The following is a 60,948-nucleotide window of genomic DNA, read 5'->3' as shown; positions in this document are numbered from 1 at the left end:
GAAGCGCCTCGGGGGCTGTTGGGGGCGGGTGTCTGCAGCTAGTTGAGCTCAGAATACGAGACAGGAGAAACGAGAAAGGTGAGGGAGTAACGACGACCTTAAACTCGAAATGATTTTCAGGAACAAGGCGCCGTGGCTTTGCATGTTCAGTTGTTGGAGCACCAGCGTTTGCCCCAGAGGGCGCAGGGCTCCAGCTACACGGGCAGTGGCGTCTTCATTTTCTTCCACATAATTCCACCCTAAACCAGCCTGGGAAGACCTGTTTGTTCTCCCCAGAGGCTCACCTGCACTTTCACACAAGGCTCCCACATTGCTCACTCCAGCTCAGCCAGGAGCCAGGGTTCACATGGGGTCTAAGGCCCTTCCTCGGAGAAATCAAGCGCAAACAAAGCGGTGCTGCGAGGGCGAGCGGAAGGAGCAACGACGCAGAAGGGAGGTGACCAGGGATTTCCCGCGCGGAGGGACAGGACAGGTCTGCTCGCCCCCCCAGCAGTCTCCTCCAGGAGCACAAGCCGGCTTGAGACAGGGAAGCTTTTAACACATGGTTCCTTCTCCAGAGCATTGGATGGACTGGAGGCGGCTGAAGAGGGCTCGGTGGGGAAAAGGCCCCCGACTTTCCGTGAGGTGTAGAGGTGCAACTGGCAGACGTCCAGGCTTGGATTTCCAATTGAGAGTCGGTAAAGAAGCAAATAGCGTGACGGGGCGACAGGCACTGGGCTACAGAGCGTCTCCTGGCGTCCGCTGTGAGCTCGTCTACGGAAGAAACAAGGGCTCTTGGGGTGACCTCCACAGCCCCCTAAAATACTGGGGTCCGGAAGAGATGAGAACTCTCCCAGCCCCCGAGGAGGCAACCGCAGCCCTTGTTCCGCTTTCCTCGCGGGTTTGAGGCCCTGGTGAGAAGGGCAGGAGCCCTGGCGGCTCTCCCTCCCCAGTGCGCACCTGGCAGGAGCGTCTCCCCCTCACTTTTGGGCAGCGCTTCTCCAGCGTCAGCGTCTGACTCCGGGAGCGCAGGTGCAGCCCGGGTCACGGCCACCGCCGGATTTCCCATCCAGTCCATGGGGGACAGGGGACGGGGGGGTGGGGGGGGGGTCGGAACCTGCCCTGACCTGTAACCAGCGCTCCACCCCCACTCCCCACCCGACCGCCCCTCCTGTGCAGTGTCGGCTCTAGGGAACATGCCACTGTTTGCCTGCAGTGACTGGAGAGCACAAATAATAATAATAGGAAAAACAGTAAGTACCTGAATGATCGCACTGGCCAGTAGATAAAATGCTTCCTAAGGTACACAACTGGCCCAGGGCCCGCCGCCAGTCCTCAGCCAAGATTTCAAGGCCACAGTCTCTCCTGAGCGCCTGCTGTGGGCAAGTTCGCTGGACAAGGGCATCAAGAAGCAAGGACACCCCAGCCTGGTAAGGGGTGTCAGACAGGCCAACGGGGAGCAAACCCCATTCCCTTCCCTCTCAAAGAGGCGTTGATTCAACAGGAAGTAGGTGCACCGGTAGCTCCAGTGTAGAAATCACCAAGCCTTGGAAATCCTGAAAGGCGCACCAGAGGACGAGAAATTCCTGGGTGTCTTCTGGTCTTAGAAAGCGGGTGGGATCCGGCTGACCCTAGAGAACAGCGGAGCGGCTCTTCACCAGCGGAGGCCGCCGGCGCCTGCGGAATTCACAGGTGACCTGCGTCCGCTTTCCATCATGACGGAGAAGCCTTTCCCGCTCCTATGGGGCCTCTGTCGGATGGTAGCTGAGGTCCCCTGGCATTGCTTATTTAAAGTCTAAGCAACAAGGAACTCAAAGTTTAAACACCTGGGAAAATGGGAAGAGTGAGAAAACAGTGAAGCGGATATTGCGCCTATCAGTTGGGAATGTAGGAGTCACGTTTACTCCTCACTGTCGGGTGTGCAGGGCCTCCAATCCCGCCGGGCTTTATTTCATTTCCAGCTCCTGACACTCACTCGCCTAGAAAGACTCCGGATTCGCAGCCCCCAGTGTCTCCCCAGTGGACAGCACTGGCGGCGCTCTGAGACCCGTGGTGGGCCCTGTGGCTCCTCTGTCCGGAAAAAATAAGAAGGGAAATTCAAGGGGCGATACTCTTCCACCTCCTCTCTCTGCCTTGCTTCTTTTAAAGGAATGGAGGCCCCCGTGGAGGACACACTAATTTGCAGGTTGCTATTGGTTTGTGTTTGGGGATGTAATTAAGTTCCGAAGTCAGTTTCCAGGCAGGTTGTTTCAAAAGCTCACTGGACAGCTTTGGAGATGCCCGGGGCCGAACCCGGGGCCTGGTGCATGCAAAGCACATGCTCTACCGCTGAGCTACATCCCCTACTCGAGTTTTCTTGCCGGAGAAGGGAGGAATGGGTTCTTCTCTTAACCTTCTCCGTCACTAAAGAGCAAGACAGAAGAGGAAGGACCGGAAGAAGAGCGAGAGCAGCAGCTCGCCAGCTCATTTCGGTCTCCCTTCGTTTCTGAGCAACGTTGGGGTCGCGCAGCTCCGGGGCGAGCGCGCAGGGAGGCTCGCTCCCCCGGCCCGGCCCGCCCCTGCTCCTCCCTCTGCCTCTGTCAGCGCGTCCATCTAAAACTGGCCGCGTTTCCATACCTGGGCGGCCCCGGAGCCCAGGTGTTCCCAGGTGAGTGAGGAGGTGAAGTTCAAAAGATAAAAGAACACAGAAATAGCGCTAATGAAACTTCTATAATCTTTCCTTGGAAAGTAAGGAGAGGCGATGGTCTGCGTGGTCGAAATAGCTCAGTTGGGAGAGCGTTAGACTGAAGATCTAAAGGTCCCTGGTTCGATCCCGGGTTTCGGCAGCTTTGCTCTAAGTATTTATACTCATTTTCCCGCATTGAATAGTTGCATCCCAATCCTGAAAATTGTATGTATCTCTAGAATGTTTAATTGCTTTTTGATAATCCAATCAACGTGTATACATACGTGTTTTTTCCCTTTTTAAAAAAGAAATCAATTTTACTGATACATATTAATAAAGCACACAATTCATCCAACATGCACAATCAATGGTGTTTGGTATAATCACATAGTTGTTCATTTATCACCTCAACCATCATTAGAGCATTTTCATTATTTCAAAAATAATAAGCAAAAAAACAAACTAAGAAGAAAATTCTTCACTCCTCGATCTTTCTATGCTTCCTCTGCTGTACATAACTGCTATTTCTGGCTATTGTGCAATTAATATTTATTTATTAAGCAGTTTTATTGAAATATACTCAAATACCATATGATTTATTCAAAGTGTATAATCAATGGCTTTTAGTATAATCACAATGTTGTGTATTCATCACCACAAAATATTTTAGAACAATTTCACTACTCCAAAAAGAAAAACGCCACACCTCTTTTTTTCTTATCACTGTCTCCTTTGGTTGTTTATTCCATTCAGATCTTACATGAGACCATGAGGTGCAGCGGTCCTCTGAGATGTATTCACCAAATGCAATGAATGTCTTATGATGATGGAGGAGATTGTTGCTATGAGGCGAGTGGGGTGAAGGGGGTGGGGGTATATGGGGACCTAATATTTTTTGAATGTAATATTAAAAAAATAAATAAAGACAAAAAAAAGATCTTACATGAAGTGTACCTAACAGCATACATATCTTATTCAAAACTACAAAACCGAGGAAGTTATAGGGGTAAAAATTTCCAACACCCTAATGCAGCTGCACTTACTCATTTCTGCTTTGATAATATCTATGTGTGTAATGGGAAAGCGATGATTTTAACCACAAGAAATGTGAAGAAGACATGTAATAAAAGAACCACTTTATTGCGTGAGCATATTTCACATGGTATATGTGAGCATAATCAAATTTTGCAAGTCAGAATTCTGCATTTGAGCCCAATGTATTATTAAATTGCTGGAATAATGAAAATTGTTGAACCTTAATGAGCTTTCAAGCAATTACAAGAATGCTTCAAGTTTTCCTGTTCTCAAAATATCTCTTCAGCCTTGCACACCTCTCTGGAATATCCACATTTTAAGTTATTTGTTTTTAGATCCAGGAAAGGATTTAAAAAATAAGCATTTCTATATGAAAGATTTTCTAAAATATTCACAAGGGCCTAGAAAATGAAAAATGAAAACAGGTAGACAGTAAATTCATCAAGACTCAGGCACACATATGCCATTCTCCTCCTCTATCTTCAACATCTTATTTGAAATTCTTTGTCAGAGATAATACTCCATTTTTTGGTCTTTTTGAACTATTTTCACTTCTTTTCAAATAACTGCTTCAGTTTCAAAGTCTCTAGTTTTCATTGACAACGCCTGAACACTGTGCCAGGAGAAAATATTTTACAATATTTCCACATCAGAACTCATCAAGTGGCAAAAGGAAAACTGGTACAAAGCAAAAAGCAGCATCAGAGTAGGGACATGGACTGTACAGGAGCTGGGAATCACACTTCATTCTAAAGTTCACCTAGCCATTCTCAGCTCAGAAGATTTTGTTTTATTTGATTGGACAAACAATATCATTGAGTGTTTTATTGCCTAATTCAGCAATGATTCTCTCATACTCTATTGAGGTGGGAGGCCTTAATTTATTCCCATTGAGTAGGTTGACTTCTACCTTCTTAACAAAGTCGTTTGAAGCACAAAAGTGTTTAATTTTGTGGGAGTCTCATTTACTCATTTTTTCTTTCATTCCACATGGTTTGGGTATAAGGTTTAAGAAACTACCACCTATGACAGGATCTTGAAAATGTTTCCCTACGTTTTCTTTGGGGAGTTTTATGGTTCTAGCTGTTACATTTAGGTCTTTGATCCATTTTGAGTTAATTTTTGTATAAGGTATGAGATAGGTGTCCTCTTTCTTATTTTTAGATATGGATATTGAATTCTCCCAGCAGCATTTGTTGAATAGACTGTTCTGACCCAGCTGAGTGAGTTTAATGTAACGTTTTGTGTGATCTATGTATATTTTTAAAAAGATAATAAAAAATATATAGTTATCTTTAAAAGAAATCCTCCAATTCTGTCCTTTGCCATGCCTTTTATCTGTGAGTTCCCACTAAGGGGTGGGCACTCAACACCCTACTGACACCCTACCGACGTGGCCCAATCAAAGCCCTAATCATAATGTAACCATGCCCAGGTACAGATCAGTTTACAAACATAATTCAATATCTATTTTTGGAATTCATAACTATATCAAACTGCTACATCCCCTTCTCATTTCCGCTTTTATTTATTTGCATCTTCTTTTTTCTTTGTTAGTCTAACTAAGGGTCTGTGAATTTTTTTGATCTCAAAGAAACTACTTTTAGTTTTGTTGATTGTATGGTTTTTTCCGTCTCTATTTCATTTTATTTCTTCTCTACTCTTTGATATTCTTTCCTTCTTCTTACTTTGGTACTAGTTGGCTATTTTTTTCTAGTTCCTCCAAGTGTGCAGTTAGGACTTCTGATTTTAGCTGTTTTTTAATCTAAACATCGAAGGCTGTCAATTCTAAAGATGAAAATGGGGGGAGGCGTATGAAAGAGTTTGTGATTTTTCCTTTCGGTGTGATGAAAACATTCTAAAATTGAGGAATGACAGCACAACTCTGTGATGAAAATGAGAGCCATTGAGTGTACACTTTGGATGGATTGTGCAAATCATGAGACTGTAAAACACAGGGAATCCTGTGCTGGAAGATGGACTGTGGTTAACAGAACAAATATGAGCATATTCTCTCATGAACTATAACAAATATATAATATTAATACGAATACCAGGTTTTAGTAATTGGATGATAGGGAAACAAATACACCAAATGTAAGGTGGAAACAAATACACCAAATGTAAGGTATGGGCTCATTAGTAGTAAAATTTTTCAGTTTGTAAATCTTTCACAGTTTGTAACAAATGTTTCACAATAAGGCAAGGTATTGATGGTGGGGTGATGTATGGGACCCTGCATGGTGATGTTTTGTAAGTTCACAACTTTTACTATACATTTATTAGTTACGTATGTTCACGTATTGATAATATATTTTATTTTAGCTTGTCAAAGAGCTGCTTTTATAAAGGGGATTTATTTAGAGTCAAAGCTTATAGTTCCAAGGCCGTGAAAAGCCCAGATCAGGCACCGTAAGAGGTGCTTTCTCAACAAAGTCAGCTACTGTTGATTCTGTTGTCTGGGCACTTGGCAAAGCAAGATGGCCACCGTTCTCTGCTTCCCCTCCCAACTCTCCTCTTGTGCTGCTCCGTGGGCCCAGCCTCTTGGTGACTCTGTGCTTAATGGTTCCTCTAGTTTTCTCTCACAGGGCAGGATCAAATACGGCAGCTTCCTTTTCCTGTGTCTGTGTTGCCATTTACATCAAACCCAGCAAGGAGGTAGACTCTCAAACCGAGTCACCCCTCACTGGCATAGTGATCTTATCAAGTAATCTAATCAAAGGACCCTCAAACAACTTGTGTTTGGAGGAAAATTCTCTAGTTCATTCTATAGTTAAAGTAAAAATATAACCCATGTTATTTTTCTTGTATTTTGATTCCTCAAAGAACACTAGGCATTCTACAAATAATTACTAAAGTATTCAGATGACATTTACAATAAATATTTATAAATGCTCAGAAAGAAAGAAAGAGATCATTGCCATTATTTTAGAAGTTCCATTTCCCCTCCTCCATTTTGTACCTCTCCCTCCTTGAAAAATACTGCTATAATAATGCTAATGATAATCATCCTCTTGGTTTTATTTATTAGCTTTATCGGTGATGAATGCATCCATAACAATAGAGTATTTAGTTTGTTGAGTTTGCAGTTTCTGTATATTCAATCATGCCATATTTCTTTTGTGATATTTTCCTGTTATGGAAATAGTAGGTTAATATTTCATTTTCTGTGGTTTCTAGATTTTTCTTTATTGCACCTACTTTTATAGCTGCCAGAGAAATGTGTTAAATGTCTTTTACTAATTATACTAATTTAATCTTAGAATTGTTTGGTTGATCTTTGTATAATCTTACATTCTGTAAAAAAAAATTGACAATTCTGTTTCTTCCTTTCTAATTATCAAAACTTATTTACCAGGCAGCGGACTTGGCCCACTGGTTAGGCCATAGGCCTACCCCATGGGAGGTCTGCGGTTCAAGCCCCGGTCCTCCTTGACCTGTGTGGAGCTGGCCCATGCGCAGTGCTGAGGCGCACAGGGAGTGCCCTGCCACGCAGTGCTGCTTACAACAACAGAAGCAGACAAAGAAGAAGATCCAGCAAATGGACACAGAGAGCAGACAACCGGGGTGGGGTGGGGGGAGGGGAGAGAAATAAGTAAATAAAAATAAATCTTAAAAAATAAATAAATTATTTAAAAAAAAAACTTGTTTACCTTCCTTTTGTCTAGTTTTATTGCAAATGCTTAGGATCTCCAGTACATTAGTGAGTAGAAGTGATGATTTCTAATGTACTCCATGACTTCCCAATCTCAAACATAATATTTTAAAGTTTTTACATTTAAGTGTTATGTCTTCTGTAGATTATTTTTGAAATCAGGTTAAAGAAATTTCCTTCTATTTCTAGATTAAGGTTGTATCATGAATGAGCATTGGATTACATCAAATGATTTTTCTTTCTCTACTGAGGTGAACATATCTTTTTTTCTTTAATTTCTTAATGTGCTGAATCACAACTGTTAGTGTAAAGTCAAATCTACCACCAATTATTGATTTTGGATTCAGTTGGCTATTTGTGTTCACAAATAAGATTGGCCTATTATTTTCCTTTCTTACACTGTCTTTGTCTGGTTTTGGTACTAGGGTCAATTCAGGCTTATAGAATGAGATGGAAAGCCTTCCGTCTACTACTATATTTGGAAGTGGTTGTGTCATTGAAATTATTCTCCCTGGGGTGTTTTCTTGAACTTCCAAGTGAACATATTTGGTCTTAGAGAACTCTCCGTGGGATAAATTTTTTTTTTAATTCTGCTCTTTTTTATTTTTAAGATTTATGTATTTATTTCTTTTTCCCCCTTCCCCTCCTCCCACCCTGCTGTTTTTCCTGTCTGTGTTATCTTCTCTTCTCATTTTCTCTCCTCTATGATTCACCAGGATTTGATCCCTGTCAGTTGTGCCACCTGGGTTCCTGGTTTCTGTTGTGCTTCACCTTAACTCTCTCGCTTGTCTCTCTTTTGATGGGTAATCATCTTGCTGCATGACTCACTTGCCTTGCCTGGCCACTGGCTCACCAAGAGGTACTTGTGCAGGCACTGGCTCACCTATTCAATTTATTTGTCTGTTTTATTTTCTCCAATTCTCCTACCCTAAACTGAACCCCACATTTCCTGTTTGAACAACATTTTACACATGTGCTGAGGTGTGTCTCTAAGCTAGTAGAATCAGGCTGTAAAAGGATAGAAGGAAAGGATCGCACGTTCCTCTATAATCAGGGCTACAAACTCAGTTTGCCTTCGGAATGAAGACAAAATCAGAATTGCGACCCTCTTGGCGTAAAGGAAAAGAGTTTTGAGGTGAAGGGGGAGAGACCCTCTCTGTGTGGCGTCCACTCCTGCCCCAGGGCTTCACTTAAGTATCAATTGAGAGTGTCTCTTGGCCCCTCCTGGAGACCAAAAAGCATTCATATTTGCTATTTTTTCTCAAGTCAAATTTCAAGTATAGTATTTTTGAAGAATTTGCTACTTCATTTAAATTTTTCAATAATTTGGGCAAAATTCTTCACACCGTTGCATGTTCTGATGCCTCTTCTGGAAATACTCTTCTTTCTGTTCTTTTTCTGTCTAACGTTCACTCATCTTTCAGTCTCAGTTTAGCTTTGGTTCTTCAGATGTTTACGGAGAGCAGGATAATGTTGTCCGAGTAGGAAATGTGGAGTTCCGTTAAGGGTAGAATTGGAGAAAACCGAATTCGCAGTTCGGGTCAGCCTGTTACCTACCGTGTGTTACACTGAAGTGTCTTGACTCTTCTGAGCAGAATGACACCAGCTTTGCGATAAAGTTAATAGTAACGTCGTGTAATTTTTTAAATTAAATTGCGCAAAATAAATAATCCAGATCTTTAGCCCACTGTCTCTGCTATATGGAAAAATGAGTGACCCCCGGGTGACCACGTGGCCTAATGGATAAGGCGTCTGACTTCGGATCAGAAGATTGAGGGTTCGAATCCCTTCGTGGTTGAGCTGATATTTTACACTTACCCACTCCAGCCCCCTTCCCTTACCACATCCTACCCCCAAACTGCCAAACCGACGTTATAGCCTCCGGGGAAAGATGAGCAAACAGCCTCTCCAGCCAGTAGTCATAGGATGCTGGGTCACGGTGGATCTCCCCTGATGTGGCAGCTTGGAAAGGAGGCCTCTGGCCAGGCGAGCTCCCCACGGATCGCGCGGGGAGCAAACGGAAAAGTCAAGTTCTGGTCGGGGGGTCCCCGCAAATTAAATATGTGCCCCTCAAATACACGCACTTAAAAGGACTGTATGGGAGATACTGGCCTTTCAGAAGTCAGTTTAAATGTCGCCCCTTTCAAGCGGAAGAGTCCCCCCAGTTTAGAGGCGCTGGAGAGAGAGAACCCCACAAAACCCGCCCCAGCTTAGCGGAGGCCCGGGGCGCTGCGCGGTTTCTCTAGGTGGTTCGCGGACAGCGCCGCGGGGTTCTCCCGCACGTCGCGGTGACGCAGCGTCAGGAACTGACTTTGAGGAACGAGGTTAAACTGAGACCTGAGCCCCCGAAGGGCGAGCCCAGAAAGCCTGGACGACGGCGGGGCGGCTTCTGCAGAAGCGCAAGGGATCCGGACAAACGCGTGAGTAGGGGGACGGAATGGACGGACTGTTAGAGCACTGCCCCTTACCACGTCAGATTCAAGGAGGAAGAGCAAATGTGAGCATCTTCAACCGGAAATAGATGGAATTCGCTGTCAAGAACCTTCCTACCAGGAAATGCTGTGTCCCATCGCTTCCTGGATACCTCTCCAAAACGTTCAGAGAACAAGTAAAACAGACACAAGCTCTCCCACAGGACAGAAAACAGAGGCCAGGACTACCTTTTTAAACATCAGAATGCCGTGAGAATTTCTTTCAGGTAATGTACATTTCAACAGTTTTATTGAGCCACAGTTGACGCGCAGTAAGCTGCGCGTATGTAAGCGTATGCGTAAGTTGTACATATTTACGCTCGTGAAACGATGGCCACAGCAAAGGTAGTGAACAGAGGTATCACCCCCAGATTTCCTCCTGCCGTTTTTTCATTAGAGAAGTTGAGAGCTTACTGAACAATCATGCAGAAAAGACAGGACTCGCGTATTCCACCGTATTATTAACACCTTGCACTGGTGTGAAGATTTGTTACACTTAATGACACATTTTATAATTGCACTATTAATGGAATTTTAAAAATTTTTTAATCTGTTACCATATGTTCAACCTAACATTTCCTGTTATGACCACATTCAGATGTGTATCTCAGTGGTGTTAACTGCATTCTCAATGTTGAGCTAACATCACTACCATCCATTTCCAGAACATTTCCATCATTCAGTAGAACCCTGTGCATTTTACTTCCTAACTGCCCGTTTTCTAGCCTCGCCCTGTCCCCTGGTAACCTATATTTTAGATTCTTACTCTATGAGTTTTCTTATGCTAATTATTTCATATTAATGAGATCCTACATTAGTCATCCTTTCATGTCTGGCTTTCTTCACCCAGTATGACGTCTTCAAGGTTCATCTGTGTTGTTGCATGTATCAGGACTTCTTTCCTTTTTACCACTGAGTAATATTCCATTGTGTATATATTCCACATTTTGTTGATACATTTATTGGTTAGTGGGCACTTGGGTTGCTTCCATCTTTTGGCAATTGAGAATAAAGCCGCTATGAACATTGGTGTGCAAATATCTGTTCAAATCCCTCCATTCAATTCTTCTAGGTATATACCTAGCATTGGGATTTCTGGGCCATATGATAATTCTATACTTACCTTTCTGAGGAACTGCCAAACTATCTTCCACAGTGGCTGCCCCATTTTATATTGCCACCAGCAATGAATTAGTTTTCCGATTTCTCTGTGTCCTCTCCAACACTTGTAATTTTCCACTTTTTAAAAATAGCAGCCATTCTAATGGGTGCAAAATGGTATCTCCTGGGTTTTTTTTCCCCTTCTTTTTTATTTCTCCCCCTCCCCCACCCCTTCATTGTCTGCTCTCTGTGTCCATTCACTTTGTGTTCTTCTGTGTCTATTGTATTCTCATTATGGGGCTCCGGGAACCCATCCTGTGACCTTCTGGAGTGGGGAAGAGGTGCTCATTCTCTTGCTCCACCTCAGCTCCCTAGTTTGCTGCATCTCATATTGTCTCTTCTCTGTGTTTCTTTTTGTTGTGTCAACTTGCTCTATCAGCTCTCCATACAGGCGGCACTCCTGGGTGGTCTGCTTTCCTGTGCAGTCGCCAATCCTTGGACAGGAACGCCCCTGGGAGGGGTGACACTCCTTGCCCGCAGCAGCACTCCATGTGGGCCAGCTCACCACATGGGCCTGGAGGCCCTGCGTATGGAACCCTGGACCTCCTATGTGGCTCTATCCATTGAGCCATATCTGCTCCCCTCATTGTGGCTTTGATCTGCACTCCTCATGCTCTTTTGTAATCCTCTCATCCCCTCCCACAACCACTGATCTTCTTTCTGTCATATGTCTTAAGTTTTTTGAAATATTAGATGCTTATAATATTTAGAATTTTATAAAAATGGCATCACACATTATGGACTTCATTTTCTAGTATGTATGTTTTTGGTTGGGTAGAATTTTTTCACTCAGCATCATTATTTTGAGATTTGTCCATGTCCTTACTTGTATCAATACTTAATTAATTTTTATTACTGGATTATATTCTGTTGTGTGACTATAACACATTGTTTATCCATTCTCCTATTGGTGAATATTTGGACAGTTCCAGTTTGGGTCTATTACAAAAACTGCCGTTGTGAACATTTGTATATACGTCTTTGTACCGACATTTATTTCATTTCTATTAGATATATACCCGAGAGTGGAATGGTTGTCTATACATAATTGTGGGGTTTTTTGTTTTTGTTTTTAGGTGGTACCAGGGATCAAGCGTGGGACCTCATACATGGGACACAGGCACTGAACCACTTGAGCTACGTCCACTCCCCTGTAACTTGTTCTTAAAGAAACTGTCAAACTGGGGCTGGCATCACCTTCACACTTAATCTGAGAGGAACATCATGAGAAAGGAAAATCATAGGTTAACCTCACTCTTGAAATAGCTACAAATATCCCGAACATTAGGGAATCGAATGCATCCATGTTTAAAATAAATCATTTTGGTCTTGATCTTATACCAAGAATACAAGGTTAGTTTATCACTAATTGAATCTATAATCTAATTCAACACTTTAATGGGGTCACCTTAATAGAGACAGAGAAAGCAGTTTGGTAAAACTCAGCATTCAGTCAATGAAAACTCTAAGCCATCTAGAAAAAGAAGATAATTTCTTTAATCTGATAAATGACATTTTTAAAAATTAAGGTAAATGAAAAACTTAAATGGATTATTTAATATTTATATGTGAAATACTGGAAATACTGTTTGAGATTGGTAATAAATCAGAGATGCCAGTTCTGACCACCTCTAGTCAAAATTACAGACTCCTGCGTGTCTCATTCATTACCTTTTGCAGCTACACTAAAGAAGGAAGTAAAAGAGAAAGTGATTGGAAAGGAAGGCACAAAACTGTCATTATTCTCAGAAGACATGATTTTGTACAAATACATATTAGTAGATTAAATGGACTTATTGCAGTCTATAGATTTTATGTCTTAATACATTGAATATATTGGGCCTAAATGAATGAAGGGATACACCATACAGCGTATGTTACATATAATGAGGAAAAAAAGGAATTAGAGAGCAAATTCTCTACTATTTTTAAACATGCTGAATCTTTTTTTTTTCCTTTGCATAAACTCCAGAATTGGACAAATAAATTTCACCTAGTAAGCATATTTCATTTTCTTATTTTAATTTATCACTACAATATTCACTCAGAGGTTCTGACAAGCATGTAATGTAACCCAAAACCAAAGCAGAGAAAATTAATGTTTTGGACTTATGCACATACTTATGACAGCTCATGGAACTCAAGGGACCACTGAGTAAGGAAAAATGCTTGGGTTTGTTGGCTAGTTCTCAATATGGTAGAGAATTTTTTAAAAGTTGTGCACTTAAAAGAGACTTTGGAAGTCATTTAGTTCTAACTTCTACCAAGGGCAAGAAACTCTTTACAAATCACTGGAGTTGTTACTCAGCTCTTACTTCTATTGACTCATCCCAGAAACAGCCCAGGGTCTGTTTTTATAGAAGACAAAGAAGAAAAGTGCAAAAGAAAGGCTGCCATTTTGGGTCTTTAGGACAGTCACATGAGGACTTAATGGGACTAGAAAGGCATTGAAAAGGAATATAAAAACATTAACATTACAAAATGTCAAGTAACAGTAGGATCAGCATTTAAGGAGACATCTTTGGGGCTGGTGGTAAGTCAGAATGCCAGAGAATACATTGTATCTCAGGTCGAAATTCCATTGGAGGGCACATCTATCACACAGCAAACACTAGACTTAGGTTACAATTTATCCAGAAATCCTCTTAACCCCTGAGAAGACCCCAAGGCCCCAAGGAGGTCACAGAGAAAGATTATGGGACCTTCTATGAAGGAAAAGGAAAGGCAAAATTTTTCCCATTCAGGTCCATCCTAGAGCAAATGAGAATCTCCATTAACTAACTGGGAAACTCCAATCATAGTCTCAAAATGTTTGCCAATATTCTGCAAATATAAAGAGTGGGGGAACAAAGGCCTATGAACCTGAGAGTCTGTGACCCCGACAGAGTTGCAGATTCAGTACATGAAGGACAGAGCTAAAATTCTCTCCACTCTTCCCCACTCATCTAGCCTGAGAACAGGGAATCCACTCAATGAGAAGCAGTGCCAGGTATCAGAACCGGCCTTTGAACCCCAACACCACCACATGCTGCCCCTTACTGTGTGGCCTTGGAGAGATTACTTCCCCTCTCTTGGCCTCAGCGCTCACACCTACTAAAGAAGGGGTTTAACCCTCAATATCTCCCTGGCCCTTTCAATTCTAAAGGGTCTTCTTTCTAAGACAATGCTCAAGATATAAGAGAGGGTTGGAGGAGGTCCAAATGAGCTGCCAAATGTGGACTTGTTAGAGAATACAAGAGACTTTTCCCCCAGATGCAATCATGCAGGATGCAGAAAATTTGTATTTGAAAACTGTTCTGTAAATCTTTCTCATGTTGAGTTGGATTTAAAGTTGTTGAAACACCTTCAAATATACTTAGGAAGAGGCCAGATAAATTTTTGATCATTAGTTTGAGACATCAGCTTGTCACATTCTTCATTGAATTGATAAGGCTCAGAAGGTTGGTGTGAATTTTCCAATACTGAAAAAAGCTATTGTATGTATGATCCTCCCAGCCCAGATGGATGCTCCTCACAGCTTTTAGGCAAACATGGTCTTTGGTACTCAAAGCTTGCAACATTAATATGTCCCTCCAAGCTGCCTAAAACCTATCTCCTTGCCATTAATTCCTGTCCTAAACCTGGTATAGTTAGATCAGCCTATAATAAACTTCAACTCTTTGTAGATGACGCATGGGAAGGTATCAGAGAAAGGGTGTGAGTATTAGGAACTTGAAGAGAGATGGAGGATATTCCCAACAAGGTGACCACTATCTCTGCTCTCTTGGATCCAGTTCAGCTGAAGGCAATGAATTGAGGTAGGGTGGAGTTTGGAAAGAATAGTGAGGGAGGCAGATCTTGGGTCATCACTTAGGTTCAAAATTCCCCCATTAAGCCTGGTCAGCAGCCCTACTCTCACTTCCATCACTTTAGGATGAGGTGGGGCTAGGGACCTATCCTGGCAGATCTGACACCATATGTCTTTACAACTATCTAATAGATTAAATCCTGACTTTGATACCCCAGAGACCTCTAGTACTTCATTCTTCAGACAAAATTCTTAAGACTTATATTATGCATAACATCAAGAGCAAGAACCGGAAGTCAGGAGTCAAGATAACTGGGTTTAGTCTTGGTGAGAGTTTGGATTCGTAGCTCTGTTCTGGACACCAGTTTCCTTGTCTGGAAGAGGAAGATCAGGACAAGTCACTCAATAACCACCAGACTCCTTTCAGCTGTAATGGACTATGTATGTGTGATTCCCATGGACCCATGACGGGATGAGGTGAGGACGCATTCCAGAGAGTCTGCTCAATAGTTTCAAAGCATGTGTATTAGTCAGCCAAAGGGCTGCCAATGCAAAGTACAAGAAATCTGTTGGCTTTTATAAAGGGTCTTTATTGGGGGTAAAAGCTTACAGTCCCAAGGTCATGGAAAGTCCAACTCAAGGTACCATAAGAGGTACTTTCTCACCAACATCAGCTTCCATGTGTTAAAGCAAGATGGTGGTTTCAGCCTCCCCTCTGGGCTTCCTCTTTTTCTGAGCCTCCATGGGCCCAGCTTCTCCCCATCTCAGCTACAGGTTGGCACAGGGCTTGTCTCTCAGCTACCCATATCAGTCTCAGCTCTCTTTCCAAGGTCAGCTGTAAGCTATTAGGCAAATGGTCCACCTCTCCCTGGGACTAAAGTTGTTTGAGACCTCTCTTTTCTGTCACATGACAGGATCAAAATGACAAGGTTCTCCCCTCTGTGTGTCTTCCTGTGTCTGTCTGTGTGAGTGTCCATTTATATTAGACCCAGCAAGAGGGCGGGGATTCAACCTGAGTCATGCCTTACTGATGTGGTTGAATCAAAGAAAGTCCTCAGCAATCTTAACAGTTAATCTAATCAGGGGCCTCTCACTTGAATTTAATATAATCAAAGGGTATCACACCCAGATTTACAAACATAATCTTTTTCTTGTTGGGGTTCATAAAATAATCTCCAACTGCCACAGCTTGTGACCCAGCTGTGTGACCTGAGTACCAGATGGTGCAGCAGCCTGTCTTGTGTGTCAGGACTTGGGAGAGGGACAGCTATGGCAGAGAAAGTCCTCGGGCTGGAAGTCAGGAGACCACCTGGGCTTCAGCTTACCCTCTATAAATGGTGACACTAGTTTCTTCCTAGCCTTTTTCATAAAGCTGATGTGAGACTCTAATAAGGTAATACATAAAAAGATGCTGACAGTGTTTGGGTTCGTGAAGACTCAAGGGACTATTACCCTCCATTCCCTCCCCTGCCACTCCACTGCCTCTTTCCAAATGCCAAGCCTGGCCAGCTCCACTTTATTATGAAATTCTCCTGCTCTCCCCTCGGTGCCTTTCTGACCTAGCCCCTCCATCCAGCCTGACTGTGCCAGGTGCTTCCTGGCACTGAACTCCAGGTGGAGTTGACTCCTGGCCTGATTCAGGGCTGGTTGATTATGAGGCTCTGGGTGCTATTGTTGAGAACAGAAGACCTTTTGTTTCTCTAGGCTTCCGTGCTCTTCTCAGGGGTGTCTAATCTGAGTATAATAGTCCAGAACACGAACAATGAATCGTGCCTAAAGAGCTCAAATCTCCTTAGAGCAGTCATGCAAAAGGCTTCCTCTACTATGGCCATAGAGATTACTGAATTCAATCCCATATAACCTATGAGACCTTAATCAAGTTATTTAATTTCTCTTTGTCTCAGTTTCCTCATCTGAAAAGCTGTGGTAACACCTTTTAGGATTAAATGAGTTAGCATATATAAAGCACTTAGCATTAGGCATGACATTTTTTATGCACTCAGTAAATGGTAGATATTACTTACATTATAAACTTAGGGGTGAGGAAACTGTCGCTCAGAGGGAGTGACATGATACACTGAGGTCATGCAGTTAATAAAGGTGGAAGGAATCTGATTTCCATATTTCTACTTTAGGGTTCTATCTATGATACCACACTGCCCCTCACATGTTGCTGTTAATTCCTTACCATTCAAGATCATCTTTATTCACCTTACAATAACTGGCTCTTGAGCACTAAGGAATCCTTTTTCTATAGACCCTACCTTATGGTTCAGATCAAGTGGGCTGAAGACTCTACCTTCCCAGATCTCTCTGTTTCAACAATTCTGGTAAGCTTTTGAATAGCTTTGGGGCATGGCTTCCAGCCTGAAAAGGGAATTTAGCCCAAACTCAGAAGAAGGCAACATGGCAGGCACATCATGTTAAATTTCCCAAGTGAAAGCATCACATATCCATGTAGCAATCTGGTTAAAAGCAAAACATAGAAACTGAAAGAGCTCAGCCTACTCACTGGATCTCTATCATTGAAAGCCCTCCAGGATAGTGGTGAAAGACCAGGGCCAGTAGTTCTCAGCCACCGTGGCAGGATGAGATTCTTTTAAGAATCCAAAAAAAGAAAGATTGTTTGTAAACTAATCTATTCCTCTGGGCATCATCCCCTTTGATTGCATTAAATTCAGCTGATGGGCTTTGATCAGATTATTTGATAAGGTCACTTTTGGGTTGTTGTTGTTATTATTGTTGTTGTTGTTTCCAGGCTTTTGATTGGACTATGTGAGTGAGGTGTGACTCAGGTTGAGTCTCTGCCTCCTTGCTGGGTCTGATATAAATGGATTCACATGGAGAAACAGAAAAAGAAAAAGAACTGTCATATTTGATTCTGCAATGCTAGTGAGGAATAAGCACAATCCCTAAGGGACTGGGTGCATGGAGCAGCTCAAGAGGAGACCAGCCCTACTATATGCCTGATAGCTACAGCTGAACTTGAGAAGAAAACAGAACATCTGAGGCTGATATAGGAGGCCCAGAGAGACAGGCCCTATGCCAGCTTGCAGCTGAAATTGGGAAGAAAATGGAGCAGCTGAGCCTGAGAGAGGAAGCCCAGAGGGCAAGATTGCCCACCATCATGCTCTGACATGTGATAGCTGACTTTGGTGCCTTGAGTTGGACTTTTCATGACCTTGGAACTGTAAGCTTCCAAATAAATCCCCATTATAAAAGCCAACATATTTCCCAGAATTTTTATCAGCAACCCTTTAGCAAACTAAAATAGCCAAATAGAGCCAAAGTTTCTGTACTGGCCAATATCCTGGTCAAGACAGAGACAATTGGACAGAAATACTGTGGGAGTTTAGAGCGGAAAGATAGAAAGGGGAAAAAGCAGACGTGAAGAGATGAGAGAGAAAGAAGGAAATAAGAGTAGGAAAAAGCAGAGTGGATATAGCTCAAGTAAATAAGTGCCTGCTTCCTATGTAGAAAGTCCCAGGTTTAATCTCTGGCTCTGGTGCCTGAAAAAAGAAAGGCATAAAGGCAGAGAAGAAGAGTGAATACTAATACTCACAAGCTATCTACTATGTGCCAGGCATCTCCAGAAACATCTCATTTAATCCTCACCATTAACCAGCTGGTTATTATGGTCTCCATTAGATAAATAAGGAAATCAACACCTGGAGAAAATAAATAACATGCCTCAATTCCACATATGCCAGAACCCAAGTTCTTTTCATGGTACATTAATGAAAAATTATGTTATGGATGAAATGGAGAGAATAATGGGTGAAGGCAGAGAGTAAAGGTGATACATAGAGGTAAGACGGGATAAAGGAGGGACAGAGAATTTAGAAGCAGTTTGTAATCAGGTATTCAATATCTCTCACTGGAATGAAAAGTGAACTAGGGTTGGTCTTTTTAGACCCCAGACTCTTCTGGGAAGTGGTTATTAATTAATTAAGCAAATATTGACATCTTTTACATTCCAAGCATGACTCTTGTTACTTGGAATAAACATTAACAATTTCAGTAGCCTCTGCCTTCAGAAGTTTAATTCCAATAATGTCAACAATGAGGACACCTGACAGTAGCCTCCCCTGTGACTGTCCCATACACTAACTAATGGTGTTGATGTGTGCTGGAATGTGCTTTAATACAAGTTAAAAGAATAAAAGAATGAGGAAGAGAGAAACCCGCTGCAAAGGGAAAATGGTATTATATTACCCTTGACAAGAGTTAGCATTAACATCCATTTTTCTTCAGTCTTTTCACTAAGGAAAATAATATTTAAAGCGGAAAATGGAAAGGATTAAGGAGAAATATGAGACTATGTGAGAAGACAATAAGGAGAGCAGTTATCTATTTGTAGTATTTAAGGTTATATAAACACATAGAAATAGTATCTCAGGATATGAAAAATATCATTAAAAAGCTCTAATTCTGTGATTATATAGACAAAAACTCTGGACATATAAAAGTAACTGAATTTCTAACAAGACTGAATGAAATTTTAGAAGTCAAAAAGACAAGCTTAAATTTAGAGACATTGCTTATTTTTTTTCTTTTTTTTGTCTTTATTTATTTTTTTAATGTTACATGCAAATAATCTGAGGTCCCCATATACCCCCCACCCCCCTCACCCCACTCCTCCCCCCATAACAACAACCTCCTCCATCATCATGAGACATTCGTTGCACTTGGTGAACACATCTCTGAGCAATGCTGCACCTCATGGTCAATGGTTCACACGAAAGCCGCACTCTCCCACAGTCCACCCAGTGGGCCATGGGAGGACATACAATGTCCGAAAACTGTCCCTGCAGCACCACCCAGGACGACTCCAAGTCCCGAAAATGCCCCCACATCATATCTCTTCCTCCCACTCCCTACCCCCAGCAGCCAACATGGCCACTTTCTCCACACCAATGCCACAACCACTTATTTTTAGTAGAATTCACTGTGAGGGCCTGGAAGTAGAATGTCCACTAGGTGACAGCTTGGGTTTACTCAAGAACTTACAGGACAATAGCTATCAAGCTGAGGTAAAACTCAAGGTCTGGCATATCACAGGCTCTGTATTCCGACATGACTTGCTACATTTGAATAAATTTGATGGAAGAGTTAAATGCATGCTGATTACATTTGTATTTGGTACAGAGCTGATCATGATCAACGACAGACTTGAGAGTCTAAAATTGCTGTTGACCAGAAGGATGCATTAAACTGGGAAGCAATCAAATGCCCCAACACAACAGTGGGGATTGACAACAGTTTTTAAAAATAGGTGCGTGTGCTTTAGTTGAACATGAATTACACTAATTTAAAAACAATGTAAAAAATAAAAGAAGCTCTGACAAATGATTCATTTTCAGAATGTTTAAAGATTTCCTAATTTGTTTTCCTAAAGAATTACAAGTAAAATTTTTAAAAGCCAAACAAACCCAGAAAATATAGGGGGAAATTGTGATAGGCACTTCACAAAAAAGAATATCTTGAAGGCCACTAAATATATGAAAGTATGCTCAACTGCAAGAGTCATCAGAAGAATGCAATTAAAATGTTAATGAGATACCATTGGATACCCATGTGAATGACAAACATTTTTAAGGAATGAGAATATCAAGTGTTTGCAAGCATGTGGAACAATTGGAATTCTCCTACATTCGGATATGTTACTATACTTTTGCTAACAGAGGACTAGACACAGAGATAGTACTATAATTCTCGTAGTGTTCACCTGAAATTTTTAAAATTAAAAAGAAGTATCTTGGAAGTAAATATATGAAAACCCATTTTGTTCCTCAATAGAAGTAACAGGCAGTTATGAAAATAAAATAAGATAAGATAGATCAATTGTCACAGGATAAATTAAATAGAATATGCAATATTTAGGAATAAATCTAATAAAAGGTTCATAAGACCTCTAGGGACAAAGGTATAAAATTTTTGTGGAGAATTTAAGTGAGACCAACATAAATGAAGACACTTTCCACTATTCAACTATTGTAAATAATGCTGCTATAAACATTCATGTGCAAGGTTTTGTGTGGACATGTGTTCTCATTTCTCTTGAGTACATACATCAGGGTCGAACAGATGGGTCATGTAGCAATTCTATGTGTAATTATTTGAGAAACTGCCAGGCAGTTTTACAAAGTACCTGCACCATTGTACATTGCTACCATTGGTTCCCTGCCAATACTTGTTATTATCTGACTTTTTGATTATAAAAATTCTAGTGTGAGTGGAGTGGTATTTAATTGTGGTTTTAATTTACATTTCCATAATGACTAATGATACTGAGCATTTATTCATGTGTGTATTGGCCATTTATATATTGTCTTTGGAAACATGTCTATTCAAATCCTTTGCCCATTTTTAAATTGAGCTATTTGTTATTTTATTATTGAGTTATAAGACTAAGGGAGGTCAGTACAGGGAAACAAAGAGATGACAAGCCACAATATGGTTGACAGACAACATGGCCATGAGACCCCACCATGTCCTTGACCTTGACCTTGAGGTCCCCGTTGGGACTCTTTCTGGGGCCAATGGAAGACCCCAGATACTCCAACAGGACTCATTGTTGGTCCCCACCATTGGTGTGGTAACCAGTAACAGCTGGGGCCCTTCCCCCTAGCATTCATAAGGGAAGGAATAATAAGTAGCTGAAAAGGTGACCACACAAGCCAAAACCTGCTCTCTGCCCAGAAGAGGCTGCACAAATCTTGGTGCGTATTTCCGTCCTTCTCCCCCACTTCTCAGCAAACTCTGTTCTTTTCCCCCATTTCCCAATAAAGTATTTTTACTGGCCCAACTAAACTGGTGTGTTCTTAAATTCTTTTATGTAACATAGCCAAGAACCTAGAGGAATCCAACACTTCCCTGGCTTCAAGATTTCGTTACACATTCTTTAAACAGTCCCTTAGCAGACACATGATTGGCAAATACTTTCTTCCTTTCTGTGTGTTGCCATTTTCCTTTGTTGATGATGTCTTTTGATGCACAAAAGTTTTTATTTTTAATGAAACTCAATTTAACCAAAGAAAAATTTTTGTTGCTCATTCTTTTTGCGTCACATGTAAGAATCTAATGCTAAATCCAAGGTCATGAAGATGTACTACTTTGTTTTCTTCTAAGAATTTTATACTTTCACCTCTTACCTGTTGGAATTTAGCCCATTTTAAGTTTTGCATATGGCCTCAAGTAATGGTCCAATATCATTCTCTTGTATGTGGCTATCCAGTTGTCCCAGCATCATTTGTAAAGAATTCTTTTCTCATTGAATGGTCCTGGCACCATTGTTGAAAATCAGGTAAACCCAGACACTTGGGTTTATTTATGGCATCCTAATTCTATTACACTGATCTATATGTCTATCTTTATGGCACACACACTCATATATCTTTTTTTTTTTAAGATTTATTTATTTATTTCTCCTCACCTACCCACCCCCATTGCCTGCTCTTTGTATCCATTAGCTGTGTGTTCTTCTGTATCTGCTTTTATTCTCATTAGGCAGCTCCGGGAACAAATCCTGGGACCTTCGAGAGTGGGAGAGAGGTGATCATTCTCTTGTGCCACCTTGGCTCCCTGCTCTGCGATGTCTCTTATTATCTCTCCTCTGTGTCTCTTTCTGTTGCGTCATCTTGCTGCACCAGCTCTCTGCATTGGTACTCCTCTGTGGGGCGGCACTCTGAGTCTGCCACCTCGCCACGAGGCCCAGCTTGCCTTCATCAGGAGGTCCTGGGCATCAAACCTTGGACTTCCTATATGGTAGATGGGAGCCCAACTGCCTGAGCCACGTCCTTTTCCTGACACTCATATATCTTGATTACCTTGCTTTCTAAGCTTGAAATTGGAAAGTGTGAATTCTCCTACTTTGTTTTACAAGATTGTTTTGATTATTCTGGTTCCCTTGCAATGCCTCATGAATTTTGGAATTATCTATTCAATTTCCAAAAAGAAGTCATCTGGAGCTCTGATACTGATTGCATCTGTGTGTTCAATTGCTATCTTAATAACATTGTCTTCCAATCCATAAACATGGGGCATTTTTTTATTTCAACAAGAGTCCCTTCTGGAACTCCCATATGCATATATTGGTGTGTCTTTTGGTGTATATTGGTGTTCCTTAGCTGTTTTAGGTTATTTTTGCTTTTAGTATTTCTTTTTTCATTCTGTTCCTCAGCCTGACTCATTTCAAGTGTCTTGTCTTCAAGTTCACTAACTCTTCTGCAGCTCCAATTTGCTCTTGAAACCCTCCTGGGTTGTTTTGTTTTGTTTTGTTTTGTTTTTTTCAGTTATTGTGATCATCACCTTGAGTAGTTCTGTTCCTTTCCTTTTTAAAATTTCTATATCTTCACTTAGACTCCCATATTATTCATTCATTGTTTTCCTGATACCCTGTAGTTCTTTCTCTGTATTTTTCTTCATCTCCTTATGCATTTTTAAGATCAATTTTTAAAGGCTTTTTCTGATATGTCCACATTCTCATCTTCATTGGTGTTTTCTGGATTTTTATCCTCTTTCTTTGGATGGGCCATCATTTCCTGTTTCTTTGTTTGTCTTGTACTCTTTTATTGCACACTGTACATTTTAATATTCTAAAATGTTAACTCTGGGATTTATTCCCTGGGAGGTCTGTTTCTTGGCTTTGTAACCAGCTGGTGATAAGACAGATTTTCTTGAGCTTCAGGCCTCCTATTAGGAAGATCTGCCAAGGCAAATGCACGGTGCAGTGTTTTCCCTGCCTTGCTGGCTCTCTCTGTCTTACCCTGGGCTTTTGTTTATTATTTTGAAGTTCCCCTGTTTACAAAAATTTGGTTTTCCCCTCTCTTTTCCAAAAGACAAAGCTCCCTGTTCTGGGTATCTGAAGCCTGCAGCTTTTGTCCCAGACTGTCTGCCTCTCATTTTTTTTACACTCCTTTACTTATCTCATGCTGCTTTTGCCTAGAGGGCAAATTCTGTATGCAGGTTCATCCCCTGGAGGACTTTCCCAAGTCAGTCTTTCCCAGACAAAACAGGGCCAGGACCCACGAAGGGAGCACAAACCAGCTCCAAAGTTCCCTGTAAATGGGGCTCAGGAAGGGCACCAACAGCGTCTCCATAAGCTACCCACAGCTAAGCTTTCCTGGCCTGCCCAGCAAATGCAGACTTTCAGCTAACTTTCCCCCACACCCCGGAGGAAGCCTTGGGTCTTTAAATCTCCACCACCTTTGCCCCTGTCCAGGGAAGATTGAAACAATGGCTGCCACCACCTTTGTCCAGGGTAGGTTTGAAAAAAATAACTGCCACTGCCTTTGTCTGGGGTGGATTGAAACAATAGTTGCCCTCAGAGCTGGTACCCAGGGGCCCAAATTCACTAATTGAAAGCTGGCCAAAGGTATATGAGTTTATCTGTGAACTCCCAATTCTATTGCATTGGCCTATATGTCTATCTTTGTGATGGTTTAGAACCTTCTGCTCCAGAAAAACATGTTCTTAAACCTAATTCATTCCTGGGGTGTGAATCCATTGTAAGTAGGAACTTTTGATGAGGCTACTTCAGTTAAGGTGTGTCCCACTTCAAAAAAGATGGGCCTTAATCCTATTACTGCAGTCCTTTATAAGTAGAATTAAATTCAGACAGAGAAAGCCACAGAGGGAGCAACCAGAGGCTGAACATCAACAGAATCTGGAGAAAAGGGAGAGACTAGGAGATGCCATTATGTGCCTTGCCCTGTGACCACCTAAGAAACAAGGATCACCAACAGCAAGCCCTAGAATGCCAGTTTTTGGGGAGAAAGCATTGCCTTGATGATGACTTGATTTGGGCATTCTCATGGCCTCAACTGCAAGCTAATAAATTCCCATTGTTTAAAGCCAACCCATTTCCTGGTACCTAGTTTAAGATGCCCAGGAAATTAAAACAGGGTCTATCAAGAATCATTACAAATAGATTTTGTGGCTCTCTGAAAGTGCTTATTAGTAACATCATAAGTAGTTCTTCCCAATTCAGTCTTTCCAGCCAGAACAAGGCCAGGGACCTACAAACGGAGCTCTGTCCAGCTCCAAGCTGGGGAGAGGCCAGGAAGTGTGCCAGGAGCTTCTTCCATGCTCCCCAAACCTGCACTTTCTTCATTTGGCCCTTGGCCAGCAAATGCAGCCCTGCAGCTGTCCTCCACAGCTCTGAGGAAGTATACCATCTTTAAGTCTCCTCTGCCACCGTTGTCTGGGACAGGCTGAAATAATGGTCACACTCAAAAGCTGGGCCCCCAGTGGTCCAAAGTAGCTAATCAAAAGCAGTGATCAGCAACTGGTCCATGCTACCCCCAGATTTTGGGGAAATGGATGAATAAGTCCCTTTCTGGCATGAACAAGTTATGTCAGGTGCTGGGCTCCAATGCTGCCTGCAGCAAGAATGGGGGATGGATAACAATAACCACCTTGCAGAGAGAACAAGTTACTGGTATTTACCATAATTTTTCAGCCCCTTCTTCCTGCTCTTCCCTGGATGCTATACAGTGTTCTACTGGACTCTGGAGTTGTTTCAGACAGTTCCTGCTGGTTTAATAGTTGTTTTAGTGGAGGGACTGATTCCTGAAGCTTCCTACTCCACCATCTTCCCACAATCCCTGCTGTATCTTCTTAATAAGTCTGGAAGTCACATAAAGTGAGTCCTCCTGTTTACTGTCCTTTCTCAAGATTATTTTGGGTATTGCAGATCCTTTGCATGTCAATATAAATTTTAGAATTAACTTAATTTCTTTTTTTTAAGGCTTTGATTAGGTTGCCTTGAATCTATGAATCAATTTGGGAGAGAACTGACAACTTTGTAATATTGGGTCTTCCAATTCATGAACATGGTATGTCTATCAATTGACGTAGGGCTTCTTTAATTTTTTTTGGCAACGTTTTGCAATTTTCAGTGCAAATGCTTTTGCATTTTTTTTGTTAATGTATAGAAATACAGTTTTGTAAATTTACCTTGTATCCTGATAATTTTCTTAACTTATTATAGTAGCAATTTTTAAATTGTTAATTCCTTAGTTGTTTCTACATAAACAAACGTTGCCTAAGAATGGGCACAGATTTACTTCTACCTTTTCAATTGTCATGTCTTTTGTTCTTTTTTCTTGACTTTTGCACTGATTACAAACTGGTGGAGTCCACAACGTTCCTGATAAACAGGGAGGTATTGGGAGGTCTCATGTAGGGAGACACAGCTACTTCCTCTGCTCCCTCCATATCTGTCTGCAGCCTCTGAGCTAGCTGGCCCCCACCACCACCCTAGCAGTTCTGCCGGCCCAGGCACAACAGCCTCCCCTTGGCTTCAGCCCCCCATTTTATTTTTTTATGCTATTATAAATAGTGTATAGAAATAGAATTGATTTTTATATATTGGAATATATTGATCTTGCTTCCTTCAAACTTACTGAAATTGTTAATTTTAATAAGTTTTGGGTAGATTCCTTAGGATTTTCCTTACACAAGATCATGTTATCTTCAAATTGAGATAGTTTTATATCTTCTTTTACAACTTTGATGTGCTTAATTTATTTCTCTTGCCTAGTGCCTAGATAGAACCTCCAGTATACTTTTTTCTTTTTTTAATTAAAGTTAATAGATCACAAGGAATATTACATTAAAAAAAATTTTAAAAAAAACAAGAAACATAAGAGGTTCTCATATAACCCACTCCCCACCCCCCACCACATCATTTTCATATTGTATAGAAGCAGTGAGGACATCCTTATCTTGTTTCTATTCTTAGGGAAGAAGGATCCAAACTTTCCCCACAAAGATTTTAGTTTCACTTCTTTTCTCTATTGTTTACCTATTGTCTACTTATTAAATTTTTTTATTCATCACGGAAATTTTATTTTCTGAACTTTATCATTTTTATAAAACAAAACAAAAGCAGGAATCAAAAACAGCAAAGTTTATAGATATTTCTGCACCCATTTTCACATAAGTCAATGATTATCAAAGTGGTAGATACTAAACACAGGCTGACTTCCCTCCTGGTTATATGCATTTGGTGATTTTTTTTTGGAGGGCTATGGGGACACCCAAGTCCTACAGCCATGACAGATGGCTCTGGAGTCCAGTGTCTTGCCACTGGGCCCTACTTTGGAACTTGTACTCCTGAGTGTGATGAAGTTGGACTCAGATGTGACCTCCCTACACAAGCCTCTTTTATCATTTTTGTTGAACCTGTGGTTGGTGCTGGGGTTGGCGCATGCTCAGGAAACTTGAATCTCTGGACTGTCCATGTGCCAGCTGGGCCCTGAGCTTCAGCAGAGATGCAACACTTACTCTCCAGTTCATTGGACTTACCCAGGTCAGCTATTAAATAGCTTTTTATAGGCACCAGTCATTTTCTTGAGAACTGATTTGGTTTGTCCAAGAAAGTAAACACTTTTTTTCTGTGTGGCATTTTCTTTTTTTAAAAAAAAACGCTGAGATAAAACATGGAATGTATATTGGTTTGGATCTGAACCAAATCTTTTGAGATCCCAATTACCCTGAAGAATACTGAAGACATTTATAGGCCATTTTAAATACTAATTGTACACTTCATAATGGTGAAGGCAGCTTCTATTTTCTAAAGAAAATAGCATTTCATTCAGAGGATACCCAGAATTTGAACTACATCAGTTTCTGCATCTTTTCTGATTTAGATTATTGTTTCCCCAACTAAGGCCATATTATTGGGCCAAGAGTTCAGAACCAAACAGGTTCTGATATTTTATAGATATGTTTGTATGGAATAAGACTCCTTGCTCTGAACTCAGGATAACCACAAAAAATTAAGAAGCCGTGATTATTGGATGCTGAGAGGAAGAAAGCATACTTAAAAATTCACACCATGGGTAATCTGGAGGTGAGCAGAAACAAAACTGGAGCCCACCATATGATTCAGAAACACATTGGTTTAAATAAGGGAAACATGGTCCAGTTTTGTAATGTTAGTAGCTCTCAGTCTCTCAAACATATTTTTTATAAAGCTCACTGCTTGGCTAGGAATGAGTAAGAATACCGACCTCAAATTCTGACTGCAACTCTCAGTATTTGTCAAAAACAAAACAAAAACAAAACCTGCCAATAGGAGTTAAAATTTGCACAATTAATTTTTTTTCTCCTTTGTTTTCTTTTAAATGTTACATTAAAAAAATATGAGGTCCCCATATACTCCCCACCCCCCCACCCCACTCCTCCCACATCAACACAATTAAACTTGAATGTAAATTATACTATATACAGACTGGTGTACACATCACTGAAATAGTTTTTGAGAGCATGAAACACTCCTACTGAAACAAAATTTCCTCTATATTATCCCAATTTTTGTTAAAGGAAAATTGATATGTAATTTTCTTCTTTACAGATACGAAAAAGGAAGCGAGAAGGCAAAGCTGAGAGAAACAGATGGTATGGGGAGCGCTGCAGTGGATTTGGCTGTTTCGGTCTTTGTACCAGCAACTTCCACACGCAGGGCAGATGTCCACTTCCGGCCACTTCAGGGTTTTCCTTGCAGTCAAGACTTGAACGGTGGCCCCTACATCCCTCCAGCTGCAAGTCGCCTCTCATGCCATGACAATAACATAGCACCAGACTGTCAGAGGGGCTCTCCAAGCCTTTACAGTCTTCATCAGGAGACCCGCGCCATTCTTGTCCAGAGGGTGAATCAGTATGAGCTCATCAATTGTAACAAATGTCCCACTCTAATAAAAGATGTTGTTAATGTAACGGTCATATAATCTAAAGCTTCTTTTTAAAAAACATAAATTAAAAAGAGATGAGCACCTTCTAGACAAGGCTGCTTGCGGGATCCTCCACCTCCCGAGTCTTGGGTTGACGGGGGGTTTCAGAGCTGCTTGCAGAGCAGTGGTCCTGTCTCCTCGCGCAGGCAGGCGACCCCCTCGCCCTCCTCCCACCGGGCCGTCTCCCTCCTCCGCGAACGTGTTCTCCTCGTGCTCATCTCGCCCACCATCCAGAACCAGCTGGTGACACCGCGCTCTTGGACGACCCGAACCCCGATCGGTGGCAAAGGTGCGACCCCTACCTCAGCATCGCCCACCCAGCGGGAGCATCCTCTCTACTTCATTAATGGCGAACTCTAATCTTTATCGTTTGATTCCTTCTGCTTGCTTCAGGTTTTGATTGCTTCTCTTTTTCCAATGTCTTAAGGTGGAAGGTCGATGATTAATTTGAGGCTTTTCTTTTTCAAGTCTTTCACCATTAAGTACAACATTAGGTATGAATTTTTGGTAGATGCAACTTCCATAATGAGGAAGCCCCCTTGTATTGGCTTGTTGCCTGGTTTTCCTCATTTACTGAGAGGATCGTGTGAGTTTTGTTTTTTATTCTATTGATATGGGGTATCACAGTGCCCGATTTTTGTATGTTAAATCAATTTCCCATTCATTCCTGGGATAATTCCCACTTGGTCATAGTGTATAATTTTTTCATATGTTGCTGGATTCAGTTTGCTGGTATTTAGTTGAGAAATTTTTCATCCATATTTATAAGAGAAGTTTGTAATTTTTTCTTTCTTTTTTTCTTTTCTTTCTTTCTTTCTTTTTTTTTTTTTTTTTTTTTTTGCCTTTGGTTTTGGTTTCAGATTAATACTAACCTTATAAAATGAGTTGAAAGTGTTCCCTTCTCTTCTATTTTTTGGGGAAAAATAGGTATTCAATCTTCTTTAAATGTTTGGTAGAATTCAGTGATGAAGCCATCTGGGTCTGAGCTTTTCTTTGTAGGTAGTTTTAAAATTCCTAATTCAATCCCTTTTCTTGTTATAAATCAAATCCACTTTTCTTTTCTTCTTGAGTCAGTATTGGTAGTTCGTGTGTTTCTAGGAGTTTGCCCAATTCATCTAAGCTATCTAATATATTGATACATTATTCACAGTATTCACTAATAATCCTTTTTATTACTGTAAGTTTGGTAGTAATTCCCCTCTTTCATTTCTGATTCTAGTAATTTGAGCCTACTCTTTTGTTCGGGGAAGGACCCCTGTTGCCACCTCCAGGGGAGGAGCATAACTGCATGGAGGATAACAAGAGATGCCAGCTCAGTCCAGAACAGCCAGGTGGCTGGAATGGACGCCGGTCTGGGCATCTCATGTGGTTTTCCATCTTCTCTGAGGCTTGGCAAGGTTTCTTCCCATGGCAATCTTAGTGTTTTAAAATACCAAGATAAGAAGTAGCAACTTTTTTTGAGACCTAATCTCAGAACTCCCACATCTTTTCCACAGCATTCTATTGGTCAAAGCAAATCACAAGGCCATCTCATTCAAGGGGGAAGGAATTAGATTCCATCTCTGGATGGAAGGAGCTGCAAAGGCACATTGCAAAGGGACCTGCATTCAGAAATGAGAAGAATTTGTAACCATCACTCAATCTATCATTTATTGTCTCATTTAAACTACAAACAGTACTGTGAATAGCCCCTATCTATATGCCTGTGGTTTGGCTCTGTAAGTTAATTATCCACTATCATGGCTCTATCAAGTATTAATCCAAGTTGATCGGTGAGCTTTGCTTTGAACCCTCACTTACATGGTGGACAGCTCAGAGGGGGCCAGAGAGAAATGTGAGTGCTCCAAAATGCAGCAGCAGCTGGAAAAGACCTGGTGATGCTTTGCACATGGGCACTTATAAAAGCGTGCTGGAGAGCTCTGACTCCAGAACGTATTAAATATAGCGTTAAGACCCTCAGTGAGTGAGATTACTTGGCTTCCCACTCAACTTGGAGGCTGGAATGCATCAGCAGATTTTCTGAAACTGAGTACGCGTGTCACCGCCATAATGCAGGCACCATGGACTTAGGAAGATTGATAAGAAGCTGAGAGTGAAGAAACTAGAGGAAGGAAAGCTGCAGAAAAAAATATTCTGCTGAAAAAAAAGGATAAAAACCAAGATCGTCCACAATTCATAAAGTTGTCAGATGAGACAAAAGGTGACTTTTCACATTTTTTTCACATGCGCCTGAACTCTGGGTCTGAGTCTGTGATGGCCAATTTTTTACTGAACTGTATTCTGTGAATATCGTCCTCTTATTGCCAAACTTTTGGTAGAAGGAAGACATCAACACAGTGGGACGACATTGGTTATTCATTACCTTCACGTGGACATTCTAAGACCAATGCAACGGGGCGTCGTCCTGCAGAGACCTGAAGCTCAGCTGTGCACCTGGTCCTCAAGATCAACCTATACGCCCGGCCTTTGAATTTGCATGGTTCAGAGACCAAAAGAAGTTGCTCCAGGTGAGGCTCGAACTCACAGCCTCGGCATTACCCCGCACACATACTGTCTTATAAGTACCGCGCGCTAACCGATTGCGCCACTGGAGCGCCCGGAAACCCTTTCCGCGGAGGTTTAAATGAAGACACCTCTACAGATGCACTATATGTGTTTCCAAAAGTCATGGTGTGAACAGAGCATCTTCTATATGATACTTCCTCGAGCGGGATTTGAAGCGGCTGTCCTGGGACGCCCGGCACTGGCCCATCCGAGGCCGCTTCCCCAAACACAGAGATGCCTACGGCCCACCAAAGCAAGCACAACAGACCATCACAGCTGTCCGGGTGAGTCTGCACTCAGGAGCAGGGATTTCTCCTGTGCAGAGCTCTGCGCTTCTTTCAGGTGCTTCCGGATTCCAGAGGACCTTAGCTCGCTGACCTCCCCCGCGCTCTGCTGACCTTTCTGTTTTAAACGCCGCCCTCCACCCTTCTCTCTCACCCTCCCCGTCCCTCGCTGCTTTTTAACCGAAAGCAATGTGTTACCTGGAAACATTCAGAGAGTTAGGATTTCCTTTAGAAAAAAAAAAATTACTGTTTTAAATGTATAAATGCAGCACAGGCTAAAGAAACGCAGAAAAACAATTATTATTTCAATTATTTCAAAATTTTCTTAAGTCACACCCCACCCAGAGACATCCATTGTTCCATTGTTTACATTTGTTGTACTGCATTTCAAGCTTTTTTTCTCTAAAGGTTTCACAGAGATTTTGTGGGGGAGGGGCAGGGCAGTAATTATATATATCATACACATATACACATATATACATGCACATACACATGTACATATACATAAGTGTTTAATAACGTATGAGCTTTTGTACTCCATTTTTATTTTTTTTCAAGCGTCATTTCAAATTCAAAAAACAGAATAATAGACAAAAAGCAGCTCAACAAGTTAAAGAAGCATTACTCCAAAAAAGTTCTCTCCAGGAACTTTTATCTCATTTTTCCTTCTATGTTTAGAAAGGAAAGAAACACAGATGACCACCGATTAGTTAAATGACAGGATCAAGGTCTCCTCGTTGATGAGGAAGAGAAAAAAATTCTTAATCATATTCATATTTCATAAAACTAAACCCCATATTTTCTCTCTTCTTTTTTTAGCCTTTAGGATTGATACAGTACCTTCTTTGCTCTTGCTACAAAAATATTACAATGTTATTGTTAACTATAGTCAATAAGTAACATTATTTATATTTCCCCATGTATCACCCTATTCTTAACACCTTGTGGTAGAAGATTCCTGTATTTACATTATTAACCACAACCTTCATCTACTGCCCAAATCCCTGTTATGGATTCCCTACATTATCCTCTAACTGTCCTCCAACTAATTTTAACCTCCCTAGACTACCTATTTCAGCCACAATCACATCCATAAATCAACAGTGTTTGTTACACTCATTATAATGTGCTACCATCAACTCCACCTATTACATATTTACTATTGACTTTATTAAACATTCTACTTATAGCCAACATCAGAATGAAAGATGAATGTGATGGTTAGGCTAATGTGTCAATTTGGCCAGGTAATTGTGCCCAGTTGTTCAGTCAAGCAAGCACTGGGCTAATTGTAATTCAAGCACATTTATGGACTTGAGTCACCAGTGACTTTACTACACAGATAGCTGATTACATCTACATCAATTAGGGAGATTGCCATCAGCAATGAGTGATGGTTTATCCAATCAGTTGAATCTCTTAAAAGGGGAAGTGATTTCAGCATTCAGAGAGAATTTCCCAGCTCGTCTTTGTATAGCCAACGTCTCCTGAAACTCATCAAGGACTTTCATTGGACTTTCATCAGGGCCCTGGTTTGCAGCCTGCCTGTACATCCCCACAGTCGCGTGAAAGACTCATAAATCCTCAAATTATTGACAGATATCTCCTCTTGATTCTGGTTCCCTAGAGAACCCTGTCTAATATAGTAAAATTGTCTAAGGTGTTACTTAAAAGTAGCCCAACTAGGACATAATAATGATCTTCCAACCCCAAATGAATGCTTTCCCGTTACACTACTCTGCTGCCTCCTTTTACTATCGCAGAGCAAAATTAATCTTCATGCAATGGAAAATGGTTGTATCTCTCTCCCTAAATTCCTGGCACTATCCAAACTCTTAAAATCTCCTGGCCACAGTTTTTCCATTTTGTAATTTTCAAAGAACTTTCATATGCATAATTTTATATAACCAAACGTCATATAGGAAGGTGTCCAATGTTATTATCCTTATTTTTCAGATGAGAGAACTATTAGCAGGCAGATTTCATGCAGCTTCTTATTTCATACTTCTAAAGTTGTTAGCATTTAGGCGCTGTTTCTTTGCCCATTTTAGAAATGAGAAAACTAATTCATAGAGAAATGGAAAACATACCTAAGGTTACAAAATTTTCAGTTTGCAGTACCAGGCTTTGAATGCAGTGAGTTGGCTCCAGAGCCTGTGCTTTTAACTACCACACCATATAGATGATGATTTGGCACAAGAACAAAGACATAGTCAACCAGAGACCCCGCCATCATGAAAAATGTTTTTATTTCAGAAATAAATATATGGAGATAGCTTTCTTCCCTACCTGAGTTTAGAAAAGAGTTCGTCAAATATGTGGAGAGTAAAGTGCTTAATTTATTATGATGCAATCTGAATTAGAGGATTTGGCTTGGTTTCTAGGAAAAGTTGATTTACTAACATTTCATTCCTGAATTTGACAGGCTTTTCAGCCCACACACTGAGAAAAACACATGATTGCAGACCCCATGCCCACCCCCACTATATAGCCTGTCTGTAGGAGGCAGATTCCAAGGAGAGAGAGAGGAAGGGGCTATTGCAAGCATGGCCGTTGTCTTCTGCTAAGCTCATGGACGAGATAATTCACTCTTGCCCTCATGAAGAGGAATGAGTAAGTGATGTGGAAAAAAGTCAAGGAATTTACTCTGATAAGTTGGTTTACTTGTAAACTAAAAAAAAAAAAAATGGAGACAGACTGTTCCTTTTATGACAATATCCCACACATTAATCTTGGGAAAAGAGAACTGCAGAACAAGTTCTCATGGCTGACCTGGATGGTAGCAGAGGGACATCTGATCATAGGAATATCTTTACCAGTTTGAGTGAAGTATAGAAAACTTACCTCCCTTTATATTCTTTAACTTTTCCCTATTCATAATAGAATTGTCTAAAAGATTTCCTCAACTTCCATTCAGGGGCACCTCAGACAGTGTTATAAGTTTTGCTTCAACCAAACAAAACTTATACTCTCACTCTCTTTCTTCTCTCCTAGGTTCTGAGGACATGAATATCAGATATTTTGCTACAGTCCCACAGGTCCCTGAGGCTCTGTTAATTTTTTCCCAATCTATTTTATCCATGATGTTAATATTCGGTTATTTCTATTGTCCTATATTCCAGTTCACTGATTCTTTGCTCTGTCCCCTCCATCCCACTGTTGATTTCATCCAATGAGTTTGTTTTTTTATTTCATTTACTGTATTTTAAAGTTCTAAAATATCCACCTGGTTCTTCTTTTATATCTTCTATTTTTTTACTGACACTTTCTGTGCTTTGCTAAAGCTTTCTATTTTTTATTTGTTTGAAGCATGTTTATAATTTCCCACTGAAGCATTTTTATCATGATTGCTTTCAAATCTTTGTCAGATAATGCTAACATCTCTGTCATCATCATAGTGTTGGCATCTATTGATTATCTTTATTCACCAGTTAGAGATCATCCTGGCTCTTGGTATGATACATGATTTTTTTTTTGCAACCTGGACGTTATTGTGGTATGAGACTCTGGAGTATAAACTTTTTTCTGTGGTGTTTGGCTGGAGTATAATGTCTTCGTAGATTTCCTCTTTCCTGGTCCCTTTGGCTTAAGAGAGCAGGCCTTTGTTTGTGCCTGTTGACTTTTATGGGTTGCTGGCTTCATCAGCTCCAAGCTAGGGTTTATATGAGGCAAAAAGAAAATTCCAAAACTCACCACCATTTTATCCCTTAAGTCCCAGAATCCCTAGCAAATCTTACTTCTCTCAACCTTTCAGAATTTCTTGTTTGTTTTACCTATAATATCTAGCATTTTTAGTTTAGGAATAGGGAAAATTATATCTACTTCCTCTTCCTTACCATAGGGTAAGGAACTTGCCATAAGGATTTTATAAGTTCATTTAGCAAGAGGTAATGTATAATGTTCAGAACTTAAGAGTCAGGAGACCACGAGTTCAATATGGTAAAAAATTTCATTTGTCTGAATTTGAATAAAATTTTCCCTTTTCTGCATCTAAATTTTCTCACCTACTATTGCAGTCTATTTCTAGATAATCTTGAAGGACCCTCTAGTATGTAGATTCTTGTTTTGATGAGTAGAGTTGAGCCAAAAGGAAAAGTGATGTTTCTTGAGAAAGAATAAATTTCTCTTATTAATGCAGCTTCTCAAAAAAACTGAATGGAGCTTTACTTTAAATGGCTCATTCACGATCACAGTTTTTTAAGTAGTTCAATTCTTGGGTCCTAGAATTTCCAGGTGCAGACAAGTCTTTCCAGTGCTTCTATATGATGGTACGAATACAAAAAGCTCCTGAGAAAATGGCAGCAGTTCAAAAAGAAAATATTCTTAATCAGTATGTGAGGTGACTCATGTGGCTCAAATAAGCAGGGTCAACGTTGCAAATTCCCTGGGAAGTGAACTCTGAGACAGATGTTAGTGTGCAGAAAGTTTATCGGGGAGTGCTATTGAGATCAACACCTCTTAAAAGATTATAAAGAAACAGGATTGGACAGGGGGAGAAGTTGGGCTATGTGCAATCTACCAGCCTCACAGGGAGCTCTGTGGAGTGAGGAGGTTGTGCATTTATATTTCTGTGTTAACTAGTTATGATGCAGGGCCAGCCTCTGAAGGAGGCAGCACCTTGGATGAGGAGATTTTCCTCAGCTGAGGCAATAACTAAACTCGATGGACAGCTGGGAGTCCTCAGTCAACGACATTCTCAAAAGCTGGGGGAATAAATCCTTGTGTCCTGTATGAGGGATATGGGTTGCAGAACACAGTATCCAGGAGAGGCTAACCCTTGTGCTTTTCAGAGACATGTGCTTCATACAAGTTCTGGAAGAAGCTCCTTCATGACTCTGGAGGGCCTCTTTTCCTGAGGAAACTTATGAAAGAAATGTTAGCGGGACAAACCACAGTCCTCACCACTGCAGCTTATCCCAAGAACCCAACTGATTCTGAGCGTCTGCCTCCTCTCTTATCCATTACATATTCCCTTTACTGTTGGCTAGCCTCTCTAGTCTTGCAGTACCCCATACTCTCAATCCTGAGGGACCTGAGCACCCGTTTATCATTCCCTTCTGTGGTAGTTTGAGACTTATATGGATCCCAGAAAAATCATGTCCTTAAAGCTAATCCCTTTCTATGGGTGTGACCCAACTGTAGGTGGGACCTTTTGATTAGGTGACTTCAGTTGGGATGTGGCCCAGGGTGTGTCTTAATCCTCTTACTGGAGTCCTTTATACATGGGATGAATATGGAGAGACAGACAGAGAGAAACACATAGAAGCAAAGGGAGAAAGCCACTGAAGCCAGAAGCTGAAGCAATGAAACCTGGGGAGAAAGGAGAGCCCAGCAGATGCTGCCATATGCCTTGCCATATGACAGGAGTCCAGGATCACCAGCAGCCAGGCTTCATGGAGAAAGCATTGCCTGACGATGTCTTGAGATGTCTTGTTTTCACGGCCTCAGAACCGTAAGCCTGCAGGCTAATAAATCCCCATTTTAAAAGCCAGTGCATCTCTGGTTTATTATATTCCCACAGCCTAGCAAACTAAAACACCTTCTAAGTATACGACTGCTACACTTTTCAATTTACCACCAAAATTGGGCAAAGAAGTACAAAGGGATCCAAGTGGAAAAGCTGGGTGCTAACTGTATTCATCATTTCTATTGTGTGACAGCAGCCCTACCTCTTCCTGTGCTCAAGGTTAACTGTTCAGGATGGTGATTCCTCTTCTTGCCTGCTGGTTCCCTGACACAAGGAGCCTAAACTACCTAGCAGTAGCTGTAATTTAAAGTTAGGTATAACTATTTCTGTATCCCCTGTTGGAAGTCCCTTCCTTTTCAGGAGCAAAAACCTCCAAACCCACAGACCTCAGAGTTGTTGGAATAAGGAGCACAAGTTTTGCCAAGTGAATCACATAGAAATTATTAGAAATTGGGTCACTACTGCTTCCACTCTTTGTTTCCCAGGCCATGTATTCTAACTATTGGGGACACAAAACTATATAATAGCTATTGATTTAGCATGTATATTACATCCTGGAGAATGGCATTCCATCCTTGGAGGGCATCATGTCCAAGATGGCACTTCAGCTGAACCTTCATTAGGCCATTCCATCATTACATGCAGCTGCTGTGTGGTATGGTTCATGAGAGGACAGTGGACCCCGCCACCATGCTGCACCTCTTTTGGTATAAAATAGGTTTCCTGGTGTACAATGATGTTATATGGAATACTGTGTCCGTGGATTAAATCCTCTGTAATTCCTCAGACAGTGGTATCAGAAGAGGTCTGTGGGCAGGAAAAGCAAACCCATTCCCATAAGTGTTGATTCTCATCAAAATGAATCATTGTCCCTTCAATGATGAAAAGGGACCCATGTAGTCAACCTTTCACCCACGTAGCTGGTTTGTCTGCTCAAGGGATGATACCATTTCGGGACACTCAACACTGATTCTGTTGATGACAAATTAGATATTCATTAGTAGCAAAAGCTAAAACAATCATGCTGTTTGGAAACTCGTGCTCTTGGACCCATACCTGACCTCTTGCCCTGTGCTCATGATTACTCTGTTCATGTACCCATTGTGCCAATGCTGGGAGGCCAAAGGCATACGCTGGCTGACAGCAGCTGTCCAGGTCGTTGTTCCTACTAAGATTTTCATCCTCTTCTATAATGGATGCTCTGTGGAAGACCCTAATATATGATACAAAATATTTACTCTCGGGGAGCAGATATGGCTCAAGCTGTTGAACACCTGCTTCCCACAGTTTCCAGTGCCTCCTAAAACAAAAACAAACAACAAAGCAAAAACAAATGAAAAAATTAACTCAGGGTAGCTGATGTGGCTCAAATTAAGTATCAGCTTCCCACAGACAAGGTCCCAGGTTCAATCCCAAACGCCAGTACCCCCAAAAAATTTATTCTTTGTGACAACTCTCACAAGGCCATCCACATGTCTCTACCAGACCTCTTTCTTCCTGATCTTCCATTCTCCTTTTAGACTTTCGAGCAGCTAACCAGATCATGCATTACCACTTGCAGTGGTTTGAAGGGGTACATACCCAAACATTTAATCCATTCCTGTGAGTGTGAACCTATTGTAAGTAGGACATTTTGATGATGCTACTATCAGTTAAGGTGCGACCTACCTCAAATAGGTGAGTCTTTATCCTATTACTGGAGGACTTTATAAGAGAATTAAACTCAGAGAGAAAAACACAGAAGGAATAAGCTGAAATCAACAAAACCTGGAAGAGAAAGAAGAGACCAGAAGAAGCTGTCTTGTGCCTTGCCATGTGGTATTGGCAGCAAGGCAAAGAAAGCATTATCTTGAAGATGCCTTGATTTGGACATTTTCCCAGCTTCAAAATCATGAGTGAATAAATTCCATTTATTTAAGCTATACTTCTTTGTTTAAGCTATACATATTTGCTTAAGCAGTCTAGGAAACTAAAACAGTTTCATACCAGGAGAGTGGGGTGCTGCCATTGCAAATACCAAAAATGTGGAAGCAGCTTTGGAATTGGGTAATGGGTAGAGGCTGTAAAAATTGTGAGGCATTTCAAAGAAAAGTCTTAGATTTCTTTGCAGAGACTGTGAGTAGAAATATAGAAGCTAAAGGTACTTCCAATGAAGCCTTAGAAGAAAATGTGCTATTGGCAACTGAAGCAAAGGCGATTCTTGTTTTAAAGTGGCAGAGAACTTGGCAAAATTGAGTTCTGATGTTGGATGGAAGGCAGAATTTGAGAGTGATGAACTTGGATATTTAGCTGAGATTTTTAAGCTACATGTGGATAGTACAGTATGGTTTCTCCTTGCAGTTTACAGTAAAATGCAAGACGAAGGGATAATTTGAGAACTGAGCTTCTAGACACAGAAATTGATGGTTTGGAAAACTCTGAGCTTCTGAAAAATGAGTCTCCAGATAATAATACTACAGGTGAGGTATAATGGAACACAGAACCAATCAGCTATTACCATGGAAGCCAAAATTGGAAATGCAGGTATCCAGGAAATATCTGAGGAAAGTCCTACTGTCTGATGGTTCAGGCCCCTGTGCACTACATGCAAAACCAGCAAGATTTTTGCAATATCTGTATGAATGGAACCACTGTCAGCCTGGACTAAAAGGGACAGAAAAAGAAGAGATTGAAGGAAAAATCACTTCAAGGGCAGGGCCATGGAAACTGAGGTATGGACCAAAGACATCTTCTCAGGCCAAGAGAGTGAGCCCACACACGTGTGAGAGAGATGAGTCTGCCGTGGTACTTGGAGAGGGCAGCCTTCTGCCCCACTGTTCAGGAAGAGTGCTATTCCACTGTTCTCACTGATATGGCAGTCTCCTAAATATTCACAGGACTTATTTCCCACTCTATGAAGTGCACATGTCTTATCAAGGACTTTAACATACTTGCCACTTCTCGTTTACTTGGTTCTATCCATATAGTGTTCTGCAAGGTATCCAACCAGTCCAGATCCATTTGGACTATATTATGATGTTGAATATGAGAGTTAACATAACCCTGGGCAAGACTGTAAATGTATACTGCTGTCTATTCCAAGTGAAGGCAAATTCATTTTGATCCTCCTCCTGTTGGGAATGGAAGAGAATGCATTTACCACATCAACAGCTGCATATCTTGTGCCAGAAATCATGCTACTCTGTTTTAGCAGAGATACCACATCTGGGGTAGCAGTTGCAATTGGGGCTATTACTTGGTTTACTTTTAGTTGGTCCACCATCATTCTTCAGAATCTTTATTTTCCACAGGGACCAGACTGATGAATCAAATGGAGATGCAATAGGGATACCAATTGTATATCCTTTCGGTCCTTAAAGGCAACAATCTCTGTCATTCTTCCTGTGAGAATGGTTTTCATTCACTGAAATGGTTTCACTTACTGTCTTGGCTGGAGTTGGATGAGTCAGTTTCAGAGGCTTCCACTTCCCTTTTTCCACTCTGATACTTCTTACACTACAGACCAAGAAGCCAAAGTAGGAGTTGTGCTAACAACCACGTGTCCATTCCAATTATACATTTTGGGACAAGAGAAACAATTTCTACCAGCTGGATCCATGACCATAGTGTACCCACTTGGAACCAGATGTGGGTCAGGACTCCATTCAAAACCTGTGCACCATTCCCCCCATTTTAACATGGGAGCCATGACAACACTATGGGTTTCTCAGTATTAGCACCAACTTCAACATATTTCCAATAGTTCTTTTTTATTATTATTAAATTTTATTTCTGTTCTCTGTGTTGCTGCGTGTTCTTCTTTGTCCAATTCTATTGTTGTCAGCAGCATGGGAATCTGTGTTTCTTTTTTTTATTGCATCATCTTGTTGTGTCAGCTCTCCGTGTGCGCGGCGCCATACCTGGGCAGGCTGCACTTTCTTTCACGCTGGGCGCCTCTCCTTACGGGACGCACTCCTTGCGCATGGGGCTCCCCTACGCGGGGACTCCCCTGCATGGGAGGGCACTCCTTGTAGGCATCAGCACTGCACGTGGGCCAGCTCCTTGTGCGTGGGGCTCCCCTGAGCGGGGACACCCCTGCATGGGGGGGCACTCCTTGTGCACATCAGCACTGCACGTGGGCCAGCTCTGCCTGGGTCAAGGAGGCCCAGGGTTTGAACCGCAGGCCTCCCATGTGGTAGACGGACGCCCTAACCACTGGGCCAAGTCCACTTCCCTCCAATAGTTCTTGAAATATAAAGATGTTTCTCTTTCTTGAGTTTATGTTTACTGAGCAAATGATCATAGGTTCCTTTAAGAAGAGTTTGGGGAAATCATACTATATATGCTTGCTTGACCTCTCCTTTCATCAATGATTCCAGATCTGAAAACTGAGCAAAGGATTGTGATTTATTTAAATATTTATTTTTTATTTTATTTATTTCTCCGCACCCCTTTTGTTTGCACTTGCTATATCTGTTCTCCTTCCTTGTTTCTTTAGGAGGCACCAAGAACCAAACTTGGGACCTCCAATGTGGGAGGGAGGCAGCGACTAATCGCTTAAGCCACCTTCATTCCCTGCTTTGTTGTGTCTCTCATTATGTTTTTCTTCTTGTCTCTTGTTGCATTATCTTGTGTGTCAGCCTGCCACCCTTGCCCATCATGCCAGCTCGCTGTCTTCTTTAGAAGGCACCAGGAACTGAACCAGAGACTTCCCATGTGGTAGGCAGGAGCTCAATTGCTTGAGCCACATCTGCTTTCCATGATTTTATTTTTAATTGGTGAAGGTTCCCTCAGTCTACAGAAGTCATTTCTTGATTTCCTATGATTGTATAGGCTGTCGTACCCTTGTGGCTGACTATCTGTACTGCATCTAGGGATGCTGTGCCCTCTTACTCATTTGCAAGTCTCTACAGGTTAGACCCCTTGGCTGCCGCTCTGACATTGCCTCTTATGGCAGCAGTTTTGCCCCCCTGGATCTGATGGTTGGGTGTTGCCTTCTGACCTTGAATATTTCAAGATTCTATAATCCTCATTTCTAGGAGTGAGGCCAGTTCTGTAGCAAAATCTACCATCAGCCCTCATCTAGAGAAAATACTTGCCACAGAGCTTCTCTCTGATGCTGGTGCCCCTCTTACCAGTGTATTCCTTTTTATTTTTTCAAATTGAGCGTCTTTTGGCCCTCCTGTGGCACATACTCATCTGGTGGGCTTTCCAGCATTACACAGTGTATCTATTCCAGCATTCCCACCTTCCTGAGCTTCCTGATCCCCTCTTCCTGCTATCTGTCACAACAATCCTGGCATTCCTACGACATTTAGTAAAGACCACTGCTTTTTTCAAGCAGAAGGGCAGCCAAGTTTTGTCCTGGGTTCTTGCCGGGGCATAAAAACTTTGTATTCCAGGAGAGTGCTCCCGTATCAATGAACTTTCCCTTTTCTAAAATTATGTTCTGCTCCTCTGAATCCAGAGTGATTAAATTCTAATCCTCTATGGAGGCAGATGCTAGTAGGTGGGGAAAGAACATGATGGCTGTAGGAGCAAGGACAAGCTAACCCTTCACGAGGAGGAGTGGGTCCCTTCTACAGGCTCAGGGTGTTCCGGAATCTTCAGAGATATGGGCGTTCTAAAGCATTAAACCAGATGACTCCATCCAACGTCCCCAGATTCTATTTTTTTTCTAATAAGGCTATCACCTTGGCATAGAAGACCATCTTGGTCAGGAATTTAACTTTCTTTGGAGTTCGATAATTTGATTAACTCTTGGGCCTAAACCTCAGCTTTTTGTGTCCCTTGCAGGATAAGAGAGTTTCTTTATATACTCTATAGCAGTTCAATATGGTTATGAATGCTAAAAATAGATATTGGATTATGTTTGTAATCTGATCTGTACCTGGGCCTGATTGAGTTATGATTAGGGCTTTAATTGGGCCATGTCATTAGGGCATTAAGTCCCAACCCCTTGGTGGGTGGGGACTCACAGATAAAAGGCATGGCAAAGGACAGAGTTGGGGGTTCTTAATGTTGGAGTTTGAGGTTGAAGTCTTAAGCTGGAGCCCCAAGGAAAGACAGCTATTCGCCTGATAGTCTTGTGGAGAGAGACAAAGCCTAGAGAGCCTGAGAGTCTACAGCTGACCTTGTGGGGAAAACAGGAGCTGAGCCCAGAGGAACCCAGGAAGCCTGAACCCTCGCAGACCTTGGCAGCCATCTTGCTCCAACATGTAAAATAGACTTTGGTGAGGGATGTAACTTGTGCTTTATGGCCTGGTATCTGTAAGCTCCTACCCCAAATAAATACCCTTTATAAAAACCAACCAATTTCTGGTATTTTGCTTCAGCATCCCTTTGGCTGACTAATACAGAATTTGGTACCAAGGAGTAGGGAAGTGCTTTTGCAATTACCAAAACACTGGAATGGTTTTATAAATGAGTATGTTTTGGAGGAATTGTGAGATGCTTGATGGAAAGACCTACAGTGCTTTGAAGAGACTGTTGATAGCAATATAGATGCTAAAGAGACTTTTTATGATACCTTAGAAGTAAATGATGAAACTATTACTGGAAACTGGAGGAAAGGTGATCCATGTTTTAAAATTGCAGAGAACTTAACAAGATTAACTCCTGGTGTTTTATGGAAGGCAGAATTTGAAAATGACGAGCCTGGGCATTTAGCTGAAGAAATTTCCAAAGTAAGCCCGGAGAATGCGGCTTGACTTCTACTTGCAGCTTATAGCAAAATACTAGATGGGAGACATATGATGAGGACTGAACTGTTGGGTTCAAAGAAAACAGAAACTGATTCTGGAAATTCCAAGCCTCTAGAAATCAAGCTCCCAGATGAAAGTGCCCCATTGGAGGAATTTACTAAACTTGGAATTGGTAAATTAAGATTGAAGATATATTTATCTAGGAAAGACTTGGGAGAGTTTTACTGTCTGATGGCTTGGACCCCTGCTTCCTGCATGCTAAACCAACAGACTTTCTGAGAGAGCTATATGAACAAAACCACTGTCAGCCAGAATAAAAGGGACATGGAAAGGAGAGATTGAAGAAGAGAAAGCTTCAAGAGGAAAACCATGGAAGCTGAGATCTGGAAATAGGACATCACCTGGGCCAAGAGAGGAACCCCACCCATGTGTAAAGAGAGGGTGAGTTTGCACCAGGAGTTGAAGAGGGTGGATGTTCCTGTCTGATGTCCTGGGAGAGTTTTGCCACCCTGGGGTGTAGAGAAGGTGGAGCACATTCTCCAAGGATTATGGTGGTTAAGGTCTGCACCCCACAGGTCTGAGAGGGGTGGACTTGTCCTCCATGGATTAGGGAAGGCCAGGTGCTCTGAGAGGGTTGAGCCTGTATGTCAAAGGTTAGGGGGAACTGTTGTCTTCACATCACTGTGCTAGGGGGGTTAAGACTCTAACCCAAAGATTGGATGAAGTGTGGCAATTACCCCAACACTCCTGGATGGAGAGGTCTGGAGATTGGATCAACACCCAGATCGTTAATGAGGGTAGAACCAAGAAAATGGCCATTTGACAAGTATGTGAAAAGGGTAGGTTCCCATAAGGCCCCAAAGAGAAGAAACCATCATCTTAAGAATGACTCTCAGGCTGAAATCGAATGGAGGATGCCCTGCAGGTTTACTGAAATGCAGAGGACCCATGACTCATGTTTCCCTTCCAATTTCTCCTTATTGTAATGAAAATGTTTATCCTTTGTCCATTTGTGTATTGGAAACAGATAAATTGTTTTATAAGTTTCAGAGATCTATAGCAGACAGGACATTGCCCCAAGACAAACTGTATTTCTTTAAAATTATTTTGATATGATTTAGTACTTGCATTGTTACTGATGGAAGGTTTTTTCAAATATTGTAATGTCTTTTTGGAATTCAGAGGGTGGAGTATAGTAGTTTGATATGGTTATGAATGCCAAAAATAGATATTGGATTATGTTTGTAATCTGATCTGTACCTGGGCCTGATTGAGTTATGATTAGGGCTTTAATTGGGCCACATCATTAGGATGTTTAGTCCCTGCCCCTTGGTCGGTGGGTACTTACAGATAAAAGGCATGGCAAAGGACAAACTTGGGGGTTCTTAATGTTGGAGTTTTGATGTTGGAGTTTGACACTGAAGTCTTAAGCTGGAGCCCAGAGGAAAGAGACACAGTCATTCACCTGATAGTCTACAGCTGAAATTGTGGAGAGAGGCAACACCTAGAGAGCCTCGTAGACTACAGCTGACCTTCTGGAGAAAACATGGGCTGAGTCCGGAGGAACCCAGGAAGCCTGAACCCTCACAGACGTCGGCAGCCATCTTGCTCCAACATGTGAAATAGACTTTGGTGAGGGAAGTAAATTATGCTTTATGGCCTGGTAACTGTAAGCTCCTACCCCAAATAAGTACCCTTTATAAAAACCAACCAATTTCTGGTATTTTGCATCAGCACCCCTTTGGCTGACTAATACAACTCCCAAGGAGGTACTCTGGCTTTCACACTTAGCCTTTATTTGATGATATATCATACTCAACCTTCAACTGTCTCTTTCCAGAGCACCAATTTCTCCCAGCAATAACCATCCAGTTCTACTACAATATGTTTTACCTCATATATGTATGTATGTATACATACAGTTTCCAGCTCATTTAGGATCAGTCTTCATCTATAACTCCCCCCATTTACACACACCTGTCATTCACTAATAGTCTTCACTAGATATAGTAGAAATGCCAAGGCTTTGTGATAAATGGCAGAAAGAGGGGATCAAAAGTCTTAGAGAAAGAAAAAAACTAAGAAAAAATAATAAAATAAAATAAAAATCTTAGAACTGGAAGCAAATGTGGCTCCAGCCTTTGAGCTCTCACCTCCCACATGGGAAGTCCCAGGTTCGATCCCTGGCCCCTGGTACCTGGTACCTCAAAAAACAAAAGTGCCGGGAGAGAGGCAAGATGGCGGCTGAGTGAACTTCCTGGTTACTAGCTCCTGGAGGGAATCGGCTGGGAGGCGTCGGAGACTCTTTGGGACTGGGCTGTTTCGGGATTTTTCCTGGTCCCAAGGTGTTTGGACATCGATTTGGAGGGAAGGTAACAGAGAGGATCCCTCTGTGAAATATACACGGAGATCCCAGCTACGTGTGGAGGATTCCCTCCTTGGGTAGGCAGAGCTGAGGTAGCTAGCACGGCGCCCAGCCCCGGCGGGCGGCGCCCAGGGTAGCCTAGCTGGGCCGCGGTGCGCAGCGGGCGGGGGATCTGAGCCACGCCGCAGTGGGCGGTGGGCGGGAGAGCCGAGCCGCGCTGCGCCGCGGCAGGCGGGAGAGCCGAGCCCAGCCGAGCCCAGCCGAACCCAGCCGAGCCGCGGAGGGTGAGGGGGCCGAGCCCAGCCGAGCTCGGGCGAGCCCAGCCACGCCGCAGAGGGTGGCGAGCGGGAGAGCCGAGCCGCGCTGCACCGCGGCGGGCGGGGGGTGGGAAAGCCGAGCCCAGCCTAGCCCAGCGGAGCCGCGACGGGCGGGGGACCCGAGCCCAGCCGAGCCTAGCCAAGCCCAGCCAAGCCATGGAGGGTGGGGGACCGGAGCCCAGCCGAGCCCAGCCGAGCCCAGCCGAGCCTGGCGGTGGGGTTTCTGTTCTTTGTTTTTTAGGTTTTTTTTTGTTTTTTTATTTTATTTTATTTTTGTTGTTGTTGTTTTTTTAATCCTCTCTTTCCTGTCTCCAATATTCTTCTTATACTATTTTATCTTAACAATACAATAGGTCCTACAGGAAATACCTCACATTTGCTGGGTTTCCTCACCCTCCACTGCCTCATTTCTCTGTGAATAGATTTAGCCTATCTACACTATCCCCTTTCCCCTACAACTTGATATCCTCCACCATCTGCTATCTCTCCTATATTCCATCTCCCTCTCTTTGATCCACAAAGTGTCTAACTCTTAATTTCTAATACCTTTGTTTAGTTTTCCATCTGGTATTCGTCCCAGAAACTATTACCTTTCTTTTCTCTTTCCCTCTCTCACGAAAACAATAGCCTCTTAGTACGTACCACATTCCTCCCATATTCAGTCGTCTACCTCATTATAGGTACTTTCCTACTACTATAACTCTACACAATTTACATGATCTAACCTCCATCCTCCCAGAACTCATATTGTTGCTTTGTTAACATATATCACCAATACTACTTCACACTTTTTCCTCCCTTACACAATTGCCTTTCCCCAGCACCAATACTTTCCTTTAAAGTGAGCTTAACTAGCAATAAGAAATTGGAATAAGAAGAACAAAGTGACAAAGAGAAGATATAACACTTACGCAAAAACAACAGCTAATTAATCTCCAAGACTAGACAAAGAAGCTAAGGAACTAATTAAACCCATCAAGAAAAAATGTTGACAAGACAGCAACAAAAATCTACAAACCAAACCAGTAATCAGGAAAACATGGCTGAATCCAATCAGGAAGGGGGGCAGGACTTCGCACAAGCAATGAAAGATCTCAGAACATTTATCACTGACAAATTTGATGAAGTAATGAAAGAGGTTAACAGCATGAAGACAACACTTGGAGAGGAAATTGCAGACATACACAAAAAAATAACAGATATGATGGAAATGAACACCACAATTCAAGAAATCAAAAATACACTTGCAGCAAATATCAGCAGACTAGAAGAGGCAGAGCAGAGAATTAGTGATGTGGAAGACAGTGCATTGGAAATCAAACAGATAGTAGAAGTGGTCAATAAAAAGGTAGAAAAAATCCAGATAGGACTTAGGGACCTGAATGATAACGCAAAACGCGCAAACATACGTATTATAGGCATTCCAGAAGGAGAAGAGAAGGGAAAGGGGTCAGAAGGAGTGTTGCAGGAAATAATGAATGAAAACTTCCCAAATCTACTGAAAGAGACAGATGTACATATCCAAGAAGCACAGCGCACTCCACTGGTCATAAATTCCAACAGGCCCACCCCAAGACATATACTTGTCAAATTATCCAATGCTCAAGACAAAGAGAAAATTCTAAAAGCAGCAAGAGAAAAGAAAACCATCACATACAAGGGAAACTCCATAAGATTAAGTGCTGATTTCTCATCTGAAACGATGGAGGCAAGAAGGCAGTGGTATGATATAGTCAAGGTACTAAAGGAAAAAAATTTCCAACCAAGAATACTCTATCCAGCTAAACTAGCATTCAAAAATGATGGGAGTTCAAAATATTCACAGATAAACAGAAACTGAAAGAGTATATCAACAAGAAACCTCCCCTTCAAGAAATTCTTAAGGGAGTTCTGCAGGAAGAAAGGAAAAAACAGGACAGTCAGAGATGGAGGAGAGTGTAAAAGCAACAAGAAAGACAAAAATAGAAGGGGAAAATAAAATAATACAAACAAAATATAACAAACACAAATCCAACCAAAATATGGCTACCATAAATAACTCTCTAAACGTAATAACACTGAATGTCAACGGATTAAACTCACCTATCAAAAGATTCAGACTGGGACACTGGATAAGGAAATACGACCCATCTATATGCTGCCTACAAGAGACACATCTTAGACCCAGAGACTCATGGAGGTTGAAAGTGAATGGCTGGAAAACAATCATACAAGCAAACAACAACAACAAAAGGCAGGAGTAGCTATATTAATATCAGACAAAATAGACTTTAAATGCGAAACAATTGTGAGAGACAAAGAAGGATACTATATTTTAGTGAAAGGGACAATCTGTCAAGAAGATCGAACAATCATAAATATTTATGCTCCTAACAAGGGCGCCTCTAAATATGTGAGGCAAACACTGGAAAAACTAAGTGAAAGAATAGATGCATCTACAATTATAGTGGGGGATTTTAATACACCACTATCAACTCTGGACAGAACATCTCAAAAGAGAATCACTAAAGAAACAAAACATTTGAACAGTATATTAGAAGAGCTGGATCTAATAGACATATATAGATCATTACACCCAAACACAGCAGGATATACATTTTTCTCAAGCGCACATGGAACATTCTCCAAGATTGACCATATGCTAGGCCACAAAGAAAGGCTTAATGAATTCAGAAAGATCGAAATCATACAAAACAATATCTCTGACCACAGTGGAGTGAAGCTGGAAATTTGCAAGGGACAGAGACCCAGACCCCACACGACAATTTGGAAATTAAACAGCACACTCTTAGAAAAACAGTGGGTCAAAGAGGAAATCTCAAAAGAAATCAATGACTACCTTGAAACAAATGATAATGATAACACAACATACCAAAATTTATGGGATGCAGCAAAAGCGGTACTGAGAGGGAAATTTATAGCCATAAATTCATATATCAAAAAAGAAGAAAGAGCAAAAATTGGAGAACTAACTGCACTTTTGACGGAATTAGAAAAACAACAACAAAGTAACCCAACAGGAAGAAGAAGGAAGGAAATAACAAAGATAAGAGCAGAACTAAATGAAATAGAAAATAAGAAAGCACTTGAAAAAATAAACAAGACCAAGAGCTGGTTTTTTGAGAAGATCAACAAAATTGACAAACCTTTAGCGAGACTAACAAAGAAAAAAAGAGAAAAGATGCAAATACTCAAAATAAGAAATGAGAAAGGTGATATCACCACTGACCCCACAGAAATAAAGACTATCATAAGAGGATACTTTGAAAAACTATATTCCAACAAAAATGACAATTTAGAGGAAATGGACAAATTCCTAGAAACTCATAAGCAGCCCATGCTGATGAAAGAAGAAATTGATGATCTTAACAAACCAATCACAAGCAAAGAGATAGAATCAGTCATTAAAAATCTCCCAACTAAGAAGAGCCCAGGGCCAGACGGCTTCACAGGTGAATTCTACAAAACATTCTGGAAAGAACACCAATCCTGTTGAAACTATTCCAAAAAATTGAAACAGAAGGAACACTGCCTAATTCCTTCTATGATGCCAACATTACCCTAGTACCAAAGCCAAACAAAGACACCACAAGAAAGGAAAATTACAGACCAATTTCTCTAATGAACCTAGACGCAAAAATACTTAACAAAATACTTGCTAATCTGCGACGGCTTGCTCGGTCGGTAGAGGTGGGGTCGGGCTGCGGACGAGGGGTCGGTCCAGCTCTGGACGAGGGGTCGGTCCCGCTTGGGACGAGGGGTCAGTCCCACTTGGGATGAGGGGTCGGTCCGGCAGCAGACGAGGGATCAGTCTCACAAGGGGTTGCGCGGTTTGGCTGACGGGGTCGCCCGGCGAAGCCAGCGACGAAGGGGTCGCCCGGAGAAGCAGGTGATGAAGGGGTCGCCCGGAGAAGCAGGCAACGAACTGGGGACAAGGGAGGCCAGGCCCTTGTCGGGGGCTCTCAGGACTGGAGGGCGCATGGCAGAAGAACTACCACGGAGACAAGGTAAACACGCAAGTCCACTTTACTGAGGGAGAGGCAACAGTTTTATAGGGGCTGGGGAAGGCTGATTGGTCGAAACCACGCCCTGTTCTGATTGGTTGCCGGCGAAAGGTCAGTGGGCGGCACTGGACGGGGGAGGGGCGGTGGTTAGGGATTGGCTGTCGCTGTTGCTGGGGGAAGGGGCAGGGTTTAGGGATTGGTGGCTGCTGTTGCTGGGGTGGAGGGCAGACTGGAGTTTCCCACCCACGCCTGGCTGTTGCTGCTGTGGGGGGAGGGAAAAGGGCAGACTGGATTTTTCTGCCCACACCTGGCTGTTGCTGCTGTCGGGGGAGGGGAAAAGGGCAGACTGGAATTTTCTGCCCTACGCCTGCGTAGGGAAAACGAAGAAGAAGGGTGCCGCCCCACAGGCATCGTGTGGCGCCATCCGGGAGGAGGGGCGGCCGCGGAAGCATGGCTGCCGAGAAGGGGAGACCCGAGGGCACTCTGCGCCCATGCCGAGCTTCCTTCAGGGGTGGCGGTGGGCCCGACCAACCACCCTATTATGGGGGCAGCGGAATTAGGCCTACCGCGGCCACTCCCCTCGCCAGGCCAGCAAACCACACTTCAGCCCGAGGGGTGACTGCACTAATCGTATTCAACAACACATTAAAAAAATTATACACCATGACCAAGTGGGATTTATTCCAGGTATGCAAGGATGGTTCAACATAAGAAAATCAATCAATGTAATACACCATATAAACAGATTGAGAGAAAAAAACCACATGATTATATCTATAGATGCAGAAAAGGCATTTGACAAAATACAGCACCCCTTCCTGATAAAAACACTCCAAAAGATCGGAATACAAGGAAACTTTTTGAACATGATAAAAAGTATATATGAAAAACCGAAAGCCAACATTGTTTACAATGGCGAAATCCTGAAATCCTTCCCTCTAAACTCAGGAACAAGACAAGGATGCCAATTGTCTCCGCTCCTATTTAACATTGTCTTGGAAGTACTTGCTCGAGCACTGAGACAAGAACCAGATATAAAAGGCATTCAAATTGGAAGGGAAGAAGTCAAAATTTCATTATTTGCAGATGGCATGATCCTATATATAGAAAACCCTGAGAGATCTACAACAAAGCTCCTAGAACTCATAAATGAGTTTAGCAAAGTCGCAGGTTATAAGATCAATGCACAAAAATCAGTAGCATTTCTGTACACCAATAATGAGCAAGATCAGGAGGAAATCAAGAAACAAATACCATTCACAATAGTAAATAAAAAAATCAAATACTTAGGAATAAATTTAACTAAAGAGGTAAAAAACTTATACATCGAGAACTATACAAGATTGTTCAAGGAAATCAAAGAAGACCTAAATAAATGGAAGAATATTCCCTGTTCATGGATAGGAAGACTGAATATTATTAAGATGTCTATCCTACCAAAACTGATCTACACATTCAATGCAATCCCAATAAAAATCAACACAACCTTCTTTAAGGAACTAGAAAAACTAACTATGAAATTTATTTGGAATAGAAAGAGGCCCCAAATAGCCAAAGACATATTGAAAAAGAAAAACAAAATAGGAGGAATCACACTTCCTGACTTCAAAACATACTACAAAGCTACAGTAGTGAAAACAGCATGGTACTGGCATAAGGAGAGACACACAGACCAATGGAATTGAATTGAAAGTTCAGATATAGAACCTCATGTATATAGCCATATAATATTCGATAAAGCCACCAAACCCTCTCAACTGGGAGAGAATGGCCTATTCAACAAATGGTGCCTGGAGAACTGGATAGCCATATGTAGAAGAATGAAAGAGGATTACCATCTCACACCTTATACAAAGATCAACTCAAGATGGATCAAAGACCTAAATATAAGAGCCAAGACCATAAAGACCTTAGAAAGCAGTGTAGGGAAACATCTACAGGCCCTTGTAATAGGAAATGGCTTCATGAATATCACACCAAAAGCAGGAGCAGCAAAAGAACAAATAGATAAATGGGACTACCTCAAAATTAAAGCCTTCTGCACCTCAAAGGAGTTTGTCAAGAAAGTAAAAAGGGAACCCACACAATGGGAGAAAATATTTGGCAACCATATATCTGATAAGAGACTTATAACTTGCATATATAAAGAACTCATATATCTTGAAAACAAAAAGATAAACAACCCATTTAAAAATGGGAAAAAGACTTAAACAGACACTTCTCCAAAGAAGAAATACAAATGGCTAAAAAGCACATGAAAAAATGCTCCAAATCTCTAGCTATCAGGGAAATGCAAATCAAAACTACAATGAGATACCATCTTACTCCATAAGATTGGCAGCCATGAAAAAAACAGTAGAATACAAATGCTGGAGAGGATGTGAAGAAAGGGGAACACTCATCCATTGCTGGTGGGAATGCAGAAGGATCCAACCATTCTGGAGGACAGTTTGGCGGTTTCTCAAAAAATTATCCATAGATTTGCCATATGACCCAGCAATACCACTGCTGGGTATATACCCATCAGATCTGAAAACAAGGACACAAACCGATATATGTACACCAATGTTCATAGCAGCATTGTTCACTATCGCCAAAAGTTGGAATCAATCCAAATGTCCATCAACAGATGAGTGGATCAATAAAATGTGGTATATACACACAATGGAATACTACTCAGCTGTAAGAACCAATACACTACAATCGCACGTGATAACATGGATGAACCTTGAGAATCTTATGTTGAGTGAAGCAACCCAGGCATTGAAGGACAAATACTATATGACCTCAATGATATGAAATAAGTTAACTGCCTCAGAGAGCTAGAGTCTGGAAAAGTGGCTTACAGGAAATCGGGGGGTGGAGGAAGGATGTGAGTTATTGTCTGCAGGGGTGGAATCTGTGATGAGCTGGGGGTAAGTATGAGCACAAAGAAGGGACAAAATGGGGGCAAGGGGTTACCTTCGGGTGGGGTTTTCTGGGTTTGAGGGGGGCTGGGGATGGGAACAGGGGTAATATTGTCCAAGAAATAGGTGGGAGTGAGGGGCAACATACGAATATGGGAGAGTGTCAGAAGTTCGTTGAGAACTAAATGTTGAGTAAAACGTATCAAAGTATAAGTAGGAGGGTTACCTGGTTAGGACGCTCAGGGGGTATGGTCTGATGCGTGACGGACTCCGGAGGGAATAGCTGAAGGCTCATTTTGCCAAGGTGGGTTCTACCATTGGGTGGGGTGGATCCATATCCTGGGGAAGACTAATGCCGTCGAATAGAGAGAACTGTATCTCTCGTGAGAAAGGACAGCTCGCAGGGTATTAGATTGGCAGGCGTTGTGGGCCCTAAGGGGAGGGGAAAATGGATGTGGAATGGATGGAACAAAGGTAAATAAGGGGGCAAAAGAGGAGTTATGTGAGAGTACACGAGGATGAATATAAAACAGCTAATATTACACCAAAAACATATAGGGGACGACAGACTAATAATGAAAACCATAAGACAAAACATAGGATAACTAAAAAATTTAGAAAACTGTACAGCCTAAAATATGGACCACATAGTAAGCACAAATGTCACCTTGTTTGAAAACTATAGTTTTGGAATCTGTACATCAGTTTCAGGAAATATGATATGAATAAGTTAAAAGATTATTGCTGTGCAAGGGAAAAAGTTTTATGGTGGATCTGGGGAAATACTGTATATTGTATATATGAATTTCGGTGATCTGGACTCTTCTGAAGCTGACATTATGTTGGGATTCACTTTACGGGAAGTTTTGGATCACAGAGTGGTTCAACAATGGCAGTGGAGGAATACTGATATGGGATGTTATTGACAGGATATATATGGTTGACAGGGAGTTATACAGGGCATATGCCCAGGGTATATGGTAATGTCTATATATACTCATAGTGGAAACAAAAACAACAGCTGGGGGGGTACTGGGCTCCTGGCCGGGGGGGTCACTGTTGTGGGCCCTGGGAGAGCAGCGGCAATCCTCCAGGTGCGACGGCAAGAACCAGGAAGAAAGGAGGGCCCAACAGTGGGCTCGTGATACTAATGGTTACACTTTTGAGCCTATACACCTGCAATAAGAACAAGGCCTAGAGTAGCATTGTGCCTGGGGGTTTCCTCCTGACAGCCTTCATGTTACTCAAATGTGGCCACTCTCACAGCCAAACTCAGCGTGTAGATGCGATGCATTCCCCCCAGCGTGGGACACGACACCCGGGGATGAGCCTCCCTGGCACCGAGGGATCACTACCACATACCAGCTGAAGAAGCAACTAGAAAATGACCTTGAATTAAAGATTCAATGCGGAACAGCAGAATATACCTGTCTACATATAATAACATGACTTCGGGAAGCTGTTTGACCTAATGTAAGGGGGAAATGGAAAGGAGAAATGAGATTATAAGGCTGTGAGTCTCTAAAAAAGAGTCTGGAGGTTGTCAGAAGGAATACCCCTATGTACAACTGAACAGAGTCTAAGAGACAGATAAGGTAGATACAACCCCAGGTATTGGTTCTTTTGAGGGATAAAGAGACCCACGGGTTCTATGGTCATGGCAGAAGGGGTTCACTGCCATGACAGATAGCCCTTCTTTGGAGCTGGTGTCTCTGTGTGATGGAATTGGACTCAGAGGGGATCTCTTTTCACAAGACTTGCATGCTACTTTATTGGAATTGTAGTTGGTGCTGGGTTTAAGATATATGTAGGGGATTTGAATCTCTGGACTGATAATATGACACCCAGGCCCAGAGCCTCAACAGACTTCAGCTCCTACACTTTGATTTATTGGACTTACTCCACTCAGCTAACATGGAGTTGAAGAAGGTCAACCACCACAACATGGAGCCTAGAGTGTCTACAACTGGAAGCGGGAGGAGTGCATCCAGTACCCATGTGGAATCTAAGCCCTCACTTGACATAGATGTGCAATGGACACAACCCATCCAATGTCCACAGAGAAAATGTGGAATGGGTGTTGGAACGGTAGCCATGGTGGCTGCTGGGTGTGGGGAACGGGAGGAAGAAATGAGATGTGGAGGCGTTTTCAGGACGTGGAGTTGTCCTGGATAGTGCTTCACGGACAATTACGGGACATTATAGATCCCCCCAGGGCCCACTGGATGGAACGTGAGAGAGTCTGGGCTATGATGTGGACCATTGACTATGGGGTGCAGTGATGCTCAGAGATGAACTTACCAGGTGCAATGGATGTGTCATGATGATGGGAGAGAGTGTTGCTGTGGGGGGAGTGGGGGGCGGGGGCGGTGGGGTTGAATGGGACCTCATATTTTTCATAATGTAATTTTTAAAAAAAATAATAAATAATTAAAAAAAAAAACAAAAAACAAAAACAAAAGTGCCTACCCTTTTATCTTATGATGACCTTATTTCCCCCATAATTCTCAAGCATCTGATACACTATACCTACTAGTCCATATCCTTTCACCACTGTACCATCCCAGTTCAGGTTTGGCCAAAGTTTTAACAACTGCATGGCTACTTTGTGCCAAGGGTTATCTGTGTGCCAATCATCTTCTCATTGTCAACCAAGTGGTTGGTAACATCAGCTTCAAATGTTCCTCTTAGCATATGCTTTCTCAGATTACTTTTGGTGCCAACTATTGCAGGTTGGGTTCCATGGAAAGCAGACTCTGAGACTGTCAATCAGAAAGTTTATTAGGGAATTTCCTCAGGATCAACATCCAAGGAAGAAAGGGGGAAAAAAGGATTCAGCAGAGGGAAACACTGGGCTGCAGTGCAAGAACCAAAGGGCACCAGCTTACTCGTGGAGGGCTCTGCAGTTGTGATGGCTTCTCCCAAATTGAAAAGACAGGGCTGGGCTTTTTACCCTCGCTGAACAGTAATTGGATATAGGCTGCCCCTGGAAAGGGACATGACTTTGTTCTGGGGACATTCCTGGGGAGGGATGACAGCTGACATCTTTCCAAGCATTTGGGAGGAAAAATCCATCCATCCAGGGGATGGGCGGTGTTTGGGCAACATAGCATCTATGACAACGTGAGAAAAAGGAAGGAGAAATATGTGTCTTAACGCAAGAAAAAATTTAAAACCACCACAGTAATCCCCAATGCTGCAAAAAACATTTTATTGGAAACAGTGGCAAATCTGGTTCTGAAGCTGAGGAATCTAGAGTTGAATAGGTAAGTCCATCTTCCAACGATAGGGGGCATTCCACCCAGGAATCATGACCTGCATGTGCTAAGGATCAGGCAATAAGGAAAACTATGGGGAGGTCCAATTCAGAGAGAAGTTCTGGATCCTACTTTTCATTGAGATGCCCTTTCCTTCATGTGATGTAAAGTTCTTTCTCTCACTTTACCTTGGAGCTTCTACAGGAGAAAGACAGATGAGGTGAGTCATGGATGAAGACTGACACTAAAAGAGTTGGAAACAGACAATATATGTTCATCTCTGGGAGAAAAATCTTATGAAGTGGAATCCAGATGGTGTGGCTGTCATCCCACCGCTATTCTTACAACTTTAGTGTGGAGAGAGATTAGGGGATGTCTAGGGATGTCCTTCTTCAGGATCTTGAGGCAGAGTAAACCATCCGCATGGAAGGATAATTTTCCTTTGATGGATAAGAATTATAAAATTTGTAACAGAGTCATGGAGATTTAGGATTTGCAGTCTTTTGTTCTTCACCCCATACTCTTGCATGGAGAAACAGCAGTAGCCACCAGAGTATAAATCTACTTGGTGAAGATTGGAAACATTGAGAATATAGAGGAGATTTAGTCAAGTGATGTCCGTTTAGGAAGCCACTGTGGTGGGAAGATGGATTTTTTTGAATAGGTCTTTAGGTAAGAGGCAAAATGGCTTCTGTGCCAATTCTGGGTGTTTCTATATAGTTCTGAACTGCTTCAGATATTCCAGAATGTCTGCTCGGACTGTGCTGACTGGAGTCCGGTGGTACCAGCGCATGACAGGGACTCCATCAGGCCCCACCAGAAATTTTTCAAAGTTCCAGCGAATGTCATGGACCTTCATGGGTTCCCAGGAGATATATCTGGATGAGCTCAAAATCTCAGAAGGGTGAGGACAGGAGTGCTGAAGCAGAGAGACGGAAAGAATAAATGACAGCTACATTTATGTTCCTGGATGATCCAGGCTATTTTCAGCCACAAGCAGTCCACTCTCCAATATCGAGATACTTTAATAGCTAGTGGCTCCTAATAAGCCCCTCAAATTCTCTGAATCTCTACGCCAACTACCAAGAATCCCACAGAAGATGTTATAACAAAAGTCTATTCCCTTTCTCTGTTTCTCTCCATGTCCCCATCACAAAATCCTGCTACTATGGGTAAGATACATCACCTCTCTAGCTTTTAGCTTCCCTATCTACAAAGTGAACAACTTGCATTAGAACATAGTTTACCACATCTGGAGGCTCAGTGGGCCATTGCCATTTCAATAAATATCTTTTAAGACCAACATAGAGTTACCAACATTTCTTTTAACAAATAAGAAAAAAATTAAAATACTATAATTTTTTTTAAAATCACTGTAAGAATAAATTGCATACAGGTCATAATCTCAGGATAATGGGAAGCCCAATAAGTTGGGTAAGCTGAGTTTATGAAACTCTTCCTACAATGTCTTATTTTCCTCAATTTACTGAGAATATATGAAAATCTCGACATGGACTAACCTTGGCCCAGAGTCCAGCAGTTAGGAACAAATGACTCTGGTGATCTTTAGGGGGCCTTTCTGTGCTGACATCCGCTATGTCTAAAAGTTAGTATTTATACATTGTATTATAATACATTGTATTATAACTGTTGACTTCCATTATCTCCCTGTCCAGTATGAACTCTTAAGAGTAGAGACTGTGTCTTATTCATCTTTACATCCTTTTTGTTTAGTAAACTGCCTTGTAGATAGCGAGTCCTCAAATGTATCTTGAATGAATGAATGAATGAATGAATGTCAATCAGCAAGATAGAATGATCTCAGTAAATACTGCCACTCCAGAAGTCAGAGCTCCATAGATAGTAACAATTTAATCCCAAATTTCTATCCAATCCATAGTTATCCTTCAAAGAATCCAATCCCACTCCAAGCCTGAGCCCTTGTGTCCATTTCCACCATACCTACCCAATGCCAGGAATATTAGGGAAGAGGGGGTTTAAGTCAGTAATTTGCTTACCTTCAAAAAGGTGAAGACTCTCTGTTCTCTTACACCATTCACATCCCCTTTCTCAAAAATCTGGAAATTAGGCACATATCCTCCCCCTGGACGAACATACCTGCAATGGGCCACAATGTCCTTAGGAAGCTCCAAAGCATAGAGAATAAGTTGTGATGGGACACCAGGATTTAAGGTCATGGGAAAGGGTGGAAAGAGCTGTTGTAGATGGGGGGAGAGGGGGGAAATAGGCCCGATATTGACCTTGGGCTCCTTGGTTGACTATTTTTCTCTAGTTCACTCCCTGTCCCTGCCCCACTGTTTCTGTTCCAGTAATTTCTGTGCTCCTGCTCCTCCACAGGTCCATCCAGGCCTCAATACCTTGGGATGGGAGAGAGTCCCTAGATGATGCCACAGGCTCGTCAAGACTGGCCAAAGCTGATAGCGGCTGAGTCCACTGATGCACCTGACCCCCCTGGGAAGTTCCTAATGTGGATGGGCTTCTGTGGAGACTGAGGGGAGGTTGACAGGAGCCCCTTTTAGGGTTTCAAGCAGGCACTCACTTGAGTCCAGGTAGGATCTCTGAGTTCTCCCCTGGCTCTTGCTTCCCAAACTGGTTGCAGGGAAAACCCAACACAACTAGGCCAAAAGGCTTCAACTCCTCCTGAAGTGCATTCAGTTCTGCAGGTAGAGAAGGGAGTAAATGGTGGCCTGGTAGAGACCCTGCCATGTTCAGGGCCATCTTTAATTTAAAATTAATTTTAAAAAGTAAGGTGTAATAAACTATAATCCATGCTGTGTGACAATGCTCCAAAATGTACTCATCAAATGCAATGTACATACCACACTAATGAAAGAAGATGTCGATGTGGGAGGAGTGGGGGGGCGTGGGGAGTGGGATATATAGAAACCTCTTATCTTTTTAATGCAACATTTTGTGTGATCTATGTATCTTTTTCAAAAAAGATAATTTTTAAAAAGTAAGGTGTTTGAGAGAGATCGCTGGAGTTACCCATTTTCTAGATGAGGAAACAGAAGCTCAGAGAGGGAAAACGTCTGGTTCAGAGAGACTATTAGAGGCAGAGCTGAGGTTAGAACCCAGATTTCCAGAAACACATCCAAATGCCCTTACTTAAAGTGGCAGTATTTCCCAGACCTGAGGCACATCAGAATTAGCTGGGGGCCCTTCCTGAAAAATAGGGATGCTCATGTCCCATTCAGAGATATTTTTTATTCTCTTCTTCTGAAATGGGACCCGGGGATCATTGCTAATTAAAAGCTCACCAGGTGTTTTTTAAGCAAAGCCAGATTTAAACATCACCCATTAGTTTACCTTCCCTGGTTGCTTAATTGGGTAGATTAACTCTTCCTTTAATGAAGAGAAAGATAAGAACAATGAGTATTGAGCTTCTCCTCCTGTTGGCTCACACCGATGGAATGGGGATAAACCTAACAGAGGCAAGGAGGGATCTAGAAAAATTCCAAGTTGAGCTCCAAATTCTTCAGCAATCCTCAGGATGTTAAAGATGTATTCGTCCTAAAAATCCTCACTGATATGCCAAAACACAAGCTTCTAACTTCATGCTTCCACCACCAGAAGTTTTCCCAACTTGTCTGCTCATCAGTGTTAGCGTTTTCTGGGCTGCAGGCTTTCCATCCCAACCTCAGCCAGTCCCATGTAGATTAAGCTCAGCCAAATGGTATCTCCTTCTAGTCCTTTTCTTTCTTTTTTTCAAAGTAGTGATTATTTTCCTGTTTCCACATGTCCCCATAGTCCTTCCTTTGTCTTCAGCCACTGTGGATAATTACTTTCTCCAGGAAAGAGATGAGAAATTAGGAGGTCTTTCACTTCTTGGGCAGATTCCTTATCTGTTATGTGCAGTGTAGGAACTGAATAAGTTGATTCTTAAGGTCCTTAGGAACAGGTAAAACAAATTATGTTCCAATGGGGTTTATTTAGTCTTATAAAAGAATGAAGATATGGACTGAACTCCAGAGTACTTTATTATTAAAAAAAAAAAAAAAGCCTGACAAATACCACTTGTAGTCTATGAACTAAAGGGAAAGCAGAAAAAAGAATCTATTTATTTTGTAAATATGATAATACTGGTTGTCTGAAGGGAAGAGAAATAGGTTTCACCTTAAACCTTTTTCTTTCTTTTGATTTGAGCCTTGTAAAAATATTGCCTATTCAAAATATAGCATAATTAAAAACAAAAAATAAAGTTCTTAGTTCAAATATAAGCAACCAATATTTGTTTCTGTTATAATCCATCCTGCCCCTTATTCATTGATTATTGAACCATCTGACCTGGAATCTCAGAAAGAAAATTCTTCTCAGAATAATGTACAGAGAGGGTGAAAATCTGCACCTGAAGGAGGATGTGAGGTTGGAGAAGGAGTGTTTGCCTCGAGTATAGATTTCTCTATAGGTCGCACACCAATCATACAGCCCCAGTTACAAAATCCCCAATCCCTTTCATTGTAAAACACTGGAAAAATCTCAAAAATACTAGTCATCTCTCCTGTTTTTCTGAGAGGCTCCTAGTTCTCAGGTAATTATTGATTCTCCTGGAAATCTCAAGAGCAGCAGAGGCAGGACATAAGGAAGTGGAGTCAGCAAACTTTTTCT

At 41.8% G+C, this 60,948-nt stretch overlaps 1 protein-coding gene and 3 non-coding genes across 4 annotated transcripts in view; 2 read left to right on the top strand and 2 right to left on the bottom strand.

Moving 5' to 3' along the window:
* Window positions 1-2,731: 2,731 nt before the first annotated feature.
* On the top strand, window positions 2,732-2,804 carry TRNAF-GAA (transfer RNA phenylalanine (anticodon GAA)). The gene has a single exon. It is a non-coding gene; the product is annotated as a tRNA-Phe (tRNA).
* A 6,255-nt stretch (window positions 2,805-9,059) lies between these two features.
* On the top strand, window positions 9,060-9,132 carry TRNAR-UCG (transfer RNA arginine (anticodon UCG)). Its single transcript has one exon. It is a non-coding gene; the product is annotated as a tRNA-Arg (tRNA).
* Window positions 9,133-30,991: 21,859 nt separating this feature from the next.
* TRNAI-UAU (transfer RNA isoleucine (anticodon UAU)) lies at window positions 30,992-31,086 on the bottom strand. Its single transcript has 2 exons — window positions 31,049-31,086; window positions 30,992-31,027 (listed from the first exon to the last, which is right to left on the bottom strand). It is a non-coding gene; the product is annotated as a tRNA-Ile (tRNA).
* Window positions 31,087-56,131: 25,045 nt separating this feature from the next.
* The window catches only part of GPX5 (glutathione peroxidase 5), an 11,198-nt gene continuing 6,381 nt past the window's right edge, over window positions 56,132-60,948 (bottom strand). Inside the window, exons 3-5 of the mRNA XM_004474165.3 lie at window positions 58,880-58,997; window positions 58,338-58,437; window positions 56,132-57,238 (exon numbers count right to left, since the gene is read on the bottom strand). Of these exons, the coding sequence (XP_004474222.1) occupies window positions 57,032-57,238; window positions 58,338-58,437; window positions 58,880-58,997 (425 nt within the window). The 3' untranslated portion in view covers window positions 56,132-57,031. The remainder of the gene's footprint in view (window positions 57,239-58,337; window positions 58,438-58,879; window positions 58,998-60,948) is intronic.

The sequence above is a fragment of the Dasypus novemcinctus genome, chromosome 22 (assembly GCF_030445035.2).
Source record: "Dasypus novemcinctus isolate mDasNov1 chromosome 22, mDasNov1.1.hap2, whole genome shotgun sequence".
Taxonomy (NCBI): Eukaryota; Metazoa; Chordata; class Mammalia; order Cingulata; family Dasypodidae; genus Dasypus; species Dasypus novemcinctus.
The sequence above is the reverse complement of the archived record's forward strand: the minus strand, read 5'-3'. Positions and strand labels throughout refer to the sequence as shown.